The sequence below is a fragment of the Scyliorhinus canicula genome, chromosome 3 (genome assembly GCF_902713615.1).
Source record: "Scyliorhinus canicula chromosome 3, sScyCan1.1, whole genome shotgun sequence".
In the NCBI taxonomy this organism is placed as follows: domain Eukaryota; kingdom Metazoa; phylum Chordata; class Chondrichthyes; order Carcharhiniformes; family Scyliorhinidae; genus Scyliorhinus; species Scyliorhinus canicula.
In genome coordinates this window covers 214,253,140-214,325,228 of record NC_052148.1, presented here as the reverse complement: position 1 = coordinate 214,325,228, position 72,089 = coordinate 214,253,140, and the positions used below count along the sequence as shown (strand labels likewise).

Here is a 72,089-nt window from a genome sequence, read left to right as displayed (position 1 = left end):
GAACCACAAAGGCAAAAAAACCATAATGGGAGTTATGTACAGGCCTCCTGACAGTGGTCAGGACCAGGGGCACAAAATGCACCACGAAATAGAAAGGGCATGTCAGAAAGGCAAGGTCACAGTGATCATGGGGGACTTCAATATGCAGGTGGACTGGGTAAATAATGTTGCCAGTGGACCCAAAGAAAGGGAATTCATTGAATGTTTACAGGATGGCTTTTTGGAACAGCTTGTGATGGAGCCCACGAGGGAACAGGCTATTCTGGACTTAGTGTTATGTAATGAGCCAGAATTGATAAAAGATCTTAAAGTAAGGGAACACTTAGGAAGCAGTGATCATAATATGATAGAATTCAGTCTGCAATTTGAAATAAGGAAGGTAGAATCAGATGTAAAGGTTTTACAGTTAAATGAAGGTAATTACAGGCGCATGAGGGAGGAACTGACGAAAATCGACTGGAAGCAGAGCCTAGTGGGAAAGACAGTAGAACAGCAATGGCAGGAGTTTCTGGGAGTAATTGAGGACACAGTGCACACGTTCATCCCAAAGAAAAGAAAGGTTATCAGAGGGAGGATTAGGCAGCCATGGCTGACAAAGAAAGTCAGGGAATGCATCAAGGCAAAAGAGAGAGCCTATAATGTGGCAAAGAGTAGTGGGAAGTCAGAAGATTGGGAAGGCTACAAAAACAAACAGAGGATAACAAAGAGAGAAATAAGGAAGGAGAGGATCAAATATGAAGGTAGGCTAGCCAGTAACATTAGGAATGATAGTAAAAGTTTCTTTAAATACATTAAAAACAAACGGGAGGCAAAAGTAGACATTGGGCCGCTCCAAAATGACGCTGGTAATCTAGTGATGGGAGACAAGGAAATAGCTGAGGAACTTAATAAGTACTTTGCGTCCGTCTTCACAGTAGAAGACATGAGTAATATCCCAACAATTCAGGAAAGTCCGGGGGCAGAGTTGAATATGGTTGCCATCACAAAGGAGAAGGTGCTAGAGAAACTAAAAGGTCTGAAAATTGATAAATCTCCGGGCCCAGATGGGCTACATCCTAGAGTTCTAAAGGAGATAGCTGAAGAAATAGTGGAGGCGTTAGTTATGATCTTTCAAAATTCACTGGAATCAGGCAAAGTCCCAGAGGATTGGAAAATCGCTGTTGTAACCCCCCTGTTCAAGAAGGGAACAAGAAAAAAGATGGAAAATTATAGGCCAATTAGCCTAACCTCGGTTGTTGGCAAAATTCTAGAATCCATCGTTAAGGATGAGATTTCTAAATTCTTGGAAGTGCAGGGTCGGATTAGGACAAGTCAGCATGGATTTAGTAAGGGGAGGTCGTGCCTGACAAACCTGTTAGAGTTCTTTGAAGAGATAACAAATAGGTTAGACCAAGGAGAGCCAATGGATGTTATCTATCTTGACTTCCAAAAGGCCTTTGACAAGGTGCCTCACGGGAGACTGCTGAGTAAAATAAGGGCCCATGGTATTCGAGGCAAGGTACTAACATGGATTGACGATTGGCTGTCAGACAGAAGGCAGAGAGTTGGGGTAAAAGGTTCTTTTTCGGAATGGCAACCGGTGACAAGTGGTGTCCCGCAGGGTTCAGTGTTGGGGCCACAGCTGTTCTCTTTATATATTAACGATCTAGATGACGGAACTGGGGGCATTCTGGCCAAGTTTGCCGATGATACAAAGATAGGTGGAGGGGCAGGTAGTATTGAGGAGGTGGGGAGGCTGCAGAAAGATTTAGACAGTTTAGGAGAATGGTCCAAGAAGTGGCTGATGAAATTCAACGTGGGCAAGTGCGAGGTCTTGCACTTTGGAAAAAAGAATAGAGGCATGGACTATTTTCTAAACGGTGACAAAATTCATAATGCTAAAGTGCAAAGGGACTTGGGAGTCCTAGTCCAGGATTCTCTAAAGGTAAACTTGCAGGTTGAGTCCGTAATTAAGAAAGCAAATGTAATGTTGTCATTTATCTCAAGAGGCTTGGAATATAAAAGCAGGGATGTACTTCTGAGGCTTTATAAAGCACTAGTTAGGCCCCATTTAGAATACTGTGAGCAATTTTGGGCCCCACACCTCAGGAAGGACATACTGGCACTGGAGCGGGTCCAGCGGAGATTCACACGGATGATCCCAGGAATGGTAGGCCTAACATACGATGAACGTCTGAGGATCGTGGGATTATATTCATTGGAGTTTAGGAGGTTGAGGGGAGATCTAATAGAAACTTACAAGATAATGAATGGCTTGGATAGGATGGACGTAGGGAAGTTGTTTCCATTAGCAGGGGAGACTAGGACGCGGGGGCACAGCCTTAGAATAAAAGGGAGTCACTTTAGAACAGAGATGAGGAGAAATTTCTTCAGCCAGAGAGTGGTAGGTCTGTGGAATTCATTGCCACAGAGGGCGGTGGAGGCCGGGATATTGAGTGTCTTTAAGACAGAAATTGATAAATTCTTGATTTCTCGAGGAATTAAGGGCGATGGGGAGAGAGCGGGTAAATGGAGTTGAAATCAACCATGATTGAATGGTGGAGTGGACTCGATGGGCCGAATGGCCTTACTTCCGCTCCTATGTCTTATGGTCTTATGGTCTTATGGTAATTAAACCTTTACACATCCAGATGGCGCGACTGGAGAGAGGGATAATCACAGGTTAAAGAGCTGTGAATTGTCTCAAACCTGGTCAGTTGGTAGGATTTTGCAAGCCCAGGCCAGATGGTGGGGGATGAATGTAATGCGACATGAATCCCAGGTCCCGGTTCAGGCCGTCCTCATGCATGCAGAACTTGGCTATCAGTTTCTGCTCGGCGATTCTGCATTGTCGCCTTGGAGAATGCTTAACTGAATATCAGAGGCTGAATGCCCTTGACTGCTGAAGTGTTCCCGACTGGAAAGAAACATTCCTGCCTGGTGATTGTCGCATGATGTCCATTCATCCGTTGTCGCAGCATCTGCATGGTCTCGCCAATGTACCACACCTGGGGGCATCCTTTCCTGCAGCGCATGAAGTAGACAACTCTGGTCGAGTCGCACACGTATGTACCCCATACCTGATGGGTGGTGTTCTTTGGACTTTAACTTCGTGTTGTAAGACTTCTTAATGTGATCTTTTAGGTGGTAGGTGTTGCACATGTGGAAGGTGCTGTCAAAGCGACCTTGTGCCATTAAATCGCAGTCTTAACTTTCTGTGTCTCAATTCATTAATAGATGGGCTGGCAGACCAGCATTTGTTGCCCAACCCTCTATAACTAAGTAGCTTGTCAGGCCATTTCAAGGCTGGTCAACAGTCAACTGCATTGCTTTGCATCCAGAGACACATTTAGGTAAGTCTTCATGAGCAGATTGCCTTCACTTAAAGACTGGTGTGAACTGGATTGTTTTTTTACAACTATCTGGTAGTTTTATAGTCCCCATTACTGATATGAGATTTTTATTTCAGATTTATTTAATTAACTACATTTATATGCCCCGCTGTTGTTACTTGTCCAATAATGTAACTACTGCACTGCTATCATAGCCCCTGAATTAGGTTTTACAGTGAAAATGTAGAAATTCCTTGAGACCTTCATTTTTTTTGTGCTGAACTTGATGGTGCGACTAAAGGTAAAACGACAAAAATTGTCCTATAATTTGGAGCAATTTTTAATTTATGACATAATCCTTCCTTGCCACAAATTCCTGAATCCTTTACAGTTGGATAGACCACTGGTTCGTGATGCAAGTGAGGCCAAAAGTGTGGGTTCAATTCCTGTACCGGCTGTGGTTATGAAGGCCCTGCCTTTGCGACCTTACCCCTCTGCTGAGGTGTGGTGATCCTTGGGTTAAATCTTCACCAATCAGCTCTCCCCCTCAAAGGGGAAACCAGCCTATGGGCATCTAAGACTGTGACGGCTTTTACACATCAATTACAGTGTTTGCCTTTAACTTATCATTATGTTTCCAGCAAATTCTAGGCATAGTAATATTTTTCTAATATAAAAGCAAAATACTGCGGATGCTGGAATTTTGAAATAAACACTGAAAATGCTGGAAAAGTTCTCCAGGCCTGAATGCAATGGTGAGAGAGAAACAGGGCTAATATTTTTCCTAATACTAGATTACCATAATATGCATGATTCACCATTATGGGTGTTGTGTGCCCAGCATTAATTGTATCACATTAAGTAGTATGCAAATCACAAAATACTTGCCTGTATGAAGAAGGCCTACTCCAACACCCTGGGGGAAAAAGGCATCAAATGAATGCCAGTAATTTCTCAGGAGGTTCTTTCAACTGCTCATCATAACTTTAATAAAAGCTGAACATACAAAACCCCCAAGAAGTGGCCTAATTTCCCATCTAGGCAATTTCATCGGGGTTCCTGCCGATCTTCCACTGAGGTTCTACTGGTAGACGGGGAACCACCCCCACTACATTTGAATTCTACCCCACCATATCCAAAATGATGGCCGGGATTCAACCGGACAAAAATAGAGTCCCATTTCAGGCAGCATGTTGAGCAGCAGGATGTTTCTCGGCGGTAGACCACACTATGCAACGGCACTTTGCCGTTTTCTTTGGCCTCGGTGAGGAATGCCCCACCAAGGCCACATTTATATAATTTCCTGCACTGGCGAGCTGAGCTGGAAGAGTATTCGCGAATCAGGGCACCATTTTTAAAGGCCCCCTCCCCCCTACTGCACCCAACGTACCTCTTATGGGGTTCCCAACTCCTCCTCAACCCACCTCTTATAGGCATTGCACCTCTGGCCTGACTCTTGGCATTGGCAACCTGTCACGCTGGCACTGCACCTTGCCAGCTTTGCAGTGCTAGGGTGGAACTGCCAGGGTGCCCATGTGCCAGTGCCAATGTGCCAGTCTGGCAGTGTCAAGGCGGCTGGGTGCCAGCAGGAGTGCCAGGGTACCACCCTGCCCAGAGGCCAGGGAGACCCCGCCAGGTGCTGTTTATGCGGACCAGTGATAAACTGTGCCCTGGCGAGGTCTCCCAGATGAGGCCATTAGGGCCCGGGCGCCGGGGGAATTCGGCCTAATGGCTCATTTAAATATGTTAATCTGGAAGTCTCTCAGTGAGGGCGAAATCCAGATCGTGACATCTCGCAGGATTCCGCTGAATCTCACGGGATGTTTCGAGCGTCGCGAATCTTGCGAAAGGCCTCTCGCGAGATTCAATGATCTCATCGTGTCCCTAAATCGGGGGCTATGAGGCCGATAAATCACAGCCAATGTTGTCTGGAAAGCAAAGACCTCAAGAGCCGAGAAAACATACCTTGTATGTATGTCGCAAATTCATCTGTAGAGTTGCTGTTACACTGCTAGTGAGATCACAAATAGTATAATTTTGTTGTCTTTTAATAGTTTGACTGCTGTGGGACATGAAGTCCCAGTTTCTGACCCTGAGCTCCATGTGTTTGTGATAAAACTGAAATGATGTGCCAGAAGAAACCTGGCGAGTGAAACAGTCTGACAATCATACAATATAAGGCACGTGGAAACCTCAAGACTTTTTTTCATTTACTGTAACGATCAGTGGCTAAAGGTTAATTTATTACAGGTTTAGCTCATTGTTGGTTTGAACGATCAATTACTCATTGTATTCTTTCCCTGAAAATTATAGAATTTTTTTCTGGTTGCTAATATAGCCTTTTTAGTTAATAACCTAAACAATTATTCAAAGTAGTACTCAACCTCAATTAGAGGCTAATTATGCCCCTTTGTATCCAAAAATGTGTAGGTTAGGAGAGTTGGCCATTATCAATGAGAGGATTATGGCAATAGGGGAGGGGAATGTGTCGTGAAGAGTGCTCTTGCAAATAGTTGGTGCAGACGTGATGGGCCGAATGGCCTCCTTCAGCACTGTAGGGTTTATGTAATATTAAAGGATGCAATCTTCAGCAAAAAATATTTGACACTTCTTTTGACCCACATAATATGCAATGATTCAATCCCATTGAATGTATCATTGAATTGTTAAAATTACACCTCATTACTCATATATAAGACCATTGCAATGAAAACAATGGACAAGTGTTTAGCCTCTTTACCATTCTACATGCCTTTATAATCTCAAATTTCCATTTTAAATTCATTACACAAAATAATGGGCTGGATTCTCCACAGCCTGCCACTGGCAGTGGAGTTCCCAATGTGGCGGAGAATCCAGCGTCGGGGAAAAAGTGGGATTGGCATTGGGCTCCAACCCATTTCTGATGCTCCGGTTCTCCGCTGGTGGCAGCACTGAGGCTCTCAGTGGGACGATGCGAATATGTCAAAATTACCCATTTGCATCCTATTGACGGGCTGGGCACTGGATTCTCCACACTTCCGTGATTCTCCGGGCCTCTGGGTGATGGTTAGTACAAGTATTTCCCAGCATGGGAATTAGGCAATTTCCCATTTTTGGAGTGGGTCATGAAGAGTGCTCTTTCAGATAGTTGGTGCAGACTTGATGGGCCGAATGGCCTCCTTCAGCACTGTAGGGATTATGCAATATTAAACGATGCAAAAATGGGTCTGGTGGGGAGGGGAGGGGGGGGGGGAGGGGGGTTGGCCCACCAGTCCCATTTTTGCATCTTTTAATATTGCATAATCCCTACAGTGCTGAAGGAGGCCATTTGGCCCATCAAGTCTGCACCAACTATCTGAAAGATCACTCTTCACGACCCACTCCCCTCCTCTATTGCCATAATCCCCTCATTGATAATGGCCAACTCTCCTAACCTACACATTTTTGGATACAAAGGGGCAATTTAGCCCAGTAAAGTTGAGGTTCAGTACTACTTCGAATAATCTTTCCTGGGTGATGGTTAGTACAAGTATTTCCCAGCTTGGCCCTGATGTGGTGAGCCTCGCAAGGGCCAAGGGCGTATGTATTTAAAGGAGCTGCCCCCTCAAATCCATCGAAGGGCCCATCTCGCCACAACAATCCAAATCTTACCCAACCCCCCCCCCCCCACCAGACCCCTTCACCAGATCCACCACCTGAAACCCCTATCAGGGACACCTATCCGAGGCCCCCATTAGAAATCCCCACCAGAGACTCACATCAATCCCCTCCCCATGAAAGACCCATGCCAGAGACTCCCATCAGAAAACCCATCAGACTACCCCACCAGACACCCCACCAGAGACCCCCCATCAGAGAACCCGCCTATAACAGGGAAACCCCATATCAGAGAATCCCCCCCCCCACCCCGGTATCAGAGCACCCTCTATAATAGGGACCCCTCCATCACAGGAAACCCCTCATGTACTAAAAACCCCATAACCAGGAAACCCCCAGATCAGAGAACCTCCATAACAGGGAACCCCCTTCCCCATTGCAGAGGACCCCCTATAACAGGGATCCTCATATATCAGGGAGCCACCCCCCATAGCAGAGAACCCCCTCCCCCCTCCAATCGGTATCCCCTGCTGCTAAGTTAAAGAGCAGTCCAGGCAGAAGCAGTGCACAAAACACTGCTTTCTCACTCACCTGTGCCTACACCTGTTGCCTCAGACAGATGTCCACAAAGCAATAGCTGTAACTTAATAGAAAGCCAAAACCACATCACAAGGGTTTAAACCTCTACGGATCCTTTGATCTGCAAGGCGACTATTCACTTCAAAGGGAAATAGCTTTTAGTAGCCTCTAATTGACAGCTTCCAGACAGCCAAATATCTGAATTGATTATGGTGGGAGGTCTGAGGGGGATCTCTGGTGGGGGTCGCTAGTGGGGAGGTATGATGGGGCGATTGGGTCACTCTCATACTTGCACTCTGTGGGGGGGGGGGGGGGAGATGACCTAGCAATTTCCGTGGTGGTGGTGGGAGAGGATGCCCCTACTTGTCAGTGTAGGTACAGGATTTGCAGTGAGAGGGGGAGGCAGCCGCCAGACCTCGCTATTGGATGGCCTGCACAAAATGGCGGCCCGATAGTGGGATTCGTGAAAGAATCTCTTGCAATCCCCGCCATGCTAAATTTGCATGGCAAGTGACACTGGATCGCTTTTGGGCATCACTCCCAGCACCAACGCGGAGCAGAAACAATTCAGCTCGGCGGGAGAACACAGGGCTGGATTCTCCGATTTTGAAGCTGTGTCCAGAGCGTGTGTCTCATCTTACAACGAAAATGTCGGTGCCGCCCCCGCACTGATACTTCACCCAGTGGGGGGCTAGCAGCCACGTCACGTAAAACCCCCAGCTTCACCTGCACCAACCTACGGAGGCTGCGCCGTACAACATAGCGTTGGCCTGCATGGACCCAGCCTGCCAGACAGTGCCCCCCTGTAACAGCCCCGCCACCCCCGGACCACCCCCCACCAGTCCCCCCAGCTCCAGCCGAAGCCACCCCCCCTTCCAGCAGAATGGCTCCCCCCCACGGGCCCCCCTGACTGTGGTGGCGCTGGACACAGTCCACAGCCACCACGCAAGGTCCCCGAAAACTGTGAGCACACGCGACCGACACCATCGGGAAGTCGGCCCATTGGGGCAGATCTTCGGGGGAGGGTCTCAGGTAACGTCCTGAGTCCATCCCAAGGGCGTGCGGCGTACTCAGCAATTACGCCAATTTTTAGGGGGCGGAGCATCTGAAAAACAACGGTGCCCCCTGATTTCGGCATAAAAACAGATTCTCTGGCCAATCGCCGAACATGATTTTGGCATCGCCAATCAGAGAATCTAGCCAGTAGTTTCCTGAATGGTGAATTCTGCTCAATATCTTATACAATGGGTAATGATAATGTAATAGAGATGAGATTAGAAACAACAGTTGGTGACATTAGAGTATAAAATCTCAAGGAATTTTAATGACATTCCTTTTATGCTATTTTAACACGGCGACTAATTCATGCATTTTTAAATGTGTCTTTAATTCTGTTAAAGTCACAATAAGAGGAAAGTCGCACAAGTGTGATAAGCGGTTAATTTAGCTGAGAGTAATTTCCAAACTCTGAGTATGTAATTATTCACCCAGAAATTTGAGCAAATAGATGTCTAAAGAAAATTGACAGGAACTGAGGAAGTGACTTCATACACAAACCACAAATGATTGGATAGGGTTTAATTTCTGGTTTTACCCATGCCTCCTTGCTGTCAAGACTTAAACACAGTTTAATCATGGATTAGATGGTGCATTATCGTTTGTGGCAATTCAGAACAAGACATGTGTTATAACTTGGAAACACATATTTGCATGATGAATAAGTAATTTAATGCTTTTTAAATTCTTTGCGCGATAAATGAGCAATTTCCTGCTTGTGGATCTGGTGAAGTAAGTGTACAATCAAGGAGCATTCATGTAATGTTTGGTGCAAAAGGAAAGAACAATTCTCAACTCTCCCCAAAGGCCTGTAGTCATGAGGCAAGATCTCTTGTGAACTGACAGGTGTGGGAGAGCCTGAAGCCAGGAAGACATTTTTTATGAAATGGCATTTCTCCCGGAGGACAGCTTGGTTCCCAGACTTTGGTTACAGCCAAGTACCTTGCATTGTCTTAAAAACCACATACTGAAAAGAAAGCATTAGTTTCCTTCTTTCAGGAAACAGAATGGCGAGCAGTCAAACAGGAGGTTTGCTAGGCCTTAGGCAACCGTGACTCCTGATCTGATTTCATTCTAAGAAATATCCGGCATCTAGATGGAGGAACATGAATGGATTTGAAGCAACATGTTTAAATGTCTAATCTTTCAGGCTGTCTGAACAGAATCTTTAGGGAATTACCTTATTTCTTGACTCCCTTGTTTCTTTTGTTCGTCATGAGGATAAAGCAATAACACAGACCTGGACACCTGATAGGAAATAGATCTCCTTTACATCAAACAAATGTCATTCTTACTTAAAATTAAACAAAGTTTTTAAGCAACTTCTGTTAGATAAGAATCATTACTACTTTTTATGTTTGAACGCCAATTGCAAAAAAACTTTACTGAAGTGTGTGATGCAGACTCACAGATCTAATTGAATGGCTCAATGTATTATATTTGCTGAAGTATAACTTTTTTATTTAATGGTTCGGTTTCGTGTAATGAAAGAGTTGTCATTTGTTATTGGGAAAATTTTGTGAAATACCTCATCCTCATGAGCTACTCATCTGAAAGTCAAAACAGTCAAGGTCATGAACTTCTTCGTAATACCAGTACTATCCTTTGATGAGCTGAAGGTGTTTACTCGTGATTTTTTAAAAAATCATTCCTCAGGTGTAAGCATCACTGGCGATTTAATGGAAAAAAGAGTCCCGTTTTGTGCACGTTTATTAATGTATTTCCTGCCGTTTCCAGGGCCCAGAATGACCCCGCTATTAAACAGGATTCTGCATCTTTTTCGGACCTTAGCGAGGAATACCCCACTGACACTGCACTTAGACTCATTTCTTGCACTAACAAGTTGAGCTCACCTGTGTAGGAAGAGATCGGGCACTATTTAAAAATAGCGCCTCGATCCCTTGACACCCCTGTGGCCTCCTGACCCCCTCAATGCCCCAACCTACCAATTATAGGGACCTGAGCACCCTGCACCCCACCACATAAGGGCAGGGAACCCCTGGGCCCGATCCCTAGCACAGGCAACCTGGTACATGTGCACTGCCAGCCTGGCATGCTGACAATGTCCATGCCAGCCTGGCAGTGCCAGGGTGCTTGGATGGAATTGCCAGGCTGGCAGTGCCAAGGTGTCCAGCTGGCATTGGGAGTGCCAGGGTGCTACCATGCCCAGATCCCAACCACCTGGGAGCCTCCGATCGCCTGGGAGACCAACTCAAGTGCCGTTCCACCTGGTCCACGTTTGTGGAAACCAGTAAGAAATGGCACCATGGTAGGGTCTCCAGGCGAGACTGCTTCATTCCGTGCCTTTGGTAACTCTGGCATAGACATATTCAAATGAGACAAACACTCACTTGAATATTCAAATCTGGATCACACCCATTGAGGGAAGATCCAGATAGCAATGCCTCGTGAAATCTCATTAGATTTAATGGCCTCATCGTGTTCACCAACTCGGACGCTACGAGACAGCTGGATAGCGCCCATTATTTATTTCCCATCCTAATTGTCTGTGAAAGAGTCACCTTCTTGAATTACTGCAGTACAAGTGGTGCAGGTACAGACACAGTGCTATTAGGAAGGGAGTTCCAGGATTTTGACCCAACAGCAGTGAGGTAAAAGCAGCCTGGCATCACGGGGCATTAACAAGGACTGTGGGAGAGGGGGATGGTTCAAACTAGAACAGCAGGTGGATGGGAGCCTAAACAGGGAGACACAAAAGAGGAAAACAGAGATAGAAACGAAATATCAAAAAGTATAAAGCAAAAGTGGAAGGCAGAAGAAACAAGGGCTAGTAGCAAACAGGGCCATTGTACAAAATAAAATACGTAAAAATGTTAAAAAGACAAATCTAAAGCTACTGTGTCTGAATGCATGAATCATTTGCAATAATTAACAGTGCAAGCAGTTGTAAAACGGAATGATATGATTGTGATTATGGAGACATGGCTGCAGGGTGACCAAGGCTAGGAACTAAATATCCAAGATTATTCAATATTTAGGAAGGACAGGCAAAAAGTAAAATTGGATATTCGAGTCCTTCCTTTTGATTTCCCTGGGCTCCCATTTATTTTATTTTGTTTTATTATTTTTGGTCCATGGATCCAGAATTGGAATGCGTCTTTAAGCAGAGGACTCAAGCTGAAGCAGCCTGCTAGTCAGGACAGTGTGTTCCAGGATTTGTATTCTGGAGAGGAGAAGGCAGACTCGTCAGTACCCGTGAATCTTAAGAACGAGTATTGGAGAAATTTGGTTCGATTGGCTGGCTGACAACCTGTGGGTTAGCCAGGGACAGTGTCCTGGCTGACAACAGTCAGTGATTGGTTCCTGCGTGACGCTTCTGAAAGAGCTGGGCAGAAGTGATTCAACTTTGAAAGGAGAAGGAACAGTCTCTCTCTCTCTTGCTGCTGAAGTAAAGAACTGCTTTATTGTTCTAAAACCAGTGAGTAACTTGCATATCTTTACTATGAACTTGAAATGATCTTGAATCTACAAAGAAAGTAGATATCCTTGCCAGAGAACACCCTCTCACCCTAGAAGGAAGAAGCATTGACAGAAAAGCTTGAACTTCTGAAAGACTTTAACTGGAAACCATCCTAGTGCATCAGAGATCCTTTGTCCTTTTAGTTTATAATTATTTTCTTCCCTCTCCACCATCCATTCCCTCTGTGTTGTGTGTGTGCGTAGAGTGGGGCACATGGAAAGGGGGGTGTTGGGAAAGTGGTATTAGGTAGTCAGTTATATTTTTGACAGTTTAATTATATTACTGTTAAATAATAAAAAGTTATTTGTGTGAAATTTACAAACCTGGTGACTGCAGTTTATTGGGCTCAGTCAAGGTCCTCAGATATTTTAAAATAATATCCAATTTCACTTGTGTTGTGATTCAGGGTCAGGTGGGGCTGGAATTGACCGTGCACTAACCCAAAGGGCCATGCCAATGCTTGGTGGTATTGTTAGTAAAGGGTGAATTTAGTGCAATAGTGAAAAAGGATATTGGCTCAGAACATTCGGATGTAAAATCAGTCTGGGTGGAGCTAATAATTATAATGATAATCTTTATTAGTGTCACAAGTAGGCTTACATTAACATTGCAATGAAGTTACTGTGAAAATCCCTTAGTGACCACACTACGGCGACTGTTCGGGTACACAGAGGGAGAATTCAGAATGTCTAATTCACCAAACAAACACGTCTTTCGGAAGTCGTGGGAGGAAACTGGAGCACCCGGAGAACGACACGGTGAGAACATGCAGACACCACACAGGCAGTGACCCAAGCCAGGAATCAAACCCGGGTACCGCTGTGAAGCAACAGTGCCAACCACTGTGAAGCAACAAGGAAAACATTAGCAAGAACTGTCTGTAGGCTTCCAAGCAGTCATGGCAAGGTAGGGGATGGGATTAAACAGTAAATTAGAGATGCATTTAAAAAGGGTGCTACAGTACTCTTGGGTGATTTTAATCTACATATAGACAGTGCAACCAACATTGACAATGGTACTATGGCAGGTGTATTTGTGTAGTGTGTACAGGATGGTCTTTTGGACCAGCATGTTGAGTAACCAACTGGGGAATAGGCTATTCTAGATTTGGTATTGTGCCGTGCAAAGGGGTTAATTAATAACCTTGTTGTGCAGGGTCCTTTCGTAAAGAGTGACCATAACATGATGGAATTCTTCATTGGGGTAGAAAGTGAAGTAGTTGAATCCAAAACTTGGATTTAAAATCTAAACAAAGGAAGCTGCAACGGTATGACGGGTGTGTTGTCAGTGATAGATTGCTTAACTTAATTGGAAGACATGCTGGTGAATAGGCAATGACTAATAATTAAGGGAAAAATGCATGCATTACATTCATACATTCCTTTCCGATGCAAAATTACAACAGGCAAAGTGTCCCTGGCTTAAAACCAAAATTAAGCTTAATATTAGATCCGAAGAGGAGTCATATAAAATTGCTTGAAGAAGCAGCAGGATTGAGAGCAGTTTAGAATTCAGCAAATTCTCGGAACTAGGAAAGGGGACCAAGAGATTGATGAAGAAGGAAAAAAATGAGCAAAAGTAAACTTTAAAGGAATATAAAAGTGGACTGTAAAAGCTTCTATAAATATATGTTGTGTTATATTACCTCGAGTAACATAAGCTGCTACTTGATGTAGGCACTGCTGAAAGATGCTCCAAACTCAGAGATAAGTTTAACATATTTATTGAACGATTAACAATGCTCTTAAATAAGTTTGACACTCTACTAATCTGCCTCTAGTAACTCAGTCTACTCTGCTAACTATACAAGCTTGCTCTCGACCATGTGCTAGGGTGTGATGTTGCTGATAATCAACCCTGTCCTGCTCTCTTGGTTTCTGCTGGTGGAAGAGGCAGAGCCTGTGTACCTTGTCCTTTTTATATGGGTCGTGTAGTGCCCCCTTGTGGTAATGCCACCTCTGGGTGTCCTGATTACCCATTGGTTGTGTCCTGTTCTAATAACCCATTGGTTGCGTGGCTGCATATCATGACATCTCTGGTGCTCCTGCTAGTGGTTACTTAGTTATAGTGTATTTACATTAACCCCTTGTGTATATACAGTGATGCATATCACTACATCACCCCTTTCTTCTTGTTACATATTTTCTGTACTTCGTTAAAGAAAATTGTACAAAGCATGTAGCTAAATGATGACATGTACAAGTTGTGATGATATTGATGATTATACAAAGCCAATTAATATTTATGAGTCCAATCTTAATAAAAAAATTTATGAGGCCAAACTTTATGAATTTATTTGGTTGAGTTGCTTTCTTCTGTTGTTGAAGTGGTGATGGTGATGTTGTCATTTCTTTGTGAACGTCGTCAGTGTTCTTGTGTTTAAGTAACCAGAAGTCATAATGAGGTGTTCAAATAGTCGAATCACTTTGTTGTCTGATTTAGACATATTTTCTATGCTTGTGGTAGCGATTCCGTATGCCATCTTTGTTGGCTGTCTTGGACTTTTTTCTGTGTTTGCGGTATTGATGCTGTATGTCATCTGCCTTGAAAGCTGGTTTGCTTGTTTGTAGTGGATCAAATGTGAATTTGCGAGATTCGTTTCATGCCATGCTATGTTTGTACTCTTGCCATTGTTTGGAGCTGTGCAGTTACATTGTCCTTCCTGTGCAGAGTTATACCATGTCGTACAAGTTGTTGTTTCATTGTTGTTGTTTTTGTTGTTTTTGTCATGCTTGTTGTTGCTGTTGTTGTTCTTGTTTCACTCAATGACTGTTCCGCTTGGATAATTCAAGCGATTCTGAAAGTTATTTGTGTCAGTATCCTTTGTGGTATCTGCTGTTTCATTGAGAGTTTCTTCTTGAGGATTGTGTGAATGATCTGATGTTGCATTAATCATGATGACATCACTTCTTTGTGGTTGATGTGATTCCTCTTTGATTCCTTAGTGCTCCTCTTCTGAAGTCATTTCTGGTTCACTTGAATCGTCTTTGCTTTCTTGATGGTCCTCTTCTGGAGTCAAAATCTTCAAGATTTCATTTTCTTGTGGATGGGTTCGAGTAGATGAGGTTTTAATTGACATGGTCTCATTGGACTAAAGAGTAGTTTCACTTTAATTGTTGAGTGCTTCTGTACATATACGCTGAGATCTGTCAGTCTCGCTGTGATCTTGCACAATTTTATTCTGTCCACTCTATTTCTTCCCCTCATATATTTTGTACACCTCAATCAAGTCACCCCCCAACCTTTTTTGTTCCAAGGAATATAACCCTAACCTATCCAATCTCCCCTCGTAGCTACACTTTTCTAGCCCTGGCAACATTCTTGCAAATCTCTGCACTCTCTCCAGAGCAATTACGTCCTTCCTGTAATGTGGTGACCAGAACTGCACACAATACTCCAGTAGTGGCCTCACCAGTGTTTTATACAATTCCAACATTATGTCCTTACTTTTATATTCTATACCTCTGCCAATGAAGGAGAGAATTCCATATGCTTTCTTTACCACCTTGTCTACCTTTAGGGACCTGTGTAGTTGTACACCAAGATATCTTACTTCATCTACCCCTCCTAAATGCAGGACCTCACACTTCTCTGTGTTAAACTCCATCTGCCACTTTACCGTCTACTCCACCAACCCATCTACATCATTTTGAAGATTATAGCTATCCTCTACACTGTTCACCACTCAGCCAATCTTTGTGTCATCTGCAAATTTTCCAATCGTTCTCCCCACTGCACATCTAAATCATTAATATATAACACAAACAGTAAGTGTGCCAACACCAAGGCCTGTGGAACACCACTTGAAACAACTTTCCAATTGCAAGGGCAGTCATCAATCCTTCAAGTACACCTCTCTCTTTCTGATTATTCCAACCAATATTTCCCAGTGTTCCTCTTGGACTACTAGATCGGCATCATCCATTTCTACTGTGAACACGAAGACAAAATATTCATTTAAAACCCTTCCCACAGCCTCTGCATCTGCCCACAACTTCCCTTCTTCATCTCTGATAGGTCCCATTTTTCCTTAACTCAACTTTTACCATTAATTTACTGGCAAAGCATCTTTTGGTTTTCTTTAAATTTACTTCCTGATTTTTTTCATGCCGTCTCTTTGATTTCATTATTTCCTTTTTGACTTCGTCCCTGCACTTCCTATACTCGTCGAGGCTATCTGCAATTCTCAGTTCTTTTTCTGTTTGATCTTCCCCTGTGTTCCTCTAGACAACCAGGAGGGTCTAGATTTGGCAGTACCCCTCTTAGTTTTGGAGGGGACATGTCTACTTTGTACATTTTAGGATCTCTCCTTTTAGTGCTTCCCACTGCTTTTCCACATATTTATCCTCTAGCATTGCTGGCCAGTCCACCTCAGCCAAGTTCCTTCTAATTTATGTCAAATTTGCCTTCCCCCCAGTTCAACATTTTCACTCCTGCTTTATCTCTGTCCTTTTCCATGGTAATACTGAATGTAACTAAATTGTGATCACTATCCCCGATATGGTCATGAACAGTCACTTCACCCATTTTCCCTTTTCATTTGCTGAGACTAGGTGTAGAATTGCATCTCCTTTCGTGGGGTTTGTCACTAATTGGTTGAAATAATTTTCCTGGACACACTGCATGAATTTTTCTCCCTCAGTACTGGGGCTGGTTTAGCTTAGTGGGCTAAACAACTGGCTTGTAATGCAGAACAAGGCCAGCAGCGCGGGTTCAATTCCAGTACTGACCTCCCCGAACAGGCGCTGGAATGTGGCGACTAGGGGCTTTTCACAGTAACTTCATTGAGGCCTACTGTGACAATAAGCGATTATTATTATATTGTTTGATTCCCAGTTGATATTGGGATAGTTAAAGTCTCCTACTATCACTGATCTCTTGCTCTTACAGGCAGAAATTTGCCGACATATTTGATCTACTATCTCCCTTTTGCTATTTAGGGGTCTGAAGTATACTCCCAGTAGTGTCACTGCTCCTTTTTTATTTCTACACTCAACCCATAAAGCCTTGTTTGCTGACCCATTTATTTGTGATCCCTTCTCACAACTGGAATTGATTCTTTAACCATTAGTGCTACTCCCCCTACTTTTCTCCGGCTGTATCCGCAACTTGAGCCGGGAGCTCTTCGCTGCGTGCCTGCGGTGGCCACTTTGTGCCATTTTTTTGGTCGCAAAACGCCACCGTCCCCACGCCAGAGCCAGCACTTAGTCTCAGAATCAGAAAATCCAGCCCGAAATCACGCCGCCGGGATTCTCATTCCTGCAATCTCGTGAGATTTTCCATCCCGTCACCATTTTCGCCCATAACAACCACCGGTAGTCATTCCCCCAATATCTCACATTGTACTTATTATTGGTAGGTGACATATAGCGGGAAAATATAGTCTAATTTTACAGATGTTGAAATATATTTTGAGAAAATGAATGTGGATGTAACACAGCCTTAGTTATATGACAAAGAATGAGCTCTTTTGGCAGCATTTTTGCAGCTGTATTGTCATATCTTAAAGAGAGTTTCACATTCTACAAGGTCAGATGCTGCAGGCTGATATATAGGTGACAGGTCATATTGGTGCTTAAAATGTAAAGCGCACTTACTGACACTTGGTTCTTATCTTGATTAATGCCTAATTATTCCTCTGGTCAAGGCTAGATTTGTGGATTTAAGGTTGAGATCGTTGACAGGATTTTGTAACTCATCCCTGACAAGTGACGAACGTTCAAAACTGAGGCAGAAAACTGAGAAAATAAACAGCCGGAGAGGGTCTTCATCAGCAATAAGTTTTGTGGTTTTGGTTGGCAGCTGAGCTGAATGAATGGGCAAAGCGACAACACAGATTGGGTAGCTACATAGCAGCAGTTGAACAAGGTACTGGTCAAAAACAAGTGTTGGATGCACAGACGGCTGCCTTGGTATGTCTGAAACTTTATTCAGAGCGTCTGCTACATTCGCTGAGCCCATGGGTTTGCAATTTGACTCGAGCAGGATACAAAATGGTTGGTAATGCACCTGACGTCTATTATAAACCCTGGCTGATATGCATTTCTATTGACTTAAACAGCAGAATATTGAATGAGGCTACCACTAAGATAAAAGCAAATACTATGGATGCTGGAATCTGAATCGAAAACAGAAAATACTGGACAATCTCAACAGGTCTGACAGCATCTGTGGAGGGAGAAGGGGCTAATATTTCAAGTCTGGACAACTCTTTGTCATAGCTGGAGACTTTGACAAAGAGTCATCCACACTCAAATCATTAGCTCCCTTCTCTCTCCACAGATGCTATCAGACCTGTTGAGATTGTCCAGCATTTTCTGTTTTCATAACAACTACCATTGGTTGACTCGTATTAGAATTACAACACATCAGTTACCTCTGTATGCAGTGCCAAACAATGACCAGAAGTGCCAGGCAATGACAATCTCCTATAAGAGAAGATTGAACCATCACCCCTTGGCATTCAATAGCATTACCACTGCTGAATCTCCCAAAATTAACATCCTGCAGTTACCATTGATCAGGAACTGAACTGGACTAGCCATATTATTACTGAGGCTATCAGGGCAGGTCAAAGGCTAGGAATCCGATGGTGACCAACCCATCTCCCGATCCCCAAGCCTGCCCACCATCTACAAAGCACAAGTCAGGGGTGTAATGGAATACTCTCCAGTTGCCTGGATGAGTGCAGCTCCAACAACACTTAGGAAGCTCAACACTATCTGGGACAAAGCAATCAGCTTGATTGCTCCCCCTTCCACAAACATTCAAACCCTCCACCACCGACAAACAGTAGCAGCCGTGTGCACCATCTACAAGATGCACTGCAGTAACCCGCCAAGATTCCTCAGACAACACCTTCCAAACCCACGACCACTACCATCTGGAGTAGTAGATACCTGGGAACCCCACCACCTGGAGGTTCCCCTCCAAGTCACTCACCACCCTGACTTGGAAATATATCGCCGTTCCTTCACTGTCTCTGGGTCAAATGGTGAACTCCCTTTCTCACAGCAAGTGGATGTACCTACACCTCAAGAACTGCAGTGGTTCAAGAAGGCAACTCACCACCAACTTCTGAAGGGCAACTAGGGATGGGCAATAAATGCTGGCCTAACCCACGTCCTGTAAATGAATAATAAAAAATTGAAGTTCAACAAGTCTATTTCAGGCTTCAGGAGCACAGTGAAAATAGTACAGTGTAAAATAAACTGTGAAGGTCCATTTATTAAATGGTGTCCTTCATCTCAAGGAAAGACAATGGTCAATGTTTGAATCTATGTGCGCATTTGGTAAAATGTTATTCGAGATGAAATTAGCTGGGTTGTTTCCCTGAATACAGTGAATGCTGAAAGTTTGTTTTAGAGCAGTGCACAATTAATTAGTTTGGAATAAATAGTTTCTGTGACGCCGAAGAGAAAAAAATGTTACCTAGATATTCCCATGACAAAGTAAAATATGCAGAGCCTGCATCACATTATTTACTAAACGAGTCTAATAGTAAAACTAGCAAAGATGCCTGAAATGGAAAATGCAACAGACTCTGAGCAGAATCCATATAGGTAATTCCAACTATAAATATATACTACTGACAAAGGTTGACCATAACTACTTAAAAGCTAATGCATTATAATACTAGATTTGAGATCATTTACCATTGGAAAAGCCTGAGGCTGGGCTTGTATTCTGTAATAATTTGTAAGAAATAAAAAGCCAATGGGAAGACTTCCGGTGGCGGCCATGGAGGAGTAGGTCGCACATTTTATAGCTCCCACCTGTGACGGACCTTTGGGCGTTTTTCCCCCATTTTCTTTCTGGATTTTATGGGATAAATTGGTGAAGAGTGAGACAGTGAGGAGAAAGCCCTCTCCGGTGTATGGCGAATTGGACCAGAAGTGGCTGTGTGAAGGGCAACACAGTGGCGCAGTGGGTTAGCCCTGTTGCCTCACGCGCTGAGGTCCCAGGTTCAATCCCGGTTCTGGATCACTGTCCGTGTGGAGTTTGCACATTCTCCCCGTGTTTTCGTGGGTTTCACCCCCACAACCCAAAGATGTGCAAGGTAGGTGGATTGAACACGCTAAATTGCCCCTTAATTGGAAAAAAATTAAGGTACACTAAATTTTTTTTTTAAAGTGGCCGTGTGAGAAGACAAAGTCCTATAAGGAAGACGTGAGCAGAGCTGGTAACTTAGGAAAGCGTGGCGGAGAGCAAGGGCCGCGGGGAGACAGCACAGTGGTCGACAGAGCAGCTGGTGAAGTTTTTCAAAGATTACTTCGCCAAGCTGAAGAAGGACACGCTGGACACGATTAAGGCTTCGATTGATCAAGTTGTGCAGAATCAAGAGACCACGGAAGAGCGATCCAGGAGGTGGAGAAAAAGGTGTCCGAGCACAAGGAATACATAACCATGCTGGAGACCAAGGTGGTGATGATGAACAACCGCCAGAAGGGAATGCAGGAGAAGCTGGAGGACCTGGAGAACAGGTCCAGGAGGCAGAATCTTAGAATTGTCGGTCTCCTTGAAGGCAGTGAGGGATCGGATGCGAGGGCAAATGTGACGGATATGTTGGAGAAGTTGATGGGGGCTGAGGCATTCCCTTGGCCCCTGGAAGTGGATAGAGCGCACAGAGCCCTCGCGAAGAAGCCCCGAATGAACGAGCCGCCGAGGGTGATGGTGGTATGCTTTCACCGATTCCTGGACAAGCAACACGTTCTGCGGTGGGCCAAGAAGGAACGGAGCAGCAAGAGGAAGAATTGTGAGCTGTGCATTGATCAGGACCTGGGCGCGGATTTAGCCAAGAGGCGAGCTGGGTTTAATCGGGCAAAAACGGCCCTCTTTAAGAAGGGGGTGAAGTTCGCGATTTTGTACCTAGCCCGTCTGTGAGTCACACATGAGGAACGGGACTTCTACTACAAAACACCAGATGAAGTGTGGACTTTTATTAAAGAAAGGAGGCTGGAGGCGAACCAAAAGACACTGAAGCCTTGGAGAGTACTGTGGTGGTGATTTGTTGTGCTGGGCTGTTTAAGTATAAGTAGTGTTATGTGTAATAAGGGACTGTTTTGATGGCTAAATGTAACTTTGTCTTGCAGGGAGCTGGTTAGAGGAGGGGTGGTCTTTGGGGCTGGTTCTGTTTTGGGTGTTTTTTTTCTAAAGTGGCTGTTTCTTCATTTTTTTCTGATGTTTGTTTACTGGGAAATGTGATGCTTTTAATATGTTTGTCCAAGTTGGGGGGAGAGGGGAGAGAACAGTGGGGAGACATACTGCTTGGTGACATGGGCAGGCGCTACCAAGTCAGCATGGGTCAGCTGACTTATGGAAGCACAGTGGGGGGCGAGCAGGTGTTAAGCTGGAGCTTGACTTGGGAGGGTTGGGTTTCTATTTCTGTTGCTGGGGGGAGGGAGAGTGGGGAGCTCTGTTGCTGCTGACAGGGGAGGAACTGTTACTAGGGGACAAATGGGAGGTTGGGAACGGCGGATGTCTAAGTGGGGGCTTGAGGAGGCGGAGGGCGCGAGCTGGAGGCTGGCCTAAAAAGGGTGATGGCTAGTCGGCGGTGGAGGGGAGCCTCCGACCAGGATGATTACATGGAATGTCAGAGGGTTGAATGGGCCCGTCAAGAGGGCTCGCATGCTTGTGAATTTGAAGGGGCTGAAGGCGGAGGTGGCAATGCTACAAGAGACACACTTAAAGGCTATAGACCAGATGAGATTGAGAAAGCGGTGGGTTGGCCAAGTATTCCACTCAGGACTGGACTCAAAGACCAGGGGGATAGCGATATCGATCAACAAATAAGTGGCATTCGAGGTAGGGAGAATCATGTCAGACACGGAGGGTAGGTACATAATGGTGAGTGGAAAGCTGGAGGGGGTGCGGGTGGTACTCGTGAAGGTATATGCTCCGAATTGGGACAATGTGGAATTTATGAGGCGGATGTTAGGTAAGATCCCAGACTTCGAGTCACATAACCTGATTATGGGAGGAGATTTTAACACAATCATTGATCCGGAATTGGACTAGTCAAAATCCAGGACAGGGAGGGTGCCATCCGCGGCAAAGGAATTGAAGGGGTTTATGGAACAGATGGGGGGGGGGAGTAGACCCATGGAGGTTTGCACGGCCACGTCAAAGGAGTTTTCTTTCTTCTCACATGTCCACAAGGTATACTCTCGCATTGACTTTTTTGTTCTGAGCAGGGCGCTAATACCGGGGGTGGTGGACACTGAGGGCACGATTCTCCGCTCCCCACGCCGGGTGGGAGAATCGTGGGAGGGCCGGCCGAGAAAATCGTGGCAAGCGTCAAGGCCCAGCAGCCGAGAATAACGGAGCGCTGCTCCTAGCACCCCAGGTGGGGGTAAATAAGGTGCGAGGAGCAGCCTCCGAGGCCGTCGTGAAACTCGGCCGAGTTCACGATGGCCTTCCCGATTCATCGCGGAAGCGGAGAATTCCACCCTGAGTACTTGGCATCGCAGTGTCGGATCATGCCCCACATTGGGTGGATCTCCAGGTTAATGTGGAGAGAGGGCAACACCCGCTGTGGAGACTGGATGTGCAGTTGCTAGTGGACTAAGCGATCTGTGGGCAGGTTAACAAGTCCATCCAGATCTACCTGGAAACAAATAATATGGGGGAGGTCTCTGCAGCGACGGTCTGGGAAGCTTTGAACGCAGTGGTCAGAGGGGAATTAATCTCGATACAGGCCAACAGAGAAAAGGTGGAAAGGGCTGAGAGGGATAGGTTAGTGGAGGAGTTATTTCAGGTGGACAGGAGATACTCGGAGGCCCCAGATCTGGGGGTACTGAGGGAGCGATGGAGGTTACAGGCAGAGTTTGGGCTGTTGACCACAGGGAAAGCGGTGAAACAGTTGGGGAAGGCAAGTGGGGCGATTTATGAGTACGGAGAAAAGGCAAGCAGAATGTTAGCGCACCAGCTCAGGAAAAGGGAGGCGGCCAGGGAGATAGGGAAAGTAGAGTAGAGGCGGGAATACTGTCCTGGACTAATGAGGTGTTTAAAGACTTTTATAGTAAATTATATGCGTCAGAACCCCCGGCTGGGGTGGAGGGGATGAGGCAGTTTTTGGATCAGTTGAGGTTTCCGAGGGTAAATGAGGATCTGGTGGAAAGGCTGGAAGCCCCAATTGAGATTGATGAAATAATGGAGGGGCTGGAGGGCATGCAATTGGGCAAGGCTCCGGGGCCTGACGGCTATCCGGTAGAATTCTACAAGAAGTTTACAGAGATACTCAGCCCACTGCTGGTGAAGACATGTAATGATGCAATAGAAAAGGGAGTCCTCCCCCCAATAATGTCGCCCCCCGGAGCAATGTGGGTCATACAGGCCAATTTCTCGGCTGAATGTTGGTGCAAAACTACTGGCTAAGATGCTGGCCACAAGGATAAAGGAGACTGTGTCCTGGGGTGATAGGAGAAAACCAGACGGGATTTGTAAAGGGCAGGCAACTCAAGGCCAATGTTCGAAGGCTTTTGAATGTTATTATAATGCCCTGAGAAGGAGGGGAGATGAAGGTGTTGGTCGCGATGGATGCGGAAAAGGCTTTTGATTGGGTGGAGCGGAATTAACTGTGGGAGGCGCTGGGAAGGTTTGGGTTTGGTGAGGGCTTTATTGACTGGGTGCGGTTGCTCTATCAGGCACCAGTAGTGAGTGTGCGTACGAACCGGCTGAGATTGTGGTATTTAAAACTACACCGAGGGATGAGGCAAGGGTGCTCCCTCTCCCCGTTACTGTTTGCTCTGGCCACAGAGCCATTGGTCAAGACGTTAAGAGCCATTAGGAACTGGAAAGCGCTGGTTCGGGGGTGGGGGAAGGGGGGGGAGCATCAGGTCGAGCTTTATGCAGGCGACCTGCTCTTGTATATTTCAGACCCGTTGGAGGGGATGGGGGAAGTAATGCGAATCCTGGGTGAAATTGGCAATTTTTCGGGGTATAAATTGAACATGAAGAAAAGCGAGATGTTCGCGATCCAGGAAAGAGGACAGGAGAAGAGACCGGGAGAGCTGCCGCTTAGGATGGTAGGAAGGAGCTTTCGATATCTGGGAATCAAGGTGGCCCGGGAATGGGAGGTACTGCACAAGTTAATCCTATCCCGGCTCGTAGAACAAATGGAAGGGGATTTTAAGAGATGGGACATGCTCCCGCTACCACTGGTGGGGAGGGTACAGACCGTGAAATTGACGGTCCTCCCCAGATTTCTAGTTGTCTTTCAGTGCCTCTCCATCTTCATCCCAAAGGCCTTTTTCAAGCGGGTGAATAAGGTTATTTCGGGTTTTGTGTGGGCGGGTAAAACCCCGCGAGTGAAGAAAGCGTTGCTGGAGGGCGGTCGGGGGGAGGGAGGGTTGGCGCTGCTGAACTTCTGCAATTACTACTGGGCGGCTATATAGCCATGATTAGGAAGTGGGGTCGGGGTCGGTTTGGGAGCGGATGGAGGCAGCGTAATGCAGACACAAGTTTGGGAGCACTGATAACGGCACCTCTTCGTTCTCGCCGGCCCGATACTCCACAAGTGGAGTATCGGTGGTGGCGTCTCTGTGAATCTAGGGGCAATGGAGAAGATATAAGAGAGTGGAGGGAGCGTCGGTTTGGACCCCGATCTATAATAATCATCGGTTTGTACCGGGAATGCTTGATGGTGAATGATCAGTGAATTCTTCAGATTGACGACCTTTTGAAAAAAGTAATTTCTTCTCATCTCTGTTTTTAAATTGCTATCCCTTATCCTTAAACTATGACCTCTCATTCTAGATTGCCCCACAAGAGGAAACATCCATTTTATGTCTATTTTGTTAATACTATCATGTTCTGTAGACTGGCCAAAGTGAATGATGAACTACAGAACATTTAGTTTCAATAATGTACTGTAGAATAACTGCATGATAAGATAACTAGGATAAATAAAATATTAAACTGCTAACTCTAATGAACTATTGTGGAACTACTGCAAAATACATTTGTCCTCCAGCACGACCTACTCCCAATTCCCAGATCACAGGGTCACATGATGGGTCTACACTGCCACCTGGTGGGTGGGGTTGTGGATAACATTATGTACAAACTTGCCTTATGCATATCATCACAAATACCTTTTATCATCCTATATACCGAATGGCCTGTTAATGCTGAGCAAACAGGGTCTCACATTGAAATCCGTTATATCTGATTGAAATGGGTTTGTTTGAATTGTAGAAACAAGGGAGGGAATGCTACTGAGCACAGTGATAACTCAATTTCCAATTCAACTCAACTTCCAATTAAAAACCTTTCATGTTCCTATTTTGCCTCTATTTCAGGTCAATCAAATTTAAAATACCTGCTCCATTTACTCATAAATCTTCTGTAAAATGCAAATATTCTTTGCTCCCATTTGAGACATCCTTTAAAATGCAAAAGCATCTAATCAATTTCAAAACTTATCCCCAAATGCAAATTTCAGATCTACTCTGTTTACTTGTAATTAAAAGCCATCATTAAGACCCCACGACAAAATAGACATTCAGGCTTAGATTCTGCAGACAGTCTGACTCAAACAACCTCACCTTTGATTAGCCCTAGACACACACATACGTACGTACGCACACAAACACACACACACAGAGTTTTCCCTTATCTACACAGAAATATAAAAACATACTGGTACCAATACACTATTAACAGACATCCTTGGGTGCCAGTGCTTTTCCATTATTCAGATTTTCAGGCTAGTCAATGGGTAGAAAGGGATGATTTACCACTCTCCTCCAATGAACAGTGTGGTTGATGCTGCAGGCCTACCTCTCAATGGCCAGCATGCCTACCCTAGCCATATGATAGGTAATTTCAATAAGGCAAATTGGAATTCCTGACATATTAGGAACCTCAAATATTGTTTTCGGATTTAACTCGAGACACGAGTGTGCACACCCAGCTTCAGTTGATGTTTCACAAGCTAGGTTTTACTTTGTGAAACTCTGAGCTCCACAAATGTGTCAGTGTAAAGTCACCATTGTCCCAGATGACAATAGGCTGCTTTCCCCTTTAAGGGGGAGAGGTGACTGGTGGTGATTTAATGTGGTGATGTGAGGGTCAATACATCTCAGGCAAGGGGAAAGGTCGAGAAAGCGGGTCTTCGTGAATAACCTCAGCCAGTACAGGAATTGAACCCAAGCTGTTGTCCATACTCTGCATCACAAACCCACTGTCGAGCCAACTAAGCTAAATCAGCTCCAATTACACCTTAGGCCACTGCTGCATTATTTTTACTCCACCATTACTCTCTTCTCCCCTTTACCTCCTTCCATTGAGAACAGAGCCATCCCCAGACCCAGTTCCTTCTGAGTCATTTTAGACTTGAACTTGAAACTTTAACTTTGTTTCTCTCTCCATTATTCCCTATTTTTATTTCAGATTTCCAGCACCTGCAATACTTTGCTTCTACTTTCTTTCGAGCATACAGACTGACCAGGCTTCCCAATATCACAATGGCCTGGTGCTGGCGACCTGTCCTAGTTGTTCTTTCTGCTTACTGATCCTATGACAATGAGAACCGGCCTTCAAAATGCAACGGACCTGCCACCAGCACTAATAGGTGGTACGCTGGTGTGCTTTGGGGGCTGGCTGTGTTGAAAACCACACAGAAGGAAATTCTGCCTTTTATAATACAGCAGAGATGATTGTGGATGACCATCATGATTTGCGCTTTTTCATTCATAGATTCACGACTGTTAAGGTATGTTTTAATTTTCAACAATAAATACTTCACGCTAAAGTAAACATCGAATGAGGCCCAACCATGCAATTCACAATAAATGTGCTCACAAGACTATTACATCAAATTAACTCACAAGTTATCAAGGTATCACATATGGCAGATGTCTGGTAACATTCCATTATCAGTTAACTTACACGCATCAGTAACATTTTGGAAACATTGCCATGAAGAGCAAAAGATACAATAAATAAATATGTATTGACATGAGAAACCTCATAACTGGATTTGGTGGTTCCATTTTATTACACAAAGCAATCATAGTTTATTCCTTTTGTTCTAATGAATATTTCACTGGCAATAAAATTAATTTCAAGCGCAAATGTTCCTTGCCATTTGACAGCCCAAGCTCGCATACTGTCCAGTTCTTGAAGCAGTCCACATCCAAATGAAGCAAGACCTTGACAACATTCAGGCTTGGGGTGAAAAGTGGCAAGTAACATTCGTGCCACACAAGCTCCAGGCAATGACTATCTCGACAAGAGAGAATCCATCATTGAACGTTTGACATTGCATGCCATTACCGTCGCTGAATCCCCAACTGTCTTTATACTGGAGGTTACCATTGACCAGAAAATGAATTGTACCAGCCCTATAAATACAGTGGAAGTCAGAGATGAGGAATCCTGCAGTGAGTAACTCACTTCATGACTCCCCAAAGCCTGTCCACCATCTACAAGGCACCACTCAGGAGCGTGATGGAATACTCTCCACTTGCCGGGATGAATGCAGCTCCAACATGCTCAAGAAGCTTAACACGATCCCGTTTGCCTGGCTCCCCATTCACAAATCTTCACTCTCTCCACCAGTGATGCACAGTGGCAGCAGTGTGTACCATCTACAAGATGCATTGAAGGAACTCAACAAGGCTCCTCAGGTAGCACCTTCCAAACCCATGATCAATATCATCTAGAAGGACAAGAGCAGCAGACACATGGGAACACTGCCACACTCCTCCAAGCCACACACCAATCTGACTTGGAAATATATCACCAATCCTTCACTGTCACTGGGTCAATATCCTGGATCTCCCTCCCTAACAGTGCTGTACAACATGGACTGTTATGTTCAAGCAGTTCAAGAAGGCAGCTCACCACAACCTTCTCAAAGGCAATTTGGGATGAGCAACAAATGCCAGCCTATCCAGTGACACTCATATTCCTGGAATGAATAAAAAAGTAACTACTCAACTAAAAAGTCTGTATTAGTATTATTAACAAGTGTCAAACCATTATAATCTCAGCTGTGTTAATCTTTAATGGTCCACATTTATCACTCTCTTTGGTTTAATATATTTATAAACACTAATACATTTAAATTTGATATCCCTTACAAAATTTCTGTTTCTATTTTTCAACTTTTGTTAATTTCTTTATATCTCTATTGTTTTCAGAGCTCTCATAGTCTCCTGAGTTTATACTCTCCTTGCATTTATACAAATCTTTTCTTCTAACTTTATATTATTTCTTCCCTCATTTGCTGACCATGGTTACTTTAGTATGCAAATAGACATATGTTTGTGATATTTTTGAGAACAGGGTCAATTTTTATGGTATTCATTCTGTATCAATAAAGAATGAACATTGTGATGAAAACAGTTTAAAACATTACTTGATTGGTCAATTTTGTGGTATGTGTTGGATTTTGAGTTACAACTATTTTGAAATAAATGTGGAGTATGATCACCTGGCAGTCTGTTGGTCACTCCTTATTGATACTTCTTGCTAATTTCCTTTCACTCAGAATTAGTCAGATAGCTAATTGTTAAGTTAACAGACTGTGGTTTGTTGAGTTTGGACACATTGTCCTATGAACAGGGTATATTTTAGAGCTGCAATACTCTGAAGTGTCAAATCTTTAAGCTATGAGCTTCCAAGGTAACACTTATAGGTGTCCAATGCTGTAACGGCACCAATGTATGCGCAAACATTCACTGCCTCGACTATTAATGTACAGTGGCAGCAGTATGTATCATCTCCAAGATGCACTGCAGGAACTCACCAAAGCTCCTTAGGCAGTATTTTCCAAACCCATGGACATTATAATCTCGAAGGACAAGGGCAGCAGACATAAGGAAGTACCACCACCTGGAAGTTCCCCTCCAAGCCACTCACCATGCTGACTTGGAAGTATATCGCCATTTCTTCACTGCTGCTGGCACTCCCTGTACTTACACCACAGGGACTGCAACAGTTCAAGAAGGCAGCTCACCACTGCCTTCTCAAGAGAAATTTGGATAGGCAATAAATGACACCAACATCCCACAAACGCATCACAAAAATATTCAAAGCTTTTAATCATATAAAAAATCTGATCTATTTTTGTCTTCTGCTTTGATAGAATTTCCACAGCAGCAATCCCAATCATCTGTTGAAGGCTTGGTGGAAACCGCAGGAGAAATACATGGAATCGCCGCAGAAGTCCCCAGGTCTGTGTTGAATTTACCATTTTGGCAGTAGTATTGTCATGGTCGTCAATGTTGGACTTTTTGCTTCAATTCCATGCCAGATGATTAAGTCAAAAATGATATCAGTATTTATTTTACGGGTGAACACTGGGAACTGCTGCAGTTTAATTACAATTATATACTTAATAGATTCCTTGTCTCCAAGCATCTGTGTAAAATCACATCCACTGCACGGCTAATGGTGGAGCTCACACTAATGGATACTTTTGGATCACATGTTTGTTGCAGACCCAATATTGACTTTACATCTGCACTATGATTCCCACCAGACATCAGTAAAAGTATTGATAACAATTGTACATCCTTCTTCAGAGGAAATGGGTGAATAATGTTTATTGATTATTTGCTTCAATCTGGTAAATGCCAATTCCATTAATAACCTCTGGTTGGTGTTAATGTAGTTAATCTTGAGATTCTGAACGCAGTAAGGTGCCAGGAATTACATGGCAGCAACTTCCAGTAAAATGCTGATTGAGCTGGCTTGAAGTTCTTCCATCGGTTTCATTTGCAGGTGTTTCGTTTACAATAAGTCCTTCTCAATTTTCCAATGTAGGTGACATACCTTGTGATAGCTCGACAAAGATTTTTTAAATCAAAACAACACATTTGATCAGTCAAATTACTTCTGATTGTGAAGTTAGCTGACTCGTTTGGCTCATTAATCACCCTCTTCTGTGACAGGTCCCAAAGACATGAAAGAAATCACAAACTATGCCAATCGAACTTTATTCTTTTTTGCTGACTTAAAAATGAACTTTTAGGATGTAAAAGATGGTGGGCAAAAGTAACTTGGGATCAGGAATTGTAACTTGACCACTGAACATTATATGGATTACCACTGGAGACATGCTCTGATATGTTGCTTTTGTGGAATCTCACACCTGGAACTGTTACGTTCCATTTCAAAAAGGAACTATTGAAAGAAAATGGACGTCATTTGCATCTATATAAACTCACCCCTATAGTAGAGTCCAAAGGTTTACCAAGATAACAGCGACTCAGAACAGGGTTATTACTATGGGTAATAACTCTTTCAGAGACTAATGACTGGGACATTATAAACCATAAGATAAAAGCCAGATACAGACACCAGATAAACATTTTTTAATGAAATTATTGTTTGGAAGGAGATCACATAACTTGAGTGACATGTTTGAAATCTTAATATACAGTTGAGAACTCAGAGGCAGGCCGGTCTGCTTTTTTAACTCCAACCTGCAAATAAGAGTCAGCAGGACTCCAGGCTGGCCAAGCAACCAGCAACAAGCCCTCCTCAAGGCCGGTTTATCTGGAAGCCACTGATTGGCCAGTAGCTCTCCTGAGTGAGGGTCTGAAGTCCTGCCTTATGTCAGTCAATACTCGTTTAAGTGTAAAATGGCATTGGCGCTGCTGGAGTCACTGGGGATGTGTTCCCTGCTGACTCTTGGAGTTCTGGGGGCTCGACGTAAAATTCAGGCTCCTGAATGTCAACCTCATCTCACTGTATCACCATCATGCTTAAAGGAATTCTGTTTTTAGCCAGGAATCTGCTTGAAATGTAACTTCTCCTTGAGGGAACCATCTGAATTTGGACTTTGTGAACTCTGGCAATCACATGAACTGATATCCATTTTTATAGCTCTTTTTGCTGTTAAGAAAGCAGTGGTACAATGGGAAATGATTGCATTTAAAGAACATAGGTATAAGATGGAAAGATCAGAGAGGCAACAATTGATTGATTGTGGTAGTCACCATTGTTGTATTGTGTATACTGCATACGAGGGTATTACGGTAAGGCCCCTGTATTACAGGTACGGGGGTTGATCCCTGCCTGCTGGCTCCGCCCAGTAGGTGGAGTATAAATGTGTGGGCTCTCCGAGCCGCAGCCATTTTGGCAGCAACTGCGGGAGGCTCCACATCTCTGCGTAATAAAGCCTCGATTACTCTCTACTCTTGTCTCGTCGTAATTGATAGTGCATCAATTTATCACGCAGAGATTTTAAAACAATGGATCTCCGCATCAAGCCTGATCGCCTGCAGCTGGACCCTCAAGTAGACAATGCCAAGTCGGCCTTCGCACTTTGGTTAGCTTGCTTCGAGCATCCATCGGATCTGCGAATGAGCCACCCTCAGAGACACAGAAGCTCCAGATCCTTTACACGTGGCTGAGCTCAGACATCTTTCCCCTCATCCGGGACGCGCCGATCTACGCTGAGGCCATGGCGCTACTGAAGGAGAACTACACTCAGCAGACCAACAAAATCTACGCCAGGCACCTCCTCTCCACGCAGCATCAACTCCCCGGTGAGTCTGATTTTCTTGTGTGCCCTGCAACGTGAGAGACTGCGATTGCCAGGCCATTTCAGCCGCTGAACATTCTGACCTGCTGCTTAGAGACGCGTTTGTTACAGGCATAGGGTCGGCCTACATCCGCCAGCAACTCTTAGAAAGGGCTACTCTCAACCTCGCGGCGACCAAGAAACTAGCTCACAGTCATCTATCGCAATATACAGGCGTGTGCCCCCGACCGCATGGCCCAACCCTCCTGGGCATCGTGGACCCCACCAGTGAGCTCCCCCAGCCAACTCCAGGCCTGCACCGCGCGGCTGCCAAACTACCCCTGGGGACCCACGTACTACTTATGCAGAGAGTCCAAACACCCCCGACAATGCTGCCGGGCACGGAGTGCGCTCTGCAAGACCTGCGGTAAGAAAGGACATTTTGCTGCTGTGTGCCAGGCCCGCACAGTCGCCGCTGTTGCCCCGGCACCCCCATGTGCGACCCATGGGCGCTGCCATTTCCCTCGCCTCAGACCTCATGCGGCCCGTGGGCGCCGCCATTTTGCTCGCCTCACACGTGCGGCCCATGGGCACCGCCATCTTACGCGCCTCAGCACCCCTGCTCGTCAGGCACCTCATTGGGCCGCTCATCGCCTGCAACAACCGGGCGACCAGCCACGTCTGGCCTCCATCACGATCGATCAGTCCCGACCGCACAACCTCGCAACCATGTCGACGACAGTGAAGGTCGACGGGCACAAGATATCCTGTCTTCTGGACTCCGGGAGCAAGGAGAGCTTCATCCACCCCGATACGGTGAGGCGCTGCTCCCTCACGGTACACCCCACCAACCAGAGAATCTCCCTGGCCTCCGTATCCCACTCCGTGGCGATCTGGGGGTACTGCACCGCCACCCTCACCATCCAGGGCGTAGAGTTCAGCGGCTTTCTGGCTCTACGTCCTCCCCAACCTCTGCGCTGCCTTGCTACTTGGCCAGGACTTCTAGTGAAACCTCCAGAGCCTAACCCAGAAATTTGGTGGGCCCCTACCACCCCCTTACTGTCTGCGGCCTCACAACCCTTAAGGTCGACCCACCTTCCCTATTTGCAAACCTCACCCTGGATTGCAAACCCGTTGCCACCAGGAGCAGATGGGACAGTGCCCAGGACAGGACCTTCATCAGGTCTGAGGTCCAGCGGCTGCTGCAGGAAGGTATTATCGAGGCCAGCAACAGCCCCTGGAGGGCCCAAGTGGTAGTGGTGAAAATTGGGGAGATAAACAGGATGGTCATTGACTACAGTCAGACCATCAATCGGTTATCGCAGCTCAACGCGTACCCCCTCCCTTGCATATCTGTATGGTCAATCAGATTGCACAATACCGGGTCTTCTCGACAGTGGACCTGAAATCTGCCTACCACCAGCTTCCCATTCGCAAGGCGGACTGCCAGTACACCACATTTGAGGCAGACAGCCGCCTTTACCATTTCCTTAGGGTTCCCTTCGGCGTCACTAACGGGGTCTCGGTCTTCCAACAGGAGATGGACCGATTGGTTGACCAGTACGGACTGCGGGCCACTTTCCCGTACCTGGATAACGTCACCATCTGCGGCCACGGCCAGCAAGACCACGACGCTAACCTTTCCAAATTCCTCCACACCGTCAAACTCCTCAACCTAACCTACAACAAAGAAAAGTGTGTGTTCAGCACTAACCGATTAGCCATCCTCGGCTATGTAGTTCAGAACGGAGTTCTAGGGCCCGACCCTGATCGCATGCGCCCCCTCATGGAACTCCCCCTCGCCCACTGCCCAAAGGCCCTCAAATGATGCTTGGGGTTCTTCCCGTACTACACCCAGTGGGTCCCTAACTATGCAGACAAGGCCCTCCCACTCATTCACCGCACCGTTTTCCCACTGACGGCCGAGGCTCACCAGGCTATCAACCGCATCAAGGATGACATCGCCAAGGCCGCGATGCACGCGGTCAACGAGACCCTCCCCTTTCAAGTCGAGAGCGATGCATCAGACGTCGCTCTGGCCGCCACCCTCAACCAGGCAGGCAGGCCCATGGCATTCTTTTCCTGCACCCACCATGCCTCTGAAATTCGGCACTCCTCTGTTGAAAAGGAGGCCCAAGCTATCGTAGAAGCTGTGCTGCATTGGAGGAATTACCTGGCCGGCAGGAGATTCACTCTCCTCACTGACCAATGATCGGTTGCCTTCATGTTTAACAACACACAGCAGGGTAAGATCAAAAATGATAAAATCCTGAGGTGGAGGATCGAGCTCTCCACCTACAATTACGAGATTTTGTATCATCCCGGTAAGCTCAACGAGCCCCCCGATGCCCTATCCCGAGGTACATGTGCCAGCGCACAAGTGGACCGACTCCGCACCCTGCACGACGATCTCTGTCACCCAAGGATCACCCGCTTTTATCACTTCATAAAGGCCCGTAATCTACCCTACTCCATCGAGGAAGTCAGGGCTATCACCAGAGACTGCCAGGTCTGCGCGGAGTGTAAACCATGCTTCTACCGGCCAGACCGTGCGCGCCTGGTGAAGGCCTCCCGCCCCTTTGAATGCCTCAGCGTGGACCTCAAAGGGCCCCTCCCCTCCACCGACCGCAACACGTACTTTCTCAATGTGATCGCAAGTAGTCAAGATTCCTCTTCGCCATCCCATGCCCCGACATGACATCTGCCACCGTCCTCAAAGCCCTCAACACCATCTTCGTTCTGTTCGGTTTCCCCGCCCACGTGCACAGCGACCGGGGATCCTCATTTATGAGCGATGAGCTGCGTCAGTACCTGCTGAACAGGGGCATTGCCTCGAGCAGGACGACCAGCTACAACCCCTGGGGAAACGGGCAGGTGGAGCGGGGGAATGGGACGGTCTGAAGGGCCATCCAGCTGGCCCTACGGTCCAGAAATCTCCCGGCCTCCCGCTGGCAGGATGTCCTCCTCGACGCCCTTCACACCATTCGGTCGCTCCTGTGCACTGCGACTAACGAAACTCCCCACGAACATCTCTTTGCCTTCCCTAAGAAGTCCACCTCCGGGGTTTCGCTCCCAACATGGCTGGCAGCTCCAGGACCTGTTCTCCTCCGCAAGCACGTGCGGCTCCACAAGGCGGACCCTTTGGTTGAGAGGGTACAGCTACTCCAGGCGCACCCGCAGTACGCCTACATAGCATACCCCGACAGCCGCCAAGACACAGTCTCTCTCAGGGATCTGGCACCAGCTGGGTCCCTACACACATCCCCTCTGCCCCAGTGCCACCCTACCTACCCCCAGCACACCCCACCACAGCACCCGCTCCAGGATGCTCTGCCCTCCCCTTGGTCCCACCCGTGGATGAAGATGAGGCCGACACTCTCCCGGAGTCACCGACAATCTAACCGGCGCCTGAATCACCACCAGAACTGCGGCGCTCGCAACGGCGGATCAAGGCGCCCGACCATCTAAATTTGTCACCTCTTTCTCAAATATTAAACAACCTGTATGTAAATAGTTTCCACCACCCCCGCTGGACTCTTTTTCAAACGGGGGTAAATGTGGTAGTGACCACTGTTGTATTGTGTATACTGCATACGAGGGTATTACGGTAAGGCCCCTGTACTACAGGTAAGCGGGTAAATCCCTGCCTGCTTGTTCCGTCCAGTAGACGGAGTATAAATATGTGGGCTCTCCGAGCTGCAGCCATTTCGGCAGCAGCTGCAGGAGGCTACACATCTCTGCGTAATAAAGCCTCGATTACTCTCTACTCTCGTCTCGTCGTAATTGATAGCGCATCATTGATACAATTCTGGAAGTGGATGGGTGGTACTTTGTGACTCTTACCAGGGAACGTTTGGCAGGATGGAAACAACTACAAGGGGAATTCAATTTAATAATTATAGGGAAGGCGGTGAATTAGCTTCGTAGAGCAGGGGGTGTTTTATATGACTATGGGGAAAACACTAGCCGAATCCTCGTACATAAATTGCAAGTTGTCACAAAGGAAATAATACAAGTGAGGGAAGAAGGAGGAGAATTGGTAACAACACCTGAACGTATTAATAAAGTATTTGAATCATGAGAGATTGTACAAATCTGACTCGGGGCGAGGGGAAGAAATTAGAAGATTTTTGAGGGATTGGTTGAAAAAGAGAAATGATAGTACATGGATGCTCCACTGAAGTTACAGGAAGTGATGAAGGCAATTGGCACAGTGCAGCCAGAGAAGGCGCTGGGTCCAGATGGATTTCAATTGCATTTTATGAACAGTTTGCGACAGTATTGGCCCCACATCTTTCAAATATGTTTCTGTTTCATTGTTAAGGGGGGAATTATCGACCACACTTACTCAGATGTCGATTTCAGTGGAATGTGAATTGTACCGGCCCATCTCCTTATTAAATACAGGGGTGGGATTCTCCCCCCCCCTCTCCCCCCCCCCCGGCACCACCCCCACCCCGCCGGGTCAGAGAATCGGCGGGTGGGCGGGAGGGGACGGCGTGAATCCCGCCCCGGCGCTCCGACGGCAGCTGCCGAATTCTCCGGCGGTTTTCAGGCGGGGGCGTGGATCGCGTCGCGCTGGTCGGGGGCCGTTGGCAGCGGGCCCCGATGGGCCGAACGGATGCCCATTTGCGGCCAGTCCCACCGTCGTGAAATGGACATGGTCCATCCTGGCGGGACCTGCCTTGTCGGTCGTCTAGAGGTGTCCTCCGCGGGGGGGGGGGGCGTGGGGGGATCTGGCCCCCACGGTGGCCCCCACGGTGGCCTGACTCACAATCGGGGCCCACCAATCTGCGGGCGGGCCTGTGCTGTGGGGGCACTCTTTCCCTCCGCGCCGACCTCTGTAAGGCTCTGCCATGGCCGGCGCGGAGAAGAAACACCCTGCGCATGTTCAGGAAACACGGCGGCAGTTCTGCGTATGCGCCAGAACACACTGGCAGTCCTGCGCATACGCCAACTCATGCCAGCTGGCAGCAGCCCTTCGGCGCTGGTTGGCATAGTGCCAACCTCTCCAGCGCCAGCCTAGCCCCCGGAAGTGTGGAGGATACTGCAACTTCCGGGCGGCCCGACGCCGGAATGGTTCACGACGCTCTTGGCGCTGGTACGGGCCGCCCGCCAATTGCGGGAGAATCCCGACCCAGATAGCAAAATTCTGGCAAAGGTTTTAGCACTATGGCTGGAGAGAGTTGTTCCAGATGTGGTGATGGAAGATCAGAGAAGTTTTGTGAAAGGGTGCAGTTGTCCAATAATATCAGACGTCTATTAAATGTTAATATGACATAGTCTCAGAATAAGATACTGGAGGTTGTGGTATGGATGCAGAGTAAACTTTTGATCGGGTTGAGTGGAGTTATTTGCTGAAGGTTTTCGATAAGTTCGGATTTGAGCCAACATTCATCTCATGGATTAGATTATTATGAACAGCCCTCACAGCTAGTGTTAAGACTAATTTGGTCAGCTTGGGGTATTTCCAACTATTGATAGTTGGAAATACCCCAAGGGAAAAAGAGAAAGATTTAATGGAAATAAGACAGAAAATCTCAAATTAGGAGGATTGTGTTTTGTTTATTTTGTTGTTGATTGATTGTATGTTGTTATGTATGTCCTTATTTGAATAAAAATATATATGTTTAAAATTTCTTAATTGTTGCAAAAGCCCTTACTGTATACTCGTGTGTGTGTGCTGTAATGATCATTCCCCCGGGTTTGAATGTGTGAATAAACAAAACTTCCAATTTAATCCTAAGAGAGTTTGCTGTGAGCCACTTTAAAGATTGATGACACAACGAAAGGGTTTTTGGAATAGGATCACAGCCTACTTTTTAAACAAAAAGTTTACAGACAGACGATAAGAGAATAAAGGAGTTCAGTTCTGCCTCTCTCTCCTTTCGATAACATTTGTTAAACTACATTAAATCATGGGTTGGATTTTTCAATGCCAGTAGTGCCACCAGATTCAGCATTCACCACTACTGGATAGAGGAAAGGCGCACAACGCCCAGATTGCATTACATGCTATTCTAAAAGTTGTGATGGGTGAACCGATGCTATTCCTGAGGGTTTGCCCAATACTTCTGAATTAATTATGCTTTTAAATGTTACACCTGTATTTTCATCCAAAGGAGCCTCCTCACAATTCATGAATTACAGTAATAAGGTGGGCCATACCATTTTATACCTTGAAAGCCATTGACTTTTTAATATGGGGCCTTTTAAAAATCTGACAAATCCTATTAAAAGTAAAACCTGTGAGTTTTTAGCATGATTGATCAAACTTCTTAGATATCACTTTTCAAAGTGATGTATCCAATCAAAGCTATTGTACTTTTTATAAGATTTTTATTTTCAATGTGTAGATCACCTAATTTTGTAAAATTGATCATGTCTGCTGAAAATGTGTGTCTCCTATTCCTTTTTAATGTGTGGTCTTTTTTCTTTCAGGTTTTGTAGCCATCTAAGATGGCCATCTGCAAAGGACCATGGGAATTATGGCCAACCCAGGACTCAGACAGATGCAGAGCCTATGTGTATCTGAAACACAGGTAACCAAGCCTGATTGAAACCCCCGCTTGTTTGCATTTTAATGCCCATTTTCCCAGGACAATAGAACTCCAATCAAGCAACCGGTACAGCCACAGACTGATCGGCACCACTCCCTTTACTCAGAAAGCCCAACTGCCAAGGTCAATGACCGCTAAGGACCCTCCCAGCTACCAAGGCACCTGTCCCTTTATTGGCCAAAATCGAAGACAGTGATCAGAGCCCTGTCGAACTATTGGGTCCAAGATTAAGGACCGCCCCAAAGAGCATGAAATCCCAGAGGGATAAAAGAGAGCACAGCCATGTGTTCTGTCGCTTTTGGATCAGGCCTGTGCCAAACCAATTGTAGCAGGAACAGCCAGCCAAGTTCAAGACCAACGATCGCTACCTGATGGATGAGCCCAGCAGAGACAGAGCTGCTTTCTTCAAACCAGCCAAGTGAAATCCAGATAAAGGCCTTATCCATTTGCACAGTGTCGGTCACCCTGAAGTTAAGTATCGGTTATTGTGGCTGATAGGTGCAGTTTAACTCGTAGTAGATATTATTGTGTTTGTATGTCGAGGTAACTCTTGTGTATGTAAATAAACCATCTTTTGACCTAACTAACTGGTTGTGTGGTCATTTGATTGATATAAAGGAAGGCTTATGGTTCACCAACATCATTAATATTAGCAACAGTATTGGCGATGCTGTTGGGACCGAAACGGTCAGCAGTTTTTTGGTGTAGCATTGATAAGCCATGCTCACAACTTTCTGCTGTTTCAACCTGCAATAGATTTCTATTGCAGGGCCTTGTTGCAACTCATGCCAGGGCAGAAATATCCCTGAAGGCAGCTGAAATTCCTGCAACTGGGGATGGTGATATGTTCTAGCAGAGATTAATCAGCAGTGGGTGCTGTCGCTGCACCATTGACCATAAAGCCCAGGCCCATGTCATATGCCTGAAGTCAAGAATGAAGTTTTATGGGGTGGATTCCCCGTCGACTGACGGCGGTATTGAGGCCCATGATGTGGCAGGGAATCGCAAAATCGGGATCGGTGCCGGGCATCGGCGGTCGCCGATCTGAACGCGATGCTCTGACACCCAGAATCAAGGTCCACAACCGGGTGCCAGCGGGAGTATATAAATGAATACAAATAGGTCCTAATGAAGCATTCGCATCCATTTAGCAGGCCCGGCACCCTATTCTCCGGCCCTCTGTGATTCTCCAGTCCGCCGCACCAGGAACACTTGGGCATGAATCACAGATGCTCTCAGCATTTGTGAGCCTGTCATTGTGGACCTCACAGTGGGCCAAGGGGCCAACTCCCTAATTTCTTTCTGGAGTTGCTCCCAAAGTCCGAGGGTCATCCTCCCCATCCACAATGCACTACCAGCCCACCCTTCCTCAACCAGCACCCCCCCCCCCAAGACGCCTTTAATAGGGACTCATGTAATACGCAGACACCCAGGGACCCCTGCAATAGGTCGACCCCCCAAGGACCTCTGTAATAGGTAGGACCCTCAGGAACCTCCTGACAAAAGGGACACCCCACAAGGACCCCCTGACTAAAGGGGGGTCATTAAAGGGACCCCTCACCTGACAGACCCTCTCCCACCACACACCCTGGTCCCCCCTTCCCCAGCAAAGAGATCCCTATCTGGAAGCTAGAGAGCAGCCCAGACAGAGCCAGTGGAAAACATTACAGCTGCAATACTTCCCTTGAAGCTCCACATGTCCATTCCTGGAAGGAGAACATCTATGAACTATTGTCTAGATTCCTCAGATCCATGAACTGCAAGCAATTTTTAACATTCCAGTAGTGGGCTGCGATTGACAGGCTCCACACACCTCTTCAGCTTTGATTCATTCCTCTTCCCACATGGATCAATTATTCTAGATGGTGAAACCCTAATATTTACAAACGTTGACCACATCAAAGAGAGGTAAGTGCATTCCAAGTGCTAAATGTATTCCAATCACAACCTTGAACCCCTCTAATTCCTCACCATGCATAAATTTGCATGGCAAGAGATATGGATTTGCAACATGCTTTGTGCTCCCAGGGGATGGTAAAGCGGGTGCAACTCTCCTCTGGCGGGAGAACAAAGGGCAGGATTCTCAGTTTCTGACACCAAATGTTGACGCCGACGCTGGATGCGTGGACTTTCACAACAGCAAAACTGGCACCGAACCTGAATCGCTTCAGCAACTGTGGAGGGGCTAATACTGGCGCCATGTGGAACACAATCGATTCCAATGATAAATGGTGTGGGATTCGCCAAGTCTGTGATTGACATTCGGGAGGCTGACAAGCTGAAGTCGCATATACACATTACACTCCCCACACACACTCATCCCAGCCAACAAGGTGTCACTGGTTGTGTTGGAGAGCGCCCAGACAGCTTATGGATCAGCTAGGGCCAGAGGGCACCTAGGGGGAATGGTGGCCAGGGGAGACACCTATACAACCCATGGCCCTAAGTTTGCAGTGGGCAGTCAGCAGCATGACTGCCTTGTCGGCTGCAGCAATGGTGTTCCGTGCTCATCCACCCCAACCCCACAGCCCACATCCTGGAAACTATGACAATGTTGGACAGTTTCCGTATCCCGTCTCTCTCCCTCAGCAGCCACGGTGCCTGTTTCACTATTTTTAAAAGCACAAGCCAACCATGCTGTCGGGAACTCAGCCTATCGGAGGCAGAGCATCACGGAGGCCCTGGAGAATACTGGGTCGGGCCCGCTAATGACATTCAAATGATGTTTACTGCCAGGGTCAAACTGGGCTGGGGGCTCGCAATATTTGGGGCTGCAGAGGAGCCGGGAGTGCAGGAGGCGAAAGAGGCCGGCATTCTGGCCTTTGCGTCCCTAGTAGCCCAGCGGAGGATTCTTCTTCAGTGGAAGGATGCGAGGCCCCCAAGCGTGGAGCCCTGGAGCAACGATATGGCGGAGTGTATTAAATTGGAGAGGGTGAAATTTGCCCTAAAGGGATCAATGCAGGGGTTCTTCAGGAGGTGGCAATCATTTCTGGATTTCCTGGCAGAGCGGTAGAAAAAGGCCAGCAGCAGCAGCAACCTGGGGGGGAGGAGGGTGGGGGAGGGGTCGTCTCTTCATTTTGGGCTGAAGCGACGTGTATATTTGTTCTTTGCTAAGGACGGGCGTTAATTTATTTTTTCCTTTTTGTATACATGTGGGGGGGGGGGGGGGGGGGGGGGTGGGGGGGGGTTGTTCTTTCTTTTCTTAGTATTTTTTCTTATTGATATTTTGTGAAAATTTGAATAAAAATTATTATTTTTTAAAAAATGATGCTTCCTGTCCGTGCATTCCAGATCGCATTGACACCATTGTTGAGGACAATTGCGATTTGGCGGCACCACGATTTTGGTTTTGAAGCCTATTCTCTGCCCAATCGCGTTTCGCGTTTTCGCCGTCAGCCAACAGAGAATCCTGCCCATTGTCTCCCAAATGGAGAACCCACCTCGACATCTTCAGATTGGCACAGAACAGCAGACTCACAGGAAGAACCATGTGCCAGTAGCCCCTACATCAGCTGATGACAGATGGTAGATGCAGAGAGACTATTTCCCCTGACAGCAGTGGAGGGATTTGTTGGTTATTGGGGGAGAGGGCTGATCTAGAACCAGGGGACACAGTCTCAGAATATGAGGTAAGCCATTTAGGATGGACATGAGGAGTAATTTCTCCGTTCGGAAGGTGGTTAATGTTTGGAATTCCCTACCCAGAGGGCTGTGGAGGCGCATCCACTGAGTGTGTTCAAGACAGAGATCAATATATTTCAAGATATTAAAGATATCATGAGATATGTGGATCGTGCGAGAAAATGGTTTTGAGACAGTTGATCAGCCACTATCTAGTTAAATGGCACAGCAGACGCGAGGGGATGAAAGACCCACTCCTGCTCCAATTTCTGTGTTCTACGTTCCTGTGATTCATCAAATCATTGAATCATAGAATCCCTACAGAAGGAAGCCATTCAGCCCATCAAGTTTGCACTGACCCTTCAAAAGAACAGCCTACCAAGGTCCAATCACGCACCCCATTCCTACTACCCTAATCTAAGGGGCAATTTAGCATGGCCAATCCACCTAGCCTGCACATCTTTGTACTTTGGGGGGAAGCGGAACAACCGGAGGAAACCCGCGCAGACACGGGGAGAATGTACAAACTCCACACGCTCACCCGAGGTCAGAATCGAACCTGCGTCCCTGGAGCAGTGAGGCAGCAGTGCTAACCCTGTGCCACCATGCCACCACTACACCTATTTATTGTGTTCTATGTTCCTATGACTCTTTGCACCTATTTCTTGTGTTCTATGTTTCTATGACTATTCTACCTATTTCCTGTTTTCTATGTTCCTGCAACACTTCCACCTATTTCCTGTTTTCTATGTTGCTATGACTCCCCACCTATTTTCTGTGTTCTGTGTTTTGTGTTTCTGTAATTACTGCAGAAGACGGAAGACCCTGTCAAAAGTCAGCTGTCCAGAGAAATTCATCAACATCCTCCGACTCCTCCACGACAAGATGTTGGCGATAGTCCTCACCAATAGAAATATGACAGAAACATTTGAGGTCAACATTGTAGTCAAGCAGGAATGTGTCATTGCCCCACCCTTTTCACCACCTTCATTGCCTCCATCTTTCATCTTGTCAAGAACAAGCTTTCTAATGAAGTGGACATGGTCAACAGGATGGACCGAAAACAGTTCAGCCTCTATCAGTTGAAATCCAAGAAGAAAACATCACTGACATTGCTCGTGAAACTTCAATATACGGAAGAGGCTGACATCTCCGCTCTCTCGGAAGAGAATTCCAAGCTGTGCTTGATGCCTTTGCGGAAGCATTTCAAAGATGAAAACAACACTGACATTGCTCATGGAGCTTCAGTATGCAGATGTCTTCGCCATCTCCAGTCTCTCAGAAGGGGATCTCCAAGTCATTCTTGACAACTTTGCAGAAGCATACAAAAGAATTGGTCTCAGCCGAACCTCAAGAAGACTCAGGTCCTTTACCAACCCACCCCAAGGCAAAATCTGGTCTTTCCTTCCATCAAGGTCAACAGAGAAACCCAAATGTGGAACATTTTACCTCCTTAGGGAGCCACCTCTCATCTAAGGCAGACATCGACGCGGAGATCCACCATCGTATACAATCCGCAGGCATCACCTTCAGACACCACAAATTGAGAGTCTTTGATGACCGTCACTTCTGGGTTGATATTAAGATTCTTTGTGTACAAGGCAGGAATCCTTCAAGTCCTTGTAAAAGGCTCAGAAACCTGGACTCCATACAGACGCCATCTCAAAGCCCTGGAGAACTACATCAACACTGTCTGAGATGGATTTGCCGCATCAGCTGGGAGGACAAGCATACTAACATCAGTGTCCTTGAATGATTCCAGAGCACCAACATCGAGGCCATGATCATCCAAAATCAATTTCATTGGGCCGGCTACATACTTAGGATGCCAGAGTTCCAACTGCCAAAGCCAATCTTCTGTGCCCAGCTCAAGGAAGACACTTGAGCAAGAGAAGGACAAACAAGACACTTCAAAGACATCCTGAACATTTACCTCAAGAAATGCAACATAGACGTCATTGTCTAGGAGACTCTCACTCAGAAGAAACCTACCTGGAGAAACTTCCTGATTGAAGGGACACAATTTTTCAAGAACATCCAACGTCAAAAGGAGATCCGGAAAAGGAGCCTGAAAAAGGGATGCCAGCGATCTCGAGTTAAAGGAACAATTCCACCTCCCAGAAACACCTGCAAAGTTTGTGGTTGGAGTTGTGGCTCTAGAATTGGGCTCTTCAGCCACGCGAGAACCCACAGAACCCATGATTCAAGTTTTTGGCAGGACAATCATACTTGTTAGTTAGTGATCGCCAATGAAGTTCCTATGATTTATTCTGTCCCCACTGCAATCGACAATGACTTGCTCAAATTGTACTCCCACTTGAAGGCTCACAACAAATGAATCACTGACAATTATACAAAGTCAAAGAAGAAAGAATATTGTAATTGATGGAACCATCAATTCACCAGACACGTGTTTCCGATATGAATCTAGGCTTTAATCGACTTACATCAGAGCCAACCTGTTACCCGTTGATGAACTCTTAGTGAACTCAGGCTGACTCTGGACAAGGGTATTTATACAGCTGCACTAGGGGGAGGAGTCATGGGCGGAGCCAAGGGTGGAGCCCAGTACAAGTTCCTGAGTACTCCCAGAGCTACTCCCCCTAGTGGTAGTATAGCGCTACTGCGCTTACAAAGACAGTGTGAATTATCATATATACATATATATTACATTCACCACAGTAATTATTTTGATTAAATATATATTTAATAGAATTAATAAAATGATAAAGAATTCAATGTTTACTAATGCAATAGATGGAATGATTAACTAGTGTAATGACTTGCAGAAAGATAACTTTTCAGTGGTAGATTGTTTCTGACTCGATAATAATCATCGAATAATATCCTGAGTAATTCTATCTTCAAACACATGCTCACAATATCCATTCAGCACTGCAGAAAATGTGGCTCCTGCAGAATTTGCAAACTCAAATTATTCTCTTTTTTTCTCAAGCCTACCAATCCCAGCACATATCCTGCTGAAGGATCACCCTAATTCACAGAATAATAGAATTTACAGTGCAGAAGGAGGCCATTCAGCCCATCAATTCTGCACTGGCCCTTGGAAAGAGAACTCCACCTGAGATCTATATATTGTACTATAGAGTGATGGAGCTCTGTGCTTGTAATTCCCACTGAGCAACCTCCTGAACCTAGAACGTCTGCAGTCTGGTATGGCAGAATTTGGTCAGTACTGAGGAATGGTCAAACAAGCTTTGGTGCCTGGGGAAAACCCTAACCTACAGGGTTTTTAGCCCTTCAAAACTACTCAGTAAATGGCCCACCATTGGAGGCGTAAACCTTTCTTCTGCCCACCTCTGACATATCGTTGAAGTAATCAGGTTGTTTTTGAGTAAATATCTAGGTTCCCACAGGAGTGCTCCATTATGATTCGTGAAATCTATCACGACTGAAATCAGACATAGATTTCATTGGAATCTTAAATCCTAACGATTGAACAGCCTGTAGGATTATAGGATTTAGGAGCAGGAGTAAGCCAGTCAACCCTTTGTGTCTGCTCCACCTTTCAATAAGATCATGGCTGACCTGGTTGTGGTTCAGTTCCGCTTTCCTGTCTGCCCTCCATAATCCTTGACTCCCTTGTCTATGAAAAATTTGTCTAAGTCTACCTTGAATAAACTGAATGACCCAGCCTCCAGTTCTCTCTGTGAAAGATAATTCCACATACTAAAGACCCTTTGAGACAAACAAAAATCTCCTCATCTCAGTCTTAAAGGGCAGAACTCTTATTCATGTAGCCACCGAAGTTGACCATTCCCTAAATACAAAATTGAGGAACGCAAAGCTTACAGGTTAAAATGGACAATGTTTGCAGCACCAGCAGACTGCACCAAGCAAATGTGGATTCTGTCTGCTAAGAGAGCAGACAGCACCGAAACGAACATTCCGCATACTAATGAGGCAATCTCCGGGATAGTTAACATAGTAATGGAACGATCCCAGGGACAATGGACACAAATGGGGAAGTAACTGCAACAGTGTATGAGAAACCAGACACCCCGGCACCAGCGGGGTCCAAAAACAAAGCACCTGAAAGCCCGCCCAGTAGCTAAGGAACAGCCTCAGTATTGGGGGGATTCAAACATATCGATTGGGAAGAGACCCAATCGATTCCGAGCAGGTAAAGGGGTCCGCCCAAAGGGGCGCAGATCCCTGGGACCTATAAAAGACAGGTCCCACACCAGCCCTCCTCTCTGGACCAGCATCTCGACCAACTTTTGCCAAAGAAGACCTTGAACGAGAGAGAGGAGAGGTTTGGGACAGCAGACGCCAGCAAGTAAGTGTCTCACAACGATCGCTACCAGAGATAGACACTCCTGACCCCTTTTAACCTGTACCAACCTGAAGTCTGCAGACCAGAGCAGAGCAAGAGGCCTTGTCCCCTGATCCGGCAGTTCCCTTCGAGATAAGTATTGGTTTATTTAGCGGTAGGAATAGTTTAATCATCTTAGTGTGTGCATGAGTAGATTATAATTGTATTATAATAAACTCAGTTGTTTGAACTTACTAATTGGTGTTTTATTGCTTTGAACTTGACCATGAAACTTGTGGCGGTATCTTAACGATACCTGGTGACTCTAGAGCTAAGTAACGAAACAGAGCCAAATTGAGTGTTACGCACACTCACCCAGAACGAGCAACATTCATAAACTGTCTCTCCTGGTTTTAGCCCTCCCCCCATGAGTGGAAACATCCTCAGGTATCTATCCTGTCAAGTCCCCTAAGGTTCTTAAACATTTCAATAAGGTCACCTTTCATTCTTCTAAACACCAATGGGTATAGGCCCTGTCAGTTCAACCTTTCTTCATAAGGTGACCCCTTTATCCAAGGAATGAGTTGAGTGCACTTTCTTTGAACTTCTTCTGACACAATTATATCCTTTTTCAAATAAGGAGACCAAAACAGTGCACAATATTCCAGATGTGGTCTCACCAAGGTCCTGCATAGGTGCTGTAAAACCTCCCCACTTTTATATTCCATTCCCTTGCAATAAGCACCAACATTCAATTTGCTTTCCTAATCACTTGGTATACCTGCATACTAACTTTTTGTCACTCGTGTATTAGGACACCCAGATTCCTCTGTACCACCAGGTTCTGCAATCTCTCTCCATGTTAACAGTATACTGCTTTCCTATTCTCTCTGTCAAAGTGGAGAGGTTCACACATTGTAATCCATCTGAGAAATGTTCCCACTCATTTAACCAGTCTATAGCCGTTTGCACTCTTCAACTCATTTGGCAACTTATTTTCTGACCTATCTTGGTGTCACCGGTACATTTAGGCACCATACAGTCGGTCCCTTCATCCAAATCATTGATGGAAATTGTAAATAGCTGATGCCTCAGCACTGATCCCCACAGCACTCTACAAGCTGCTGCTTGCCAACCTGAAAAAGACCCATTCATCCTTACTTTCTGCTTCCTGTTAGTGAACCAATTTGTTTCCCATGCTAATCCACGTGCCTTTGTCTTGCATGGTAAACTTTGATGTGGCACCTTGTTAAATGTCTTTTGGAACTCAAAGTGTACCACATCTGTAGGTTCCTCATTATGCACCTTGCTTGTTACTTCCTCAAAAAACTCTGATAAATTAGTTTAACATGATTTCCTTTCACAAAGCTCTGTTGACTCTGCCTGATCACAGACTTCCTAAGTATCCTGCTATAACCTTAATATTAGATTCTATCAATTTCCCTATGACAGCTATTTGGCTTACTGACTGGTAGTTTCCTGCTTTCTGCCTCCTCCTTTCTTGAATAAAGGTTTACATTAGCTATTTTCCAATCCATTGAGACACAAAATAAATTTTGGAAGATTATAAACAATGCATCTACTATCTCTGAGACACTTCTTTTAAGACACTAGAATGCAAGCCATCAGCTTTTAGGTCGAATAATTTTCCCTGCACCTTTTCCATAGAGATAGTGATTGTGTTACATTCCTTCTTCCCATTCATCTTTTGATTTTTAAGTATCTTTGCGGAGTTTTCTTCGTCTTCTACAAAAAAGACAGACACAAAATACCTGTTGAATGCCTCTGCCATTTCCTTGTTTTCCGTGATCAACTCCCAGACTCACTCTCTGGAGGACTAATACAAGCTTTGGTTACTCTTTTCCAATTTAAATACTTGTAGAAACCCTTATCATCTGTTTTTATATTATCAGCTAACTTCTCTGCATCCTCAACTTTCTCTTTTTTTAAATCATTCTTTGCTGGTTCACAAATTCTGACCAATCTTCTGATTTGTACAGTGGTTTCTTTCAATATAATATAACTTCTTTATTCAGCCATGAATGATGCACCATACTCAAAGAGTCTTTCGTTCTTACTGGGATAGGTATACTAGGGTTGCCTGCTGATATCAATAAAAAGCTGTTGTTAGTAAGGTTAGTCCAGGAAGTGAGGAGGTATCATGCCCATGGACAACGCTAAAGAAAATTTCAAATAGATCTGTTTTTTTGACAGCTTTATGTAAGAGATGATGTGGAGATGCCGGTGTTAGACTGGGGTGAGTACAGTAAGAAGTCTTCCAACACCAGGTTAAAGTCTAACAGTTTTGTTTCAAACACGAGCTTTCGGAGCACTGCTCCTTCCTCAGGTGAGGAAGGAGCAGTGCTCTGAAAGCTCGTGTTTGAAACAAACCTGTTGGACTTTAACCTGGTGTTGTAAGACTTCTTATTATGTAAGAGAGTGTGTTCCCTGCTCAGAAGCATATAAATTGCAATCATATCTTAAATGTCCTCGATGCTGGGCAATTAATGCTGGCCCAGCCAGCGATGCCCACAACCTATGAACAAATCAAAAAAAAAAATGACCCTCAATTTTCATTTATCAATGAAACTCAATACCAGAGTCCTGTGGTAGCATTATCCACTGCTAAAGCCAGTGCTGTAAAATAGGTAATTGGTGGGAATAAATTTGTTACTATAGAAAGATGGAATTATACAAGAGACCATTTGGTTCATTGAGCTTCTGTTGGTTCTCTGCAAGAAAAATATAGCTAGCCTGGCTCCCCTTACCATTTCCCATAGCCCTGCAGCCTTTTAACTTTCAGTAGCTTCTCCAATTACCTTTTGAAAGACATTATGAATATGCTGGAAGGTTACTAAAATTGATAATTATTTACGTCTAACTTTATTATTAGAAACTAACATCTAATTTTATTAAAAACGTGACTTAGTAGTCTAGTTTAATGGGAAAACTTAGTAATAGGGCACGGTATATTTGTCAAGGTAGTGGGTCCATCGGAGTCGATGCCAAGTTTTAACAAGATTATTGCAGTTGAGAGCTTAAAGGCCTTTCAGACTCTCTGTGAGAAACTGCTTGCGTTGGTTAAAAGCAGGAATGCCTCTCACCACGGGATAAGAGACCATGGGATGTAAAAACCTTGATCGCAGTGATAAATATGAAGGACATTATGTAATTATGTGAAGTTAGCAACAGCCATATGAATAACTCCTGGTTGGTCAAGAAAGGCTTGCTCAACTGTGAGGCTGAAAATGATTGGGGAGACGGACAGGTTCATTGGGTAAGGACCAGGATAAAACAGGGCTTCCAATCAGATTCTCCTGGTAAAGAGATCTAGAAATGAGAAACGAATACAAGGGAGAGGGATAAATTTGAAAACTAAAAAGAAAGAAATCTGCAAAAGCCATTCTGTGCTCATCCACAGTAAGATACAGGGAGTATGTCCTTTATTGTTTCATGTAATGTGAGCATTGCCAGCAAGGCCAGCATTTGTTGCCCATTCCTAATTGCCCTTGTTGAGTGTTGAGCTGCTTTTTGAACTGCTGCAATCCATCTGATGTAGCTATACCCACAGTGCTTTGGGAAGGGAATTCAGGGTTTTTGATGCAGCGACAGAGAAGAGATGGTGATATGGTGTGTGGCTTGCATGGGAACTTGCAGGTCGTGCTCTTCACATGTGCCTGCTGCCCTTGTCCTTCTAGGTGCTGGAGGTTGTGGGTTTGGATGGTGCTGTCTGTGGAGCATTGGTGAGTTGCTGCAATGCATCTTATAGATGGTACAGACTGCTGACACTGCATGGTGGTGGAGGGAGTGAATGTTTAAAATGGGAGATGGGATCCCAATCGAATGGTCTGCATTGCACCTAATGGTATCAAGCTTCTTGAGTGCTGTTGGAGATGTACTCCTCCAGGCAAGTGGGGAGTATTTCATAACACTCCTGATTTGTGCTTTGTAGATGGTGGACAGGCTTTGGGGAGTCAGGAGCTGAGTTACTCACTGCAGCCTCTGACCTGCTATTATAGCCACAGTATTTATATAGCTGGTTGAGTTCAGTTTCTGAACTTCCTGTGTTAGATGTACAACGTTGCCTGAGTTTATTGCTAGAGTTTACCTGAAAAATAAATAAACCTGCTTTAATTTTATTTCATTCTAGTAGCCTTACAACTAAACTTTTTTGCTAGTCTGTTCCCAGAGCAATAAGGGGCTCAAAATGTCTAAAAACCAGTCCTGTGTCCACCTTCCTCTCTGGATCCTAACCACTTGCTGCTCCATTTCAACCAGTCCCTGGCTCTTTTCCAGTTGATCAAAATGTATAAATTACCCCTGTTGAATTAAAATCTCTCCCCTTGTCTCAAATTCTTTCCATAGTCTTTCCCTTCCCTCACTTGTATTCATACTCCAACTCTCTGGTCTTAAAAACTTCCTTTGTAATTGTACCTCCCTCCGCTTCACCTTCAGTCGGAGCCCTCAAGTCACCTTGGTCCACATTTGTGTCATGTTGCCATTCTGATAATTTTCAAAAGCCAGTGTAAAATCTATTTTGTCCCCATATCATCAGCCACTTCCTTTAATTCATCTCCTGCCACTGCTTGACATTTGCTTTAGTTCCTCTGAAACATCATCAAATGTTTGAAGGATTCTAAATCAGGGCCGGGATACTCCCCTACCCGATGGGGCGGGGTGTCCCGGCGGGATGGAGTGGCGTGAACCACTCCGGTGTCGGGCCGCCCCAAAGGTGCGGAATTCTCCGCACCTTTAGGGGCCAAGCCATAACCTTGAGTGGCTAGGCCCGCGCCAGAGTGGTTGGCGCCCCGCCGGCTGGCGGGAACGGCCTTTGGCGTCACGCCAGCCGGGGCCGAAGGGACTTCACCGGCTGGCGGAAGTCCTTGCATGCGCCGGAGCGCAGCAGCTGCTGATGTCATCCCTGCGCTGAAGACTATGGCGAATGCGGAAGGAAAAGAGTGCCCCCATGGCACAGGCCTGCCTGCGGATCGGTGGGCCCCGACCGGGGGCCAGGCCACCGTAGGGGTACCCCCCGGGGCCAGATTTCCCCGCGCCCCCCCCCAGGACCGTGGAGCCCGCCCGCGCCGCCTGGTCCTGCCGGTAAGGTAGGTGATTTGATTCCCGCCAGCAGAACCGGCATGACAGCGGCGGGACTTCGGCCGTCACGGGCCGGAGAATCGCCGGGGGGGGGGCGGGTGGGGGGGGGACCTGCCGACAGGCGCGGAGCGATTCCCGCCCCTGCCGAATCTCTGGTGCCGGAGACTTCGGTAGACGGCGGGGGCGGGATTCACGCTGGCCCCCGCCGATTCTCCGACCCTGCGGGGTGTCGGAGAATCCCGCCCCAGGTTATTGTTGCTGAAAGGACAACAGCCTGCATGTGGCTCCAGGCCATATTATGAGTGCCATTGTTCTGACTGGACAGAATAAAACTACCATTGTAAGCAGATAGCACACAGATCAGAAATTCTGATCCACAGCAAGAAATTTGCACAATGGAGCCCTTCTGAGTCTTATGATCTCACCTACTGACCTGTGCAGAGAAGAATATACAAAACTGTTTATATCTTCTGGCTATACGTCAAACCTCTGTGCTTCGAGTGTATTGTTCTGGTATTTGAATCCTAGTATATTCAAGATTTGATACAGTAGAATCTTGACGCTTCATTGACTTTCTCGATTTGTAACATTCAAATCTTTTGGTGCTTTAGAAATCCAGGGCTAATCCAGTGTGTTGCCATTGTTTCGCTGTTGCTGGGTCAAAATCCTGGGACTTGCTGCCTAATAGCACAGTGGGTCTGCCTGAAGCACATTGACTGCAGTGGTTCAAGAAGGCAGATCACCACCACCTTCTCAAGGACAATTAGGGATGGACAACAAATGCTGGCCGAGATCCTGTGAAAGAATAAATTAAAATAAAATCTTGTAACAAACTAAAACATGAAGTAAATACTTTACAATAGTTGCTTGGTAGTACAGAACATGAGTATCGCTGAAAAAATAGACCTGCTGTTGAAGCTTTTCATCTTACACTCAGCAGGACAGATGTAAGAATGCAACATTTCAAATGGTCGTTTGGCAAATTGGCTGTTAGTATAATAATGACCCCGAATTTTCATTTATAAATGAAAGTCAGCACCAGTTTCCCGAGGTCAATAAAAGCATGCTCAACCGCAGGGCTGAAGGTGACTCGAGAGAAGGAGGGGTATCGCTGGCTTTTAAAGCAGACCAAGGCAGGTCAGCAGCACGGTTTCAATTCCCGTACCAGCCTCAGACCGAACAGGTGCGGAAAGTGGCGACTAGGGGCTTTTCACAGTAACTTCATTTGAAGCCTACTAGTGACAATAAGCGATTTTCATTTCATTTCATTTCATTGGAAAAGGAGGATAAAAGAGGGCTTTTCATAGAATCATAGAATTTACAGTGCAGAAGGAGGCCATTTGGCCCATCGAGTCTGCATCAGTCATTGGAAAGAGCACCCTACTTAAGCCCACACCTCCAGCCTATCCCCATAACCCAGTAACCCCACCTGAGCTTTTTGGACACTAAGGGCAATTTAGCATGGCCAATCCACCTAACCTGCACATCTTTGGACTGTGGGAGGAAACCGGAGCACCCGGAGGAAACCCACGCAGACACAGAGAGAATGTGCAGATTCCACACAGTCAGTGACCAAAGCCAGGAATCGAACTTGGGACCCTGGAGCTGTGAAGCAACTGTGCTTTCCACTGTGTTACCGTTTAATCATAATAAGTGAACATATTTACAAGCATACAGATAGACAAGATTGAAAAAGCCTGCTGGTCCATAAAGCCTGCTCCACTTCATAATGGCCAAAGCATCATTACTAAATACTTCTCTCATCTCACCTCTTCGCCTCCTTTTTCCCTTTGCCTGTTCTCTGCCCACCACCTTTCACCCTCCCACTCCTGGAATCACTTTGAGGAGGGAACACCAACAAAAATACAAATACAGGATCAATAAGGGAAAACAAATACTCTGAACAATTATTCACTGCCCTCCTCAGGTGATCAAAATCTGCTCAGGAAATGACATGGAAAACATGGACGAAATTCACCGAAGTCCATCGTGACGCCCTTGACCGGCGGGCAAAAATAGCGCTGGTGACTCAGGCGTCGGGGCCCGCTTATCAGCCCGAAATCTCCCGTCCCGAAAGGGCCAGCAGCGGAGTGACGCTGTACGCGTCAGTTTCACCCGCTGTGGAAGTGGCGCGTCGGTTGACGTCAGGCGACATCATCAACGCCGCCCGGCGTTGGGGGGGGGGTAGGGGTGGTAGGGGGGGTAGGGGTGGTAGGGGGGGGTAGGGGTGGTGGGGGGGTAGGGGTGGTTAGGGGGGGGTGGGGGGTAGGGGTGGGGGGGGGGGTGGGGGGTAGGGGGTAGGGGTGGCAGAGTCCGCAACCAACACGGCTGGAATAGATGTGAATGCCTTGTTTTTTTTTAAATGGCGAGTATATTGTGCTGCGTGCCTATCTGAGAGAGAGAGAGAAAAAAAATTGCTGCACTCTTGGTGATCCTCATTATTTATTACTCCACATGTTTGAACTTAATTATGCCATCTTGCAGAACCTTGAGTTCCCCACCCCCCACCCCTACACCCCACCCCTAACCCCCACCCCTACCCCTACCCCCCACCCCTACCTCCCACCCCTACCCCCCACCCCCACCCCTACCCCCCACCCCTACCCCCCACCCCTACCCCCCACCCCTACCCCTACCCCGGCCACCCACCCCTACCCCGACCCCCCCGGCACGCGATGTAAGTGATTTCACTCTCTCTCTTCACAAACCACCCCCCCCCCAACCCACCGGCACTCGAGGTAAGTGATTTATCTCTCTCTCTTCCCAACACCCCCCTACCCCCAACCACCCCCCCCCCCACCCCTACCCCGACCACCCACCCCTACCCCCCGGCACGCGATGTAAGTGATTTCACTCTCTCTCTTCACAAACCCCCCCCCCCAACCCACCGGCACTCGGTAAGTGATTTATCTCTCTCTCTTCCCAACACCCTCCCACCCCCAACAACCCCCCCTACCCCTACCCCTAACCCCCCTACCTCTACCCCATACCCCCTACCCCTACCACCCCCCTACCCCTACCCCCTACCCCTTCCCCCCTACCCCTACCCCCCTACCCCCTACCCCTACCCCCCTAACCCTACCCCCTACCCCCCACCCCTACCCCCTACCCCTACCCCCCTACCCCCACCTCCCCTACCCCCCCTACCCCTACCCCCCCTACCCCCCTACCCCCGGCACGCGATGTAAGTGATTTCACTCTCTCTTCACAAACCCTCACCCCCCTCCCCCCCGGCACTCGATGTAGGTAACTGAACGGTGTCAACCATCATCAATGGTTGACGCCGTTATAAACCAACTTTGATTTTCGCCGACGTGACCCGTGGCCACGCCAGCGGGACTTCGGCCCATCCGGGCAGGAGAATAATTAAGCCTAAAAAAACAATGGCATCCCGCCGGCGCCAGCCGTTCTCCGAGGCGGGCGGCGGGATTTGAAGAACGCCGTTTTATGGCGGGTGGGAGAATTTTGAACATGGCGGGAGAGGGAATATCGGTGCCCCCGGGCGATTCTCCGACCCTGCGTGGGGTTGGAGAATTTCGCCCCATGTGACCTAGAAATATAATTCCTTCCGTATGATACAATTTCTGTCCCAGACAGGGACAGGTCCAGCGCCTGAAGGCAGGAAGAGGGTCAGCATTCACCAAACCAGCTGGTAATGAATCCGAGAAGTACACAATCTTCTGGAAAAAGTTAAACTGCCCAACCTCCAACCTATTCCCACTTGCACATAGTTGGAACTCATGTCGTCTGGTCTTCCTCAACCTCTTAAACTGGAATAAAAATTGGACCTAATTTAAAAATACTCTGGGACTCATTTCTGGAACAGTTGATGAGTTTCTAATTCACACTATGACCCACCCACCCAAAACTACCCTCGCGTTGCAATCAAGTTTAATATTTAAGGAAATTCTGTCATTTTCATCTCAACACCAAACACTGTTCTTCATTCCTGACATTGTACATTATTGTTCCTCCTCTTTCTCCTGCCAATGTTATCACGTTTGCTTCCACAACGCATTTCTTGCTGAGGAATAGTTTTCCAACACTAGTGACCATCCAATGTCTTGCCAATTATGCATTCCTTATTTGTTCATGGACCAGTCAATAGTTTAAAGCATCACTGGGCACAATGTTTTCCTGATGTCCACACGTGTGCATATTTAGCAAGGTTCGTTGGATTAGAATGGAAATCTAGGCTAATCTTCCCTTTTCTAAATTGGGCGTTGAATACAATGGATGGTATTGCCCCCCCCCCCCCCCCCCCCCCCCCCCACTGTACTAAGTGCTGGAGTTCTACCCGTCGGATTCAAAGATGGGTTATCACGCCATATTACTCGCTCCTTGGCTTATTAATAATGCGCACATATGTACAAGCCTCTGATTTGCCCATTCCATTTTCAACTCACCGCTTCCTCACTCCAGGCGCCATATTCAAAGTGCAGCCTCGTGCATCCTTTTCAATGTCAGCAGACATTGCTCCATTGAAGTCATGGCCTCAAGAAGACGTAGGCCCCAAATTCAGTGACGCCTCACTTGAATGCCAGATGAACGCAGCCACGGCCCACTGCCATGCCTTCTACTCCAGCTTCAGCAGCAGGTCCAGGAAGCTCACCAGTCTGGCTTTGGAGGCCGTGGCCAGTGCCAATGTGGTCCAGAAGCGTTCAGTCACCCAGGAATAGAATGAATGATCTCATTGATACTTCCAGGTTAAATCAACCATTTCATAACTTCTAACTCACACATTCACAAGCCCACCACACATTCACTGTCATCTCACCCACTGCCAGCTCAAGGGATACCACCACTAACTCTCACAAACCTTCACATTCTTGTGGAGACTCATTTTCTCTGAAGATCATATCCTCATCCTGTTCATGGCTTCATTCACCAACCATACATGCCAGGCATCCTTATCATCTGTCCTGGCATGTGTCTTGCTCATACTCTCTCCATCTGTTTTCATATAGAAGAAGCTTGCATGCAATAAAAGGGAGAGGTTCCAAAGTGGGGGTGGAGTGCCCAACATCAAGGTCCACAATCTAGTGAGAAGAGCACACAATCTGGTCCACAACAAGTGGAGGCAGGGACATCTGGGATATCTGGCACTCAGGGGACTGCTGGAGGCCATGATGATGCTGAGTCCGACTTCAGATGTTGAGCCACCGGACTTCCTCATTAATCAGTTGCTAGAGCTGCTCGAACAATCACAGGGACATCAGGAAGGGATGTCAACTGCACTCCTCCGATTGCAATGGATGATGAAGGAGTCTGCCTGTGTTCAGTCTGAGTTAATAGCACTAGTGTGCTAGTGCACCAAAGTCAACATTGGCAGGATGGTAACCGCCATTCAGGGCTTGGTCAAGGGCATAGGTCCTGCACTGTTGCAGGAACCACATTCAATCACTGGAGCCATTAGCGGCATCCATCAATGACCATCTTGGGGGGGGGTTAGATCTCACTATATCTGCCTCTTCACATCAGGGTACCAGCCGAGGACCCTTGGGCACCTGTGGAGAGGCCGAACTGCAGCTGGACACCCCAAGGCCATCCAGCCAGGTGATTCTGGGAATCTCCGGCTGATTCAAATCCCCTCTTCCTGTGACCCATCACCTCGAGATTCACAGTGATACATCCAGCGCCACCTGCTGAAAGGCTTCCGAAGCTTGTTCACTTTCCCAATTGTTCTGCAGCTTATTATTACTCTGGGATTAGTTTTGCATGAATGGGCATGGGTGCTTTACCTTCCTGTTTCCTTGCACCGTCATTGAAAGGTGCCGAACATGTCTCAGTTTGGGAATGCACAGTTCAGTTACATGCCAATGTAATCAGTCCCCGCCCACTGCTTGTGCCAACTCTCAGCTCCGCCCATGTAGCCTTCAGCAACAGGGCTCCTCCTCATTTTAATTTTCATCGCTACAGGTTGCAAGGTGGTGGTGGTGAACTTTCACTGCCGCATCGGCTTCAGTCCTCCCTTCATGTGAGTATGTAAACCCCTCCCATTATTCCAGAGGAGCTTCATATTCAGGGTTTCCCTCCCTCACAGACCCCTCCATCCGTTCCCTCTATTCCTTGATCCTGCCATTCCACTGGTGCACATTTGTTTGTTAGCCCTGAACATTTTGAAGTGGATGAGCCCGTGACAAAAGGCAACTTATGCAGTCCCTTGTCATTGATAACGTATCCCAGATATTCGATTGAAGATTGGAAAAATTCATATTTGTCTTTTCGGACTCTTAATCCAAGATAATCTTCTAACCTCTGGAGTGTGGCATCGAGGTTGTGGAGATATTCTTCCTCATTCTTTCAAATAACTAAGATGTTATTAAATTTACACTTGACTCTGCCTAATCCACTTAAAATGTGGTCCATAGCTCGTAGGAACAAAACTGGTGGAAGTGATGCCAAATGATAGTCTTTTATATCGAAATAACCCTTTGTCACAGAATCCCTACAGAAGGAGGCCTATCGGCCCATCGAGCCTGCACTGACCCTCAGAAAGAGCATCCTACCTAGGCCCATGCTCCCAACCTATCCCCATAAGCCAATAACCTCACCTAACCTTTGGACACTAATGGGCAATTTAGCATGGCCAATCCACCTAACTTGCACATCTTAAGACTGTGGGAGGAAGCCGGAGCACCTGGAGAAAATCCACACAAACGCAGGGTGAATGTGCAAACTCCACACAGTCACCCGAGGCCAGAATTGAACCTAGGTCCCTGGCACTGTGAGGCTGTAGTGCTAACCACTGTGCCACCATGTCATATATGACATAATCTTCAAGAACTGTTGTACATCTGGATCCACATTCATTTGAAGATATGCTTGATTGAGGTCAATTTTACTGGAATGTTGGTCTCCAGGCAACCCAGTGAATAAATAATCAATCAAGGGCAGAGGGTATTGCTCTGCACACAGTACAGCAACTTTCAAATCACCACAAATGCATACAGATCCATCTGTTTTCATCACAAGTATGATCATCATGGCTTAATCACTCACGTTAACTGGTTCAAGGATTCCCATATTGATCAGTCGTTCTAATTCTGTCTCTACCTTGGGTCTGATTGCGTACAGCACTGATCTAGCCTTTAAGCAGCTTCCTTACTTGATCTTCAACTTTACTGAGATATCCTTCATGCTTCCCAGTTCACCATTGAAGACAATGGCGTGGTTCTTCAAGATTATGGGTCGACCTGATTCAGAAGCAGGCATGAGATTTACCTCGGCCCAAATTAATATGATTTTATTCCAGCCAAGTTCTTCCCATTAGTGATGGGGAATTTCCTTTGACTATTTGCAAGGACAAATCTGCCGAGTCTCCAGTTAATTGCACTGTTCCATCAATACGGCCTCTCAACCAATTCTCTCGTATAGGTTTTTAACACGATCTTCGAGGGTTTCAGAGCAATATGTTCAAGCTCTTCTTGATAAACAGTATCTAGTACCAAGGAGATGGCTGCCCCAGTATCTACTTCCATCTTCACCAGCTGATTGCCCAGTAATGGTTTGTTTCACCAGAAGACAGTACCATTAATGACTGTGAATCGAGTTTCCTCTCATGTCCTTTTTTGTACCACGGGCACACTTTTTCCTTTATCCAGCTTCCCATTTGATTTATTTGGCTCTTGTTTGTTGCAACATTTGGCTGAAGCTTGTTTCTTTTTCCAGCAAGTACATTTAATATGGCCCTTTCTGCCACAATTCATGCACATGATGTCCTTGCACCAACAATCTGCTGCTGAGTGCCTGATTTTTGCAAACCTGTGGCAAGACCAAGTCTGTGTCTGTGTTCAAGTTTTGGCTGACGTCTTGTGAATTCTAGTGCTTGAACTCAACAGTTGAGCTTCTTTGGCTGCTGATTCCATGGATGCAGCAACTTCCAAAGCTTTCTTTAGGGTCAGATTGGTTTCAGTTAATAACGCTCCTGAAACCACAAACTAATCGGTCTCTGATGGTATCGTTTAACACATCCCTGAATTTGCAGCCAGTCTTTTCAGCGTAGCTACAAACTGTGCAATCGATTCACCTTCTTCTTGGTTGAGCTTATGAAACCAAAACCTTTCTGCGATGATCAAAGGTTTCGATCGAGAGTGGCCCTGCAATATTTCCACCATTTAATTGTAGGTTATTGTGCCTGGCTTTTCCGGCTGTACTAAACTCAATGTTGTCTCCCTCATTATGCTTTGGAAAGTTTTATACCTGCTGCTATCTTTTTCGCTTGAAGAAAATAACATGGTAGCACAGTGGTTAGCACTATTGCTTCACTGCTTCAGGGTCCCAGGTTCGATTCCCGCTTGGGTCACTGTCTGTGTGGAGCCTGTACATTCTCTCCGTGTCTGCTTGGGTTTCCTCCCGGTGCTCCATTTTCCTCCCACAAGTCCCGAAAGACGTGCTGTTAGGTAATTTGGATATTCTGAATTCTCCCTCTGTGTACCCGAACTGGTGCCGAAATGTGGCGACTAGGGACTTTTCACAGTAACTTCATTGCAGTGTTAATGTAAGCCTATTTGTGACAATAAAGATTGTTATTATCATATATATGAGCTTTATCGTTCTGTATTCTCATCAAACGGTCCTATGGCAGAAACTCCCATCATTTTACTCCGTGGAAGGACCTGTGTGTGTGTGTGTGTGCACGGTGTACCATGAATTTTTCACACTACCTTGCCTCCTTTATCCCCAAAACCAAGCAAACCTGAACTCAGCTTGTTTTCCTTTCATCTTTTAAAACACCCCAGCTCTAAATTTGCTGTTGGAGGGTAATTGCTACTCATAGCTACCAAGCTCATTTTGGGAGCTGAGCTGAGTAGAAGAAAACCAGAGAGCAGCCTGAAAAGGTAAGTGATAGAAAAAACTTACCTCGGAGATCTGCGGCTTTCACATCGGGAGCTGAGCTGAGTGGGATAAAACTGCAGAGCAACCTGGAAAGGTAAGTGATATAAAAAACTTACCTTTGGGATCTGCGGCCTTCACATCTGGAGCTGAGCTGAGCGTGATAAAACCGGAAAACTGCCTGAGAAGGTAAGTGATACTCTAAGTGTTCCAATTGGGAGAAGAAAAGTTGAAATTGATGTCACAGGAAGGCTGTGACTTATTTGGCTAATAGGGAATCTGTGCTCATTTTGATAATCTATTTTTAAATTACAATTCATATGTTACTTTCAGATTGAGGTAATAAAGAGAGATAAAAAACAGTTAATTTAAAAAAAAATTATAAACTAATTAAGTAAAATAAGGAAGCAGGGCCAGGTGATGTGTTGTTCCTGCATGGCGTGGGAGCTGGCGGATCCCACTGTGGTTCCCAGTGACCACATCTGTAGTAAGTGTTGGTTGCTTCAGGAACTTTGGCTCAGTGTTGATGAGCTGGATTCTGAGCTTCGGACACTGTGACAAATCAGGGAGGGGGCGAGGTACCTGGCACTGTGTTCCAGGAGGCAGTCACACCCCTTAGATTAAATACCTTGAATTCTACCAGTGGGCAGGGACAGGAGGATGTGGTTACAAGTGATGCAGATAAAGGGATCCAGGAGGTAGGGTTGCAGGAGCCTCAGCCCTTGACCTTGTACAACAGGTTTGAGATTCTTGCTCCCTGTATGGACAGGAATGGGAACTACTGGGAGGATGAACAAACTGACCACAGCACTGGGGTACAGGGAACCATTCAAGTGTGAGGAGAGAAAAGAAATGTAGTCAGAATTGGGGATAGTATAGTTAGGGGCATAGACAATGTTCTCTGTGACCAGGATGGAGTGTCCCAAAGGTTGAGTTGCCTGCTTGGTGCTCGGGGTCGGGATATCTCACCTGGGCTGCAGAGGAACTTGGAGTGTGAGGGTAAGATCCAGTCGTTGTGGTCCATGTGAGGGTGAGGATCCAGTTGACCTGGTCCACGTAGATGCCAATGACATAGGTAGAACAAGAATAGAGGTTCTACTGAAGGAATATGAGCAGCTGGAGACTAAATTATCAAAAAAGGTAATCATCTCTGGATTACTCCTGAGCCAAGAGCTAACTGCCACAGGGTCAAGGAGATTAAAGAGGTAAATATATGGCTCAAAGGTTGGTGTGGGAGAAATGAGTTTGAATTCATGGGACATTGGCTGGCACCAGTACTGGGGAAGGAGGGAGCTGTTCCCATGGGACAGTCTTCACCTGAATCCAGCTGGGACCAGAGTCCTGGTGAATTGAATAACTAGGGCTGTAGATAAGGCAATAAACTAAATAGTGACAGGGGAGGGTTCAGTTGTATGGAATTTTGGAAAATCAAAGTTAACAGAGAAGGTGAGAGTGCAGGTTAATGATAAGTATTTTAATTGAGTTAAAGGAGTCAAGAGCTCAGGAGAGGTTAGCAAAGTTTGCAGAACATGTAATAGAACAGAGAATATACAAAGCGGGCAGGAATCTAACTTCAAGCACAGCATAAAAGGGAACAACTATGAGAAGGGGGGCTGTCAACGCAGGACTAAGGGTGTTGTACCTAAATACGCACAGTATACGAAACATGGTAAATGAGCTTGTTGCGCACATTGAATTGGCGGTTCGATGTTGTGGACATCACAGAGATGTGGCTGCAAGGGTATCAGGGCTGGGATCCAAACTCCAAAGACATGTGTCCTATCAAAATGATAGGCAGATGGGCGGAGTAGCGGTATTGCATTGTTAGTAAACAGTGAACTTAAATCAATAGCAAGGAGCGTAGGATCAGAAGGCATAGAATCTATGTGGGTAGAGTTGAGGAATCGCAAAGGGAAGAAAACCCTGATGGGAATTATGTACAGGCCCCCTAGCACATGTCAGGCAGAAAATAAATCAGGAGATAGAAAAGGCATGTAAAATAGGCAACATTGCAATAATCATGGGGGACTTCAAAATGCAGGTGGACTGGGAAAATCAGGTTGGTAGCGTATCCCAAGAAAAGGAATTTGTGGGATTTCTATGAGATGTTTTTTGGAGCAGCTTGTGGTAGAGCCCAGTAGGGTACAAGCAATTCTTGATTTGGTGATGTGTAATGAAGCAGAATTGATTGGGGAACTTAAGATGAAAGAACCCTCAGGGGGCAGTGACCACAATAAGATAATTCACACAGTAGTTTGACAGGGGAAGATGGAATCAGATGTAACAGTTTTACAATTGAATAAAGATAACTACAAAGATATGAAGGAGGAGCTGGCCAGAGCTGATTGCAAGGGGAGCCTAGCAGGGAAGACAGTTGTACAATAATAGCAGGGGTTTTGGGGGGTTATTAGGGAGTCATAACAGAAATTCATCCCAACGAGTAGGAAACATGCTAAGGGGAGGACAAGGCAACCATGGCCGACAAATGAAGTCAAAGGTACCAAAAAAGCAAAGAAAAAAGCATACACTGTGGCTGGGATTAGTGGGAAGCCAGAGGATTTAATAGCGAGCAGAGGACAACTAAAAAAGCAATAAGGGAGAGCAGATGAAATATGAGTGTAAACTAGCAAGTAATATAAAAGAAGATTCCAAAAGTTTTTTTCCATGTATAGAAGCTAAGAGAGAGGAAAGAATGGACATTAGACCAGTAGAAAATTAGGCTGGAGAAGTAGTAATAGGGAACAAAGAAATGGCAGAGGAACTGAATCGGTACTTTGCATCAGTCTTCACAGTGGAACACCCACCAGTGGCACACCAGAACTTCAAGAGAGTCTGGGGGCAGAGGTGAAGGTACTGGGCAAACTGAAAGGTCTGAAGGTGGGTAAATCGCCCGGGCCGGATGGACTACATGCCAGTGTTCTGAAGGAGTTAGCTGAAGTGGTTGTGGAATCATTGGTGGTGATCTTTCAGGAACCACTGGAGATAGGGAAGGTCCCAGAGGATAGGAAAATGCTAATTTAACATCCCTGTTTATGAAGGGAGGGAGGCAAAAGACATGAAATTATAAGCCAGTTAGTATGACTTTGGTTGTTAGTAAGATTTTAGAGTCTATCATTAAGGATGAGATAGGGGTGGCACAGTGACCTAGTGGTTAGCACTGCTGTCTCATGGCGCCAAGGAACGGGTTCGATCCCGGCCCCAGGTCACTGTCCATGTGGAATTTCACATTCTCCCCATGTCTGTGTGGGTCTCACCCTCACAACCCAAAGATGTGCAGGGTAGGTGGATTAGCCACACTAAAATTGCCCTTTAATTGGGAAAAAAAAAGTTGTGTACTTTAAATTGAGTTTTTTTTAATTAAGCATGAGATTGCGGAATACTGAGAAGAGCATGGTAAAATATGACTGAGTCAGCACAGATTCATCAAGGGGAGGTCATGTCTGACAAATCTGTTAGAATTCTTTGAGGAGGTAACAAGAAAGTTAGACAATGGAGAACGAGTGGACATCTGTTTGGATTTCCAGAAGGCCTTTGACAAGGTGCCGTACAGGGGACTGTCAAATAAGATACGAGCCCATGGTGTTATGGGCAAGGCACTGACATGGTTAGAGGATTGGCTGACAGTCAGAAGGCCGAGAGTGGGGATAAAGAGGTCCTTTTCAGGATGGCAGCCGGTGACAGCCAGGGGTTAGTGTTGGGACAGCAACTATTCACAATATACATTAATGATCTTGAAGAAGGAACTGAGGGCATTGTTGCTAAGTTTGCAGACGATATAAAGATTTGTAGAGGAACAGGTTGTGTTGAGGAAGCACAGAGGCTGCAGAAGGACCTGGACAGGCTAGGAGAGTGGGCAAAGTAGTCGCAGATGGAATATAATGTGGAAATGTGTGAGGTTATGCGATTTGGCACACTTTGACGAAAAGGCTTAGGAAATCAGAAGCACCAAAGGATTTAGGAATTCTAGTTCAAGATTCTCTTGAGGTAAACATGCAGGTTCACTTGGCAGTTAGGAAGGCAAATACAATGTCAGCATTCATGTTGAGAGGGCTAGAATACAAGACCAGGGGTGTACTTTTGAGGTTCTATAAGGCTCTGGTCAAACCCCATTTGAAGTATTGTGAGCAATTTTGGGCCCCGCATCTAAGGAAGGATGTGCTGGCCTTGGAGAGGGTCCAGAGGATGTTCACAAGAATGATCACAGGAATGAAAAGCTTGTCATATGAGGAGCAGTTAAGGATTCTGGGTCTGTACTGGATGGAGTTTAGATGGATGCAGGGGGATCTCATTGAAACTTACAGAATACTGAGAGGCCTAGATAGAGTGAACATGAAGAGGACGTTGTCACTAGTAGGAGAAACTAGAACCTGAGGGCACAGCCTCAGACTCAAGGGATGATCCTATATAACTGAGATGGGGAGGAATTTCTTCAGCCAGAGGGTGGTGAATCGAGTGGAACTCTTTGCAGTAGAAGGTTGTGGCGGCCAAATCACTGAGTGTCTTTAAGATAGAGATAGATAGGTTTTTGATTAATAAGGGGTTCCGGGGTTATAGAGAGAATGCAGGAGAATGGAGAGGAGAAAATACCAGCCATGATTGAATGGTGGAGTAGACTCAATGGGCCGAATGGGTGGAACAGGAGATGAACTTAGAATAGAATCACTACAGTGCAGAGGAAGGCTATTCGGCCCATCGACTCTGCAACGTCCTTCTGTAAGTTAACTCTACCTGTAATGATATGCAAATAGACAGATTAGTGAAGGATTAATTATTCCATCTCTGTGTAAATTAAACACTAGAGGGCACCACTGCTTCTCTGTATTTAAGGCAGACCCTGAGGGAATTACATGTAGAACAAGGAGTAGACTAGGAGAAAGTATGGTGACAGCATTAGGAGAGGATTAGATTAGAGTTAACAAAAATTTAGATCATAGTGCAGTTAGTAACTATTTAGATTAATGAGTACTACCAGATAGATTCAATATTACTTTATTATTAACTGTAGCTCAGTAGAGTATGCAAACTTCATTTAATTAATAATTTTACAATAAATTAGTTTTGTTTCATCTTTTGATTGGTGGATTCTTTGTCAACAACACATTGGATCATTCTGAAAGAAAAGACAAAGAACACAACACATTACCATGATTGGTAATATAACACGACCAAGGCCCAACCCCCACTCCATACTAATACCCCAATAACACCACCTAACCTTTTGAACACTAAGAGGCAATCTAGCATGACCAATCCACCTAACCTGCACATCTCTGGACTGTGGTAGGAAACCAGAACACCCGGAGGAAACCTACGCAGACACGGGGAGAAATTACAAACTCCACACAGGCAGTCACCGAAAGTCGGAATTGAACTCGGGTTCCTGGGGCTGTGAGGCATCAGTGCTAACTTCTTTCCCAAGTTGTTTCCTTCGGGTTCCTTGATGATTTTTTTTGTTACTCCAGTGACTGCAACCATTGTTGGGCTCCCCCGTCACCAACGTTCATGTAGCAATGATTTTAATTATTTATTTTTCTTTCCAGGTGACAGCAAGTGCTGTTCGCCTCCATTGTTGCCAGTTTTAATGTGGTGGCTTTAAAATTAAGTTTGCATGCTTCAGAGGTTCAGACAAATTAAACCTTTATCAAAGAACAAAGAAAATTACAGCACAGGAACAGGGCCTTCGGCCCTCCCAGCCTGCGCCGATCCAAATGATTTTAACACTATAGGCTGCTATGTTACACTGCCTGTTTGTCTGCGCATATGACCAATGACCATTCATTGGTCTCTTAAAGTGCCCCGTTCCACGGCAAGGCTTCTAATGAGGAAAGTCTAGAAATATCGTGAACATACATCACAGGCCCCTGAAACCCCTTCTCCTCTCTGAGGCTTCCTTTCCCCAGCACAGGCCTCCCTCTGCAGTCCCTTCTCCTGTCTGAAGCCAGTAGTCCCCCTTCCACCATGCAGCCCAAGGCTTGAATCCCCATTTTGCGTCTGAGGCACTCCCCCCCCCCCTCCCACAGTTCAGGCCTAACCCTGCAGCCCCTTCTCCTCTCTGAGGCCAGTTGCCCCCCTCCCGCAGTACAGGCCTAGCCTTGCAGCCCAAAAAAGGTACCTCCGCCTTACCAGTGGTCTAGTAAGTATGGACTTGCCTGTGAAAACCCCATGAAAGTGATGTGCTGTTGTCTGCAAAGCCTACCGCTGATTCACACAGGTGATGCACGACGCAAAGTAGGCCAACGAACATCATAGTGACGAACAAAGAGCAGGTCGCCAGATGCACATGGCTTATATCCCGTTGTGAAAATCGATGTTTAATTGCATGCCGATGTGCCCGAATGATCCAGTGTGGTGGGGATGATTCTGGCAAGGAGACTTCATTATGATATGCAAAAATATTGAGATGATGTTCCTGATGTGCTGTGGTGGGAAACTCCATCGATGGCTAGAGTGCACAATCACGACCGAGTGTTGGCACAACGTAAAACTGATTTTTGGCCTTCTCGCGATATTTTCCGCTGCTGCCTGCCATGACACCCACTGCAAACGGGAGCAGAAACTCTGACCAGTGGTACTGCTTATAATGTCCCCAGTTGGAAACTCAATGGAAACAGATGAAACCTGAAACATTTTGGCAGAAATTTTCAAATGGCGCATGGGAAAGTTTTCTGGCTGATACATTGAGTATGAATTTTTTGCATTATTCAAAAGGCAACGGATACATTCCTGCAGGAAGCTGAATTGACTGCATTCTCTGGGCATGAGGACACATGTTGGTTAACACAGCCATTGTTCGCTCCTGGAACTTATTTTTACCTCACTGTTTGGCTGTCAGAGAGGAATTTCGATGAATTATTTATTTCCCTGAAGTGGCCTTTTATAAATATCTTTTTACTCTTTCAGGGGAATGAATATGTGTCTGCTGATGGGTGGGGATAAATGGGGGGGGGGGGTTGTTTCTTTGTTGCAACATGGCTGCTCTTTTCCAGTCCCTTCTTCTCCGTGTATTTATATATTTCTATGAGCTTGTCTATGGAAGTGCACTTTCTGCTGGACGTGAGAAAAAGTAATTGAAATATGCACATATTGCAATTGTGGAATCATTAGCAGCACGTTTTAATGGAATTGTTTTGTTTACCTAAATGTGCATCATGGCACAATAGTGTTTCAGCCTTCACAATCAGAGTGGGCTTGAGCACAAGGAAAATGGTATTGATGTTTGAGCATCCAGAAGGGGGACTTGCACCATTTGTTCCTTGCCAAGATTGAAGGGAACCAGCTATTTTTGATAGGTAAAAGAGTCATTGATTTAGCCATTTTAATATAAATACTAAAGCCCAGTTTGAAATCCATTTTAAAATGGATTTCATCATAAGACTTCATGCATAACTTTAGATTACAAAAACACATAGCTTGCAGAAACAAAAAGCAGAGAATTTGAAACATCTACAGGTGAGCTAGAAGCTAATGCAACATTTTTACTGAAAGGTTAATTGGATTGGATTGGATTGGATTGGATTTGTTTATTGTCACGTGTACCGAGGTACAGTGAAAAGTATTTTTCTGCAAGCAGCTCAACAGATCATTCAGTACATGGGAAGAAAAGGGAATTGAACAGAATTCAAGAAAATACATGAGAATACATAATAGGGCAACACAAGATATACAATGTAACTACATAAGCATTGGCATCGGATGAAGCAGACAGGGTGTAGTGTTAATGAGGACAGTCCATAAAAGGGTCATTTAGGAGTCTGGTGACAGTGGGGAAGAAGCTGTTTTTGAGTCTGTTCGTCCGTTTGACATTGATAAATTGACATTATAAACTGTCTATTGTTCTAATGAACAGACTTGCAAAAGTTCAAATTAGTTTCATTACCACAATCTGATCAACGTCAAAATAAGCACCATGACAACATGAATCCACCATTGTTCAGAATGTGGATAGTATAGCAGTCAGCAGAAAAACCAGCAGAAACCAGAGCTGATTAAAGTATAAGTCACATTCCAACACACGGCAATCATCTAAAAAGCAACATGTCTACAGCTACATTGCATATTGATGATTGACAACTGACCATCCAACCAAATACATTTGAGACTCATCCAAGTCAATCAGCACATTACAGGGGTAGGGACAGATGGAGTCAGACTGATACCATTTTCCTTAAAGATAGAGGTCCGGGCAGCCATTTTCCATCCAGGATCACTCGATACCTTTTACCTAACTATTCACTCTCCTTATTTCGTATTTTCATATTTCCATTCTAACTCTTAAAGTCTGTGCAAGCTGTTTTTGCTTTGAGCAAGAAACCATTACTGTATTTTGGAAGTTAAATCTGTTTGTAAACTACTAAGTCGATTATATCTCTTAAAGTCTTCTGCTGGCAAGGCTTTATTGAGAACATTTGATTTGTAACCACAAGAAGATCTCAAACTCTTAATTATAATCAATAGACACAATAAAAGATTTCATTTTGCACCCGAGACGTGTAACTTAAATTTTTACTGAGTTCAAAGTGTATACAAGACTACACTTAAACCGCATGGTACATTTCAACAAAGATATAAACATGTAGAATGTGCGCTAAAGAAATCTCAGGAGGTGGGAATTTGCTTCAAGAAGAAGGAGTGCACCTGTCAAAGCCACTGAGCTGAACTACATGGGGCACCAAGTAGATGGATTACACTCTGTGGAAGACAAGGTCAAGATATAAAGGAGGTGCCTGCTACCACAAACACAAAAGAGCTCAAATTGTTACGGGGGAAGGTAAACTATTATGGATGTTTTTTTACCATCCTTATCAATGGTATTCACCTTGCATATTCTGCTAATGAAACACTATAGATGGCCTTGGAAGGCTCCCCACGAGGAAGCTTTCAACAGAGTAAAGCAATAGCTGCATTCATCAAGCCAGTTTGTATGCTTTGACCCATCTAAAGAACTGATGCGGACCTGCAATATTTCTCCATACGGTGATGTGGAGATGCTGGCATTGGACTGGGGTGAGCACAGTCAGAAGTCTTATAACACCAGGTTAAAGTCCAACAGGTTTGTTTCAAATCACTCGCTTTTGGAGCACTGCTCCTTCCTCAGGTGAATGAAGAGGTAGGTTCCAGAAACATATATATAAAGACAGACGGTGTTGGTGTTGTCTTGGTCCCATGTGATGGACGGCATCTCTAAAATGCTGAATAGGGTATGTTTGAAGAACCCTCTTAGAGGCCGAAAAGGGCTACTCACAAATCAAGAAGGAAGGATTATCAATAGCTTTTGTCATCAAGAAATTCCACCAGTACTTGCATGATAGACATTTTACTATAGTATCTGACCACAAACTGCTCTTGGGTCTCTTCAAAGAGGACAAGGCTATCCTGCCAATTGCCTCGGCAAGAATTCAACAATGGGTGTTAATCCTGACCGCCTATGAATATCCTTTCAGGCACTGATCTGGAACACACATAGCAAATGTGGATGCTCTGAGCCGCCTACCCTTGCAAGCAAGTACCACAGTGACACAAGAAATCATCATGGCATTACATTTTTGAGACATGTTGCCAGATTTGGCACAGCAAGTCAGGACATGCACCAATCAAGATCCATTTCTGACCAAAATACTTATAGGATGGGTAAAGGAACCAGTTTCCAAGAAATTAAATAATTCTTTTCCTGCAAGAATTAACTTGAGTTGTCAGATTGGCTTCATACTTTGGGGATCAAGAGTAGTCTTTCCTGTACAAAGAGCTGCTCCTAACTGAATTGCACAGCGCTAATCTGGTATCTCTAAGATGAAGATGCTTACCCGGAGTTATGTGTGATGGCCTGATATTGATGCTGATATTGTGAAACTAGTCAAGCACTGTTAACAGTGTCAACCTCAACAAAGATTGTCTGCTGCAGCCCCATTGCACCGTTAGGAGTAGCCTGGCTGGCCAAAGGTACAAATCCAGGTACAAATCCATCCCTGGGCACAGTGTCTTTGCTCATGATTTGTGCGCAATCAAAATGGATGGGCATTTTGAGGTGCAGTCACCTACATCACATGCTACCATTGAAGGATTGCACAAATGCTTTCCAACTCATGGATTACCTGAAGTAATGGGACCAAACAATGTAAACTGTCAGGGGGCATCTTAGAGGCCAAAATCTCATGATTCCTCCTTAGCTATTGTAGCACCATGCAACAGCAGGGGTTCCAGCAGTAGAACTGCTAATGAGATATTTGGCATGATTCAGCAGCCTTGACACATCCGACTTGGAGGCCATTGAATCTCATGAGAGGCTTCTCAAGAGATTGTCAATGCTTGAAACATTTCGCAAGATTCAACGGAATGTTGCAAGATGTCGCGATTTGGACCTCACACTCACTTGGCGCGATCCAGATCAGCATATTGAAACGAGCCATAAAGCTCATTTAACTATACATTTGCCAGTTTTACCTGACTCCCGGGACTCAATAGCCGTGCCTGGGGAACCTGACCAGGGTGCCATTTAGTACCGGTCCACACAAATGTGAGCCAGTCATAACGGCACCTGAGGGGGTCTCGCAGGCCATTGGCAATGTCCGGGTGGTCGGAGACATGGCAGTCTGGCACGTTGGTTCCTCCTCTGGCACCTGAGTAACTAGGCATTGCCAGCTTGGCACTGCCAGTGTGCCAGGCTGGCACTGTCAGGTCACCCAGGTGCCAGATTGGTACTGCCAGGGTTCGGGCCTGGGTGGGCCTTACCAGGTTGAGTGGGGGTGCAGAAACAAGGGGTGGGGGGCTGAATTGGGGGGGAGGGGGATCAGGGCTGTCGGACAAAATGGTACCCCAGTCTCCGAGGAAGCCTTTCCCGCTCACCGTCAGGAAACCTACTCAGTGCAGCTTCGGCAGAGAGAATCTTTCCGAGGCCCAAAACAACCATAAAGTGCCACAGAATAGCGTGATAGTGCCTGGAAACACCCCACTAATCGTGCAGTTCAGGGGACTTTATCTCAAGTCCACTGAATCACGTACGTTGTCTCAGAACGAGACTGAACCTCATGGTTCCAAATCTGCCAGACGAGGGTGGAAGACAGCCAGAGTAATCAGAAATCAAGCCATGATTCACATAGTACAGCACGATCAATTATGGTAAATTAAGCCGTATATGTGAGAAAGTTCAGCAGTGGATCCCCAGAATTATTGGGTGGGATTCTCCGTTGGCAGACATTGAAATCGCAAAATACGATTGGGCGGAGAATAGGTTCCGACACTAAAATCGCGGCGGGCACCAATATGATGCCAAATTGCAATTCTCCATCACCTCGTCAATGCTTTCCGGAACCCACGTACAGTACACGCCGTTTGGATATCATTAGCGGGCCTGACCCAGTATTCTCCGGGGAATCCACGATGCTCCCTTCCGATAGGTCAAGTTCCTGACGGCGCAGATCGCATGTCTTTTACAAATCATGGAACCGGCGTCATGGCTGCTGAGGAAGAGAGGGTGATACGGAAAGTGTCCAACATGGGCATAGTTTGCTGACAGGCTGGGCCGGAGGGCTTCTGCCAGGGCCGGGGAGTGTAGCAGGGGGTGGTCAGGAGGTGGGCTGTGGAACTGGGGTGGATAGGCACGGAACACCATTGCTGCAGCCGGCAAGGCAGCAGTACGGCTGCACACGCTGCTAATAGCACACTGTGAGCTTCGGGCCATGGGTCGTAGACGTGTCCATCCAGGCCATCCCCCCTCAGTGCCGCCTGGCCCCAGCCGACTCATCAGCTTGTAGGCGCCCTCCAGCACAGCCAGTGCCATCTTGCAGACTGCGATGGTGTCTCTGGGGATTGTAATGTGTATTGTCAGCCTCCCCAGTGTCAATCACAGACCCGCCGAATCCCGCACCGTTTTTCATTGGAATTAATTGTGTGCCACATGACGCAGGCGCTAGCCCCTCCATGTTGCTGAATCGATCCAGGTAAAACGTCAGTTTTTCTGCCGTGAAAATCCATGAATGCTGCATTGGCGTCAACACTGAGGACCAGATTCTCTGATTCTGAGGCTAAGTGAGGAGGATCCGTGGCATTTTACGTGAAATAAATTGGCAACGCCCTCTCACTGATGCTGAGACTGGTGAGGGGCTAGCAGCCGCGCCATGTAAAACGCTCGGCCTCCACAAAATAAACGGCCGTACAACATGGCCCCGGCCATGCCCGGACCCGACCTGCCAGATTGAGTCCCACTGGACACGCGCTGGAC

The 72,089-nt window shown here is 46.0% G+C and overlaps 1 long non-coding RNA gene across 1 annotated transcript; it reads left to right on the top strand.

The window, feature by feature from the left end:
- Positions 1 to 26,489: 26,489 nt before the first annotated feature.
- On the top strand, positions 26,490 to 37,964 carry LOC119963751. Its single transcript, XR_005460149.1, has 3 exons — positions 26,490 to 26,722; positions 29,102 to 29,189; positions 37,928 to 37,964. It is a non-coding gene; the product is annotated as an uncharacterized LOC119963751 (long non-coding RNA).
- Positions 37,965 to 72,089: the final 34,125 nt, after the last annotated feature.